The 72,089-nt window shown below is 41.4% G+C and overlaps 1 pseudogene; it reads right to left on the bottom strand.

Annotated features, from left to right (window-relative positions):
- Positions 1-43,622: 43,622 nt before the first annotated feature.
- LOC109195234 (up-regulator of cell proliferation-like) lies at positions 43,623-69,386 on the bottom strand (annotated as a pseudogene).
- Positions 69,387-72,089: the final 2,703 nt, after the last annotated feature.

Here is a 72,089-nt window from a genome sequence, read left to right as displayed (position 1 = left end):
ATGTGGATGCTCAACCCATTCTCACTCCCGATGCTGCAGGCGGTGATGCTGCAGGTGACGGTGTAGAAGTCGCAGGGGATGATTCAGCAGGTGATGGCTTAACAGACTTCCCCGGACCATCAGCAGACATGAGGATGTGCTGGCTGGGTCCTCCAGGACCCCCAGCAGACGGGGCGTGGTGCTGGACGGGCTCCTCGGGCCCTCCAGCCAATGAAGCAGGAAGCTGGCTGGGTTCCCCTGAACCCCCAGCTGACGAGACTTGAGGCTGGACGGACTCCTCGGGCCCTCCAGCTGACGAGACTTGTAACAGCAGTCTGGCGAGGCGGGAGCGGCTAGCAGGACCAGCAGGCATGTGGTGTGGAGGTTAGCTGAAGATACCCGAAGCCAGTCGGTTAAATCCAATAACAGACCTTTATTTGCCGTCAGCAACATTACACCATACAAGCCAGGTCTTCACGGCTCTACTCTGTCCGTACATACATGTGCGGGGATCGGTAGTCGCCGGCGCCAGGCCGTTACAACAGTAAAGTTTCTTAGAGAGAAAAGAACATGAGCAGCACGGAATGGCTGCCGCTAACAACACACACCCACTAGGAGACTCCCACAACTACTACAATAGTAGGGCAACCCCCCCTAGTGGTGCTATAACCCAAAAGGGGTTGTTACATCACCCCCCCGGCAATTAGAAGGCTGTCCTCAGCCGCACCCAGGTAACCCTCCTCCCGCTACCCCCTTTCACTATACATAGCTACTTAAGGTAGTAAGCAGGCTGTGGAGGAATTGTTATACAGCATCGATACAGTCAATACAATCAACAAACAAAATTAGTGCCCGCCGGCAATTAGAAGGCTGACCTCAGCCGGACCCCAGGTGACCCTCCTCCCGCTACCCCTTTTCACTCTACAAAGCTACTTTAGGTAGTAAGCAGGCTATGGAGGAAGTGTTATACACCCTGGCCTTACAGCATTGATACAGACAATACAATCAATAAACAAAATTAGTCTTTGAAGCAATTAGAAGGCTGTCCTCAGCCGGACCCCAGGTGACCCTCCTCCCGCTACCCCTTTTCACTCTACAAAGCTACTTTAGGTAGTAAGCAGGCTATGGAGGAAGTGTTATACACCCTTCCAGCCTCGGTACAGTCAATAAACAAAATGAGTGATTGAAGCAAACAATACAGAACATACAGTGTTACTGGCTAGTCATCCTCTGGAGATGGTCCTAGACAAGGGAAAAACAGACAAAAATACAACACATCCCGTCGCTTAAATCAGTATGATAGAAAACCAAACCAAAAGCCTTTCACGGGCCGCAGTGATGAGGGTTCAGCGGAACAGAACAAGTAATCATCCCTTATAAACAGAATAATTACAGCATGTACATGTATGAAACCAACCTTCAGTCAACATTGAGTCTGTCCGTATGATAACGGTTAGTCCACCTGGTACCCGTCCAACCAGCGGTCGTTAAGGGGCACCGGCGGGGTTTGTTGGGAAGATGGCCGCTCTCCCGGCTCTCCCCCAGCTCCATGATCCAAACACTCCAGTAGGCTCCTTTGTGGCTCCAGCGAACCCTGTAAGCAAACTCGTGGCTTCGCGACCTCTCCTTCCAAGTTTCCCACTTCAAGGTTGAGGTCAAGAGGCGTAGAGTGAGGGATGATGTACTTCGTCAGGCCAGGCGCCTCAGCATCCGGGTCACAGCCATCTTCCTCACTCCCCGTGTCTGCGCGGGACGCCATTTTAAGTGTGGAAACAACTCTCTCTCACAAAAGTTATAGCGAAGTGAAAGAGCGTTCACACACAGTACCTAAGCGTTAATATCAGTCAGACAGAGAGCGTCCATGCACACTCTGATGCTTCAATGTTTCACACAAGACAACACGTCCCTCTGAAAGAACACTGAGTCAAGGTCACTGTAGCGTTAGCCTTAGCTTTAGCGCCGCCGATGTCGTAACGGTCCAATAGCACTGCGTTGGTGGTCCGACGGACCGTACAGTTACTCACGGAGTACTCTCCTTCGGGCAGGCGAGCGTGTCAAGCGACGGGTCGGCGCTCTCCCGAGCCTGCAAATATCGTTGAAATCGCGGGGAGTCGGCTCCTTCACGGGGTCCTATCGGCCCGGCCAATACAGCCAGACGAAGAGAAAAAAAAACACGCCACCTCAGCCGAAGTGTCGATCGTTGAAAAACACGGGAAAAATATCCGAGCCCACCGTCTGTCGGTCCGGATGACGACGAAGATACAGAGAACAATGTTCGGGCGCCACTTTGTAACAGCAGTCTGGCGAGGCGGGAGCGGCTAGCAGGACCAGCAGGCATGTGGTGTGGAGGTTAGCTGAAGATACCCGAAGCCAGTCGGTTAAATCCAATAACAGACCTTTATTTGCCGTCAGCAACATTACACCATACAAGCCAGGTCTTCACGGCTCTACTCTGTCCGTACATACATGTGCGGGGATCGGTAGTCGCCGGCGCCAGGCCGTTACAACAGTAAAGTTTCTTAGCGAGAAAAGAACATGAGCAGCACGGAATGGCTGCCGCTAACAACACACACCCACTAGGAGACTCCCACAACTACTACAATAGTAGGGCAACCCCCCCTAGTGGTGCTATAACCCAAAAGGGGTTGTTACAGACTTGAGGCTGGACGGGCTCCTCGGGCCCTCCAGCTGACGAGACTTGAGGCTGGACGGGCTCCTCGGGCCCTCCAGCTGACGAGACTTGAGGCTGGACGGGCTCCTCGGGCCCTCCAGCTGACGAGGCAGGAGGCTGGACGGGCTCCTCGGGCCCTCCAGCTGGAGCAGATGCAGGGCCAGAGGCAATTGGGACCCCTGGCTGAGGGCGAAGATGAGTGGCTGACTGAGCAGATGACAAAGTTAATGATTCCTCTACTAACTGAGCTACTGACTGGGCTATGGGCTATGGGCTATGCAATAAGTCTGGTTGTGGTAATGACTGAGCTACGGGTAGCGGGGCTGAATGTGGTGGAGGTGTTAACTGAGCTGAAGGTGGCGGCCGGGCGGCTAACTGAGCTGAAGGTGGCTGCCGGGCCGCGGACACTGGAAGCTGAGCTGAGGGTGACTGCTGAGCAGGTAACTGAGCTGAAGGTGGCCGGGCAGCTGACTGAATAAACATAGCCCCAGAATAAACAGTTCCAGATGAAACAGTCTTAACTCCTGGGTCCGAAGGAACATCAGGAGCACAGTCCAAGGGGAACCAAGGGGAAAATAGGGCTTTGGAGCGTGATGTCACAGGGGTGGGCGTGGAAAGGATTTTGGCCTGATGCAGCATTTTCAGGGTCAAAACAAAGCGCAAGCGAAAAGGAGCGTAGGCACACACAACAGCCATGGTTCGTACTTGCTGTGTGGTCCGCTGCAATGTTCAATCGCACGACCGGCAAGAGAATAAGCTTGAAAATGGTTTATCTTTTCATTCTTTCCCCACCTGGAAGCAACATGAGGCAGCTCGTGTATCGGATGTTACCAAACAAAGGCGTCTAGCCTGGATAGCAGCTGTGAGACAAGCTGATATCCAGTTCTCTTCCATCTCCAAATATCTGTTGGTGTGCTCCAGACATTTTCATTCCGGTAAGTTCTAAATACGTTCATATCACTCTTTATAGCTTATTAGTTTTATTTGCGATGCGCTCTGAGGTCATAGCAAATTAGAACAAACATCCTACTGAGTGATTTTGCAGAACTACCTTCTATTTCTAGAGTTGCTAATTATTTGGCATTATTGCAGGCAAACCAGCCTTTGAAATGGATGAAATATCATGACTGGGTTCCAGCGCTACACAAGGGACCTGCTTCAAACTTACCACCATGCCAATTAGATTACTTCTTCCATGTGAGGGTGAAGAGGTGACCCTTCAGGATAAGATGGTGAAAGTTCGCTGCGTTTGGTGAACAGTGTGGTAGTAAAACCAAAAAAAAATGAAACTTGCTCCTGTTAAATATTCTTAAGTCTTGTGCTGTTTAAATAGCAATAATTTTTCAAAAGATACAGTAATTAAAGTAGTGTTAGTAGTGGGTGATATCATGTAAACACGGTCATGATTTTGTGTAAACATTTTGTCATTTGTAAACTATAAATGACATGGATTCTACATTATAGAACATCACATCAGTTACAAAGTGGTTTTAATCAAAAAAAAAAAAAAAAAAAAAAAAAGGCAAAAATTGGTTTGTCTCTTTATTCAACTTTTGAACAGTGGTACTCAGTCAGTATACATATTCAGTAAATGCAAATTATTTACATGGCAGTGCACTACAGGTATAAATCTAGACCCCTAGATAAAACATTATGTGTCGTTCCCATGACCCACAGCTTTACTGTGTTCCAGCAAAGTATCCAATAGCAGTGACAACTCCTCCACAATAGCAGGTGGGATTTTTTTTTTTTGAGGACGGCTCCTTTTACCTTTCAATACAGATGGTCTGTTTAGGTTTTGATCAAGAGCCTTTTTTTGGGCAGCTGAAGAGGAGAGGTCTAGTTTATGGCCAACCTCTGGCTGTATCTTGGTCATATTACCCAGCAAAACCCAGTATGCAGGTTCATCTGTAACAGGCCTTGTGCCACGGATCCGCACTTTTGCTTCTACATTAAACAGAAGAGCAGCGACATGGATGCAGGTCTCCGCGACTCCGGCCATACAGGTGCAGTGGGCAGCTTCAACCTTCCCTGTGATGCTCACAGTGACCCATGGCTGCAGTGCTGGTTCATTCACTCTTTGAGAGTGCAAGACCTGAAACACACACAGACAAAGTTAATTTAAAGACAAGAACTAATGCGCCAAGGCTGACACAAATGTGTTTTATCTACTTTATCATAAATGTAACAAAGTGTTTAGAAAGTTAGCACATACATGTAATTTTTCATTTTTTTATGCATCCATCTATAGAACGCTGCATGTTATATCCTAAATCTGCCTGTTCTCTTTCTCAGAAACCTGCCTGCAGAAAATGAACCTAAAGTATGTAATGCAAGGATGTAATCACTTTCAAGATGGAGAAAGCATAAAGTGAATCACTTAATATGATAAGGAGATTCTGCAGGTCATTAATCAATGTATAAAATTAAAATAAAATGTATTTTTAGGGACACAGGATACAAATATGGAAGCAAGATGTATAATTAGAATTATTTATAAGAAATATGAATAAATCATTGAAATTTCTTTAACCATAAAGAATAACTAAATCCTTCAGGACAATGTCTCATCAATGCACTGAACTCACTATGTTATCCCTCTAACAGCCTCCACATGTTCTCACTGTAATTTCTCCCTCATGAATGAATTTATGCTGCACTAATTTGAATGTTCGGGGGAAAATCAAACGCATTTCACTTGCAGTACTCAAGCTGACTTACCTTTGTTTGAATGACGACTTGTACGCGCTGACTCCACAGACAAGGTACGAAAATATGTCAGGCTACGTCAATAGCGGTAGGTCTTCAGGGTTTCTACTCCACGGCCGTATTTCATACGGGTCCACATTTCCAATGCACGCAATTTTCTGCAAGTACCACCGCTTCGCCTCTGGACACAATCGGTCTCTATACAGTCCATTCTCTTTTGAGCTGCCTTTAAGCATCTTTCTTGTAGTCGTCGTTCCAACACAGTGTGTTTGTTTTGATTCGTAGACCCCGAGAATGGCGCCACGCTCCCACAATGCATTGCGGCGTGACGTCAACTCCAAAGCCCTATAATCGTTCTCAAAACGAATACTTTTACTTTCCCGAATAGGAAAAACACGAGCTCTAGTGTTCATGAAGCTGGCGTTCGCGGCCTTGGGGGAAAACAGTCCGTTTATCCCTTGACAAAAAAGGCGAACGAAGGGAGACTTTGTCACTCACCCTAGGCGGTTGTTTGAAAAGAATCCCAGGCTCCTGCTGGAGCTGTGAGTGCTGGCGGCGCGTTCGCTGCTTCCCTGTTGAAGAGGGAGCAGCGCTGGCTGAATGCAACGAGGGAAGACTCAGCTGCGGCTGCTCCTGCTGTGATGTGGAAACGCTGGGTGAGTTGGGTGGCATGATAATAATCCCTAACATCTTGTAAAATGCTTGTGCAGGTGTAAGCTGGTTGCTCGCGGTCTCATAGTAATCCTGCGGGACCGGCTGGAGTGTTTTCTGTGAGACCGGGGCGTCCGGGGGGAAGAAGCAGGTGCGTGGGCCGAAGGGTAGGCTGCTAGCGAGGAACGGCAGCACGGAGACCCTCCAAGCGCTAGCCGGGTCCCGTCAAAAGGTGAGCTGCGCTTCCTCAGTGAGTCTGCTGGATCCATACTGGTCGCGTCGTTCTGTCAGGGCTCTGTGTGCAGGCGGATGAGGAGGAGGATCCAAATGCGAGACTCAGACACTGAATTGAAACTCAAACCTTAGCTTTATTGCCGGTGAAAACAAAACATGAACTGAACTGAACTGAACTGAACTGAACTGAACTGAACTGAACTGAGAAAACTGACCACAGAGAACTGAAACACACAGGCATAATCTGATGGTACAACACAACACCGAGCACAGGAAAACACAGGGCTTATATACACAGGGTGGTAATCAGGGAATGGGCCACAGGAGGGAGACACAGCTGGGAGGGATTGGACTAACGAGACAGGGGGGAGCAAAGCTTCACACACTAACATAAGACAGACTTTCACAATAAAGCAGGAAACAAGAAACCACTAAACAAAGACGCAGACAGAATAACACATGCAACTCAAACAATACATAAAACAACAAATCCTTAAACACGGATAAACAGAAACATGAAACTAATAATAATCTATCATCATCATAATCATCACCACCACCACAAGTACTCCAATCCATAATGCAAAAACACACCAAAATAACTGAAACACAGATTCCCAACAAAGCACCAGAGAAACATAAAGAATAATCCATCATTCAAAAATGAACCAAAACATAACAACTCAAAATACTGGGTCAAACTGACCCAGTATTGTGACAGAAACACTACCTTTCTTAGCAGGACCCATAAAAGAAATGGCAACCCTGACAAAAAATACATAAAATGTTTGAACAAAATTCAGTCAGCACTGGGACTACCAAAGTATCTTTCTTTACTATCAAGCATACAATCTATGAAAACCTTTTCCCCTAACAACTCGGATACTGGGTTTAAAACGTGGGCACATAATGTACTGAAATATGTACAACAACTATTGGAACAATGGAACTTTAAGACATTTGAACATCTGAAGAATAAATTTATTCTCCTCAGGACAGATTTTTATAGACCGCTACAACTAATATCCTTCTTGATGATACTCAAAAGCTGGGGAAACATTGCCAACCCCACACCAAATGAAGAATTTCTAAAAAGTAAACAAATCAGAAACAGAGACAAGAAGACTATTAGTAAAATCTATAACGCAGGCTCATCAATGATTAAGCATAATTCCCTGAGGATGAGGGAAAGGTGGAGGCAGAAATAAATAAAAAAAATACCTGATGACACCTGGTGGGAAATATGTACTGAAGCACAGCAAACCACTAGTTCAAACACATGGAGAGTTTAAATGGAACAATACCACCAGATTCTACAGAACACCAGAAATAACTGCTAAGATGGGTCCAACACATCTGAGCTTATGCTGGAGGAACTGTGGGACACACTCTGCCAACCATACTCATATATTCTGGCTCTCAAAGACATTTTCCAAGGTAAATATTCCACTAAGTCCTACAGTAGCACTGTTGGGAAGGATTGCAGAACATATTGACAGCAAAGCCACAACTTACTTTCTAAGATATATTACTCACTGCAGCCCTAAAATGCATAACTATCAGATGATTAAAACCAGAAGCTCCCACATACAATATATGGATCCAGAAAGTGTATGATGTCTGTCTGATGGAACAAATTACATACTCAGACTACAGAAACCTGTCTTTGAGAAACGGTGGGGACCCATGTTACCTTTACTATTACAATGAAGAACACCACCTAATTTTAAGAGCTCTCTCTCCATGCACACATACACACACATATTTATGGACGGCACAGGAACAAGGAGACCAAAAGACTGCCTCACATAAGGCCTAAGACTGCTCATGTATATGTTTGTACATACGGGTACAGTTGAATAGAGGAAGTGTAGGATGTATCACTGCTGATTGAAGAAAATAAAAATTGAGTTAAAAAAAGAGTAATAATTAAGAAGATGCAACACTGCTGTAATCTTGGTGTTCATGCCTGTTTGGACAGCAGGAGGTGTAGTTTCCCTGAATTTGTTTTCCTGAATTTCTCTGTATTTTTTGTAACTAAGAAGTCAGGAGGCAGCATGAAATATGAAGTAAATTCACAGCTTGTTTTTTTTCTAATTATATTAATTATCCTTTTATATATTACATATTCAGAGTAACATTTATTATAGTTTAGTAAATTAGTTATTATTCACTGTATGACATAATTATGATTAATAAAACATCAAAAAGATTATTCCCCCCACCCCAAAACAAACAAAACAAAACGAAAAAACTGGATATCCACAGAAGACAACAGTGATGGATGAACGCAGAATCAATTCCATGGTGAACCCCTTAAAAACAGCCAAACAAGTGAACAACACTCTCCAAGAGGTCGGCATATCTATATCCTAAAACAGAGGTCCGGCTGGCGCTGTTGTCTTTCTTCCAGCTCTTTATTTTGGGCTTCCATTCATCTACACTTGTCCTCCAGTTGAAGTTTCTCCTCTTCAATTTGTTTCATTTTTTTCTGGAGATGGTAGTTTTCCTTCCTACTCTCCTCTAATGCCCTTTGAAAGGATATGACGCCATTTGGGGAAATTGGCCGGCCACGACAGGAAGGAAGGTGGCGTAATCTTTTTGAATTGGTTGTTTTTTTCTTGGAAACATGTTGGAGTTTCTATACGATGACTTTGAAAAGCTTTCCAAATGTTTCTGTGGTGAACGTTTTGTAGGCTGCAAACACAGATGCTGCTGAAACGAACTAAAACTTGCTGTTTCTCACCCCTATTTAAGGAAAAACATCAAAGGACTTAAGATTCTTAAGATCTCCCTATGACATCATCACTCCCTAAGCCAATGAGATTGTCACAAGACGTGTGCTCCAGCTTTAGCTATAGACTCTGTCAAAAATGATCAACACAGATGTAACATGAAGAGCCTTTCAAGAACAGAGAAATTGTGGTGCGGTGATCGTGATCCCTTCAGGTCCCCTGACTGATCACTGCTAGAGAGGTACAAAGAAAAACTGAAATATTAGCGCCTATATTAAGAATGAAATGTTTCTTAGGATTAGCTGTTAACAATTACAAAATGAATTACATTAAATTAAATTAATTAAACATTAAATTCTTTGATCTATTGAATTTTTTATTGTGGTAGAAATCCTACCCTAAAGTTTTTCTACTGTTGTCATGTGCTTTGCTTTAACACTCTAACAGGTGATGCTACCATAGAACTGTTGCAGTAAAGTATGATAGTGGTGCAATAATAGCAGCCACTTATTATGGGCTGAATTTCCCGGCTGATTTAGTTTTATGTCATCTTTTTTGTTTTAGTGTGAATCTGTAATTAAAATGCTTATAGCCTTCTAGTCTTCTTGAATACTTGAATCTGGGTTGCTAGTTTAATTCACGTGTGGCTTTGAAGAATTGAACATACTGGTTCACCAAAAGCATCCAGATCCCAGAGCAGCCGGTTGGTCTTAGATAGTTTAAAGGTTGCACAGAGAGTGGGCCCCCTGTCTGTATACAGTGTATTGATGCCACGTGTTACTTATAGTGGAGACTGAGTATAACTTTGAACTGAAACGTTTAACCTTTATGCTCCACCAGGGACCCCAACCTGCCCGTCCCTCAGGACACCAAGTTCATTCATACCACGCCCAACCGCTTCGAGGAGGTCATCTGGACCAAGTTCAACTCGAAGGACAAGCAGTACCTTCACATCGGTTTGAAACCTCGTGTCAGAGACAACTACAGAGCTAACAAAGTGGCCTTTTGGCTGGAATTAGTCCCTCATCTTCACAGCCTGCACGACGTGCTCTTTCCCACCACTACGCGCTCCCCTGCAGGCCGTGACCCTGGCACCATGAGGCCAAGAAACAACGTTCCTCGAACCAATCGTCACCCTTACCCTACCTTCCCGTCAGATCCTGAGCCTGAGAGCTCAGAGCGCCCGCCCCAGGACCTCTTTCCCGGAGACACCCGCGACTACTCCACCGAACTGAGCGTGACAGTTGCGGTTGGAGTGTCGCTCCTCTTCCTCAACATCCTGGCTTTCACCGCCCTTTACTACAAGCGTGACAAGCGGCACGAGATGCGCCGGCACCGGCTGTCCCCTCAGCGGGGCGGCCCCGCCAACGACCTGGCTCACAGCCAGGAGGAGGAGATCATGTCCCTGCAGATGAAGCACTCGGAGCACGACGCTCACCACGACATGGAGCCCCTGCGACCCCACGACATCCTGCGGCCCGCCTGCCCTCCCGACTACACCCTGGCGCTGTGCCGCGCCCCCAACGACGTGCCGCTGATGACGCCAAACACCATCACCATGATCCCCAGCACCATCACCAGCATGCAGCCTCTTCACGCCTTCAACACATTCCCCTCCACCGGCCACAACAACACCCTGCCCCACCCCCACTCCACCACCAGGGTATAGTAGGGACAGGCCTGACACAGCGCCACCTAGGGACCAGGAACACTGGCTCTGCTACCGCTCTGGAAGGGAGGCCTCTGGACGTGGGCCTTCGTTCTGTCCTCTTATTCTCTTCTTTCTCCAAAAGCAACTACACCTGCTGCGTCATGTGCTGTAAAACTTGGCAGCTCCCTCCACTGGTGGCATGTGGAGGTGCAACTGAAGTGTACAGCAGCAGATGAGCAGTTTGGGGTGGGGGTGGGGTGGGTGACTCAGATCTTTCAAAGATACTTGTTGGGTCTAAACTCAGACCCCGCTGTATCCAGGACTTATTCCCATGAAAGAAAAACAAGGCAACAGCGTTCGATCGATTACTTGCGCAAGGGAGGCCTCATTTTTGTCCAGCACGAAAATGACCCCAAATCCGGCTTCCTCTCGCTGCCTTTTATTGAGAGACAGTTCACACAAAACACAGCAAAGCAACGCCCACATGGTTCTAAGGCATTGTATGTATATGTGTGAACTTCTGTATGTAAGTAAGAATGTGTATGTGTGTGAGACCTCCTGCTGACCAAAGGGTCGTAAAAGCAGGAAGCTTACATCAAAAGAAACAGATCTTTCAGATAGGATGTATCTACAATAAAACCTCCCCCAACACAAAGTGGTTAGAGGTGCTCAGGATCAAAGGAATGGCTTTGATAATACTGCTTGAACTAAGACTGTACAAATTTAAGAAACACAATGGCAACATTCAACAATTAGACCTAACATTTCCCCCCTTTTTGTCATTGTATATACTTAAATTTCAACTTATGCACCCTTTGTTTGGACAGTGTCAGTGTAGATTTCATTCATACACAACTCCTCTTCATTCACCTTCTATCGATGCAAAAGTTCACAGTTAATACATGTAAGCAGTTAACCTGCTTCTCATTGATCTCATACACAGTAAACTATATCCTATACGTAAGCAAATCTGTGTCAACAGTCCAAAAACAGGAATTAATATTTTCAAAAGAAGATGCCACCAAGGACCAGACATTCACCAAGTTATCCAGCCTTGTGGTGCATCTACTCCTGTCGTGCGATTCATTATGTATTCCTGCAAGTAAACAACTGAATGTCACAGTTAAGCAAGAAGAATCAACATACTCAAAAATCATATGTCACTACAATCCAACTGTATACAGACATAGACGTTCAAACACATCAGTTGACTTTATTGTTTGTCCATGTGGCTCTCAGCTAACTTCAAAGCTGTAGCCTGGTCAACACCCTTCTTTATGACTCCTATCAACCCCCCAAATCTTCTCACTGTAGGCATCCTGTGGGGGTTAGAGTCAACTGGTAAATTATCTGCATTTACAACTTCTCCTGTCCTGTTGTCACCACAGGAAAAGCTTTGTAAAGGAAATTGGATCAAGGTGTTTTGATCTTCTTGGCTCACAACCTCAACCAGCTTAGAGAAGTGTTCATGATGTAAATGTAGACAAAAGGCTTCTCTATTTACATCCTTCTTGCAGAGGACAAAAAGAATAGGTGACGTTCCACAAATTTCATGGTAAATCTCCAACTTGGACTAATCCATTGCCCTTCATACACATAGGCAACTGGCCTGTTTCCAGTTCGTTTAGCTGTTCAATGTCCTGCAGCGAGTCAGATACTTGGAGTCAGACTAGCAGGTCTGTCGTACCAGAGCAGTTCACCGTCCCAGCTACTGGTGAACCAACCGTCCATTTAGGTTCAGAAGTTGAAAAGTTGGCAGTGTTCCACGTTTACTCCTGGATGTGTTGCTAAGGCAACCAAACAAACTGTCTCGCTCTCAGTGATGCTATATGGCCACAGTCCAGAAGAATGTGTAGCCAGTGGCATCACAAGTATAACCATTGGTCTCGTTCTTCATGTGAGCAGTTGTGTTCACAAACTGCCACCAGTAGTTAGTTGAAAACCCCATGCGGGTACTGGGTGTGATTTGCTCTGTCCCAGTGCGCTCCTGTCATCCCACTCTGGGTCCACAGGCACAAGAAGGCGCACAGCACATTCCCAGCCATTCTGATGAGTACCTGTGGCTCAGTTGGTTTCTTCACCGGATTGAGACGAAGGGCCCTGGAGGCTTTCCCCCCCCTTTGTACCCAGTCTTCTTGCCACTTACCCCGAGCTGGCCTGGATGTGTGTCACCTTCTTGCAGTGCGCTTGATGTATCCAAGTGTTTCTTCCAGCAACTTCTCCGCTGTGGTCGTCGTCAGCAGCATCCGATAGGGACCTTCCCACCCTGGACTGGACCAGCACTTCCTCTCCATGGCCTTGTCAACATCCAATCTCCAGACTTCAGACTCCGCTCCTGCAGAGAAACAGAATCATCTGGCAGATCATTTGTTATCAAGACTTCTTTATTTTTAAACATTTTAAGCATCTAATCTGCTAATATGCTCTCTCTTCTGCTCTCCTATCATCACTACAGAAGACTAGAACTCTAAATACTCTAACATATATAATCTCAACGAGTCAGACCATTCTCTGTTGGAGTAATCCTCATGTACATCTTAACTAATTCTATACAGTCTAACCATGTCCTGCGTGTCTTCCTAAGTCTTAACTTTACTGTTCCATTGGTTCTCTCTATCAACCCTGCACTTTGTGGGTGATATAAACAACTAGAAAGCGAAAATTTCAGAAGAAATTTTAAGTGTGCCTATGCCGCTGCTAATCAGTGTAGTTTGCCATTCATACGGCTGCTTAGGACAAAACTCAGAAGAGCAGCCATTCTCCACCATGAACTATGGTAAAAACAAACACCGCTCACGCTTCACAGATGACAGCTTACAGTTTGGGGTAAAGATGAAGTTACTTCGTACAGCGCTGATTTGCAGATGCTGTGCACACAGGTTCATGAGCAGAAGTCCCATTGTACCACGGCAGATCCGACAATGTTTGCATGAACACGCTTTGAAGCATTACGTTATGGACCACTTTTCACACATGGTTGGTGTACCCAAACAGCCGGCTGTAGCTTTTCAACTCACAGCCCGACACACACCAAAAAAACAGCCGAGAGAGCACAGACAACGCCCGAGAGGCGTGATTGCAGGTGCCGCTCAGGTGGGTCCACCTCCCCTGCAGCGGCACTGCAGACCACGCACTGCCACACACATCAAACACGTAAAATAAATATTTATGCACTTTCGCATTCACTTTTTGTTTTTTGTTATTTTTACACAGTGTTCTGAATGATTAACAATGGTCTACAGCCAATCTTGTGTATTATTATACAAACTTTGGTTGTAAGATTCAGATAACTATTTAATAAAAGCTAAGTATTTTATATGAGAGTAAGAAATCAAAGTATAACTTTGTGTCCACCTTTCCCTGTTAATGCCCTACCTGGCCCCCTGGCAAAAGCTTTGCTAGATCCGCCCCTGCACAGTTACCAGCTGTCAGCTACACAAAAAAAGGAGCTTGGTGTTTATTTGTCTCTCAGAAACAGTTCATAACTTCCCTTCAACTCATTCATGTCACCTAAAAGGTAAACCTGTTTCTCCATCACCAGTTCAGCTCTGATGATTCAGTAAGGACATCTCTTGGTTTGGACCAGCCGCTTCTACAGCTGTGGCTCCAGCAAACATCAGCTGATACTAGAAATTAAAATCAAATGAATTCTAACAACAGCTGATCAAGCTTAAATGTGCTGCTGTTGTTTAGCGCAATAAACAAGAGCGAAAAGCCGATCGTTGATCAGTTTCACGATTGAAGTTGCAACAGGCGAGAGAATCACACGGGAGGCTTCGTAACGACAGAATAAATCGTAATATTTTCTCTGAATGTGGGACAATTCCCTTTGTACGGCAACTCTATGAACTAACCCTTGTGAATAAAATAAAGTTCAACGTCAGTAACTGTCAAGAGATTTATTCTAAATGACACTTCTTCAGCTGAGAGTCTAAGAGTGAAGAGACACACACTGTAGATCTTTACTTGCAAGGGCGGTCACAGAACGCTCACAACAGAGTGGGGGCCCTGTGATCAGCGCTCTGTTCTTGCACTTGTCTTTATTTATATGCAAAAATAATACAACAGTGAATACGTCTATTCATAGGCAGAGGAAAGTTAGTGCGTAGGGAGTGAAGATAAGAGTGGTTTAGGTGTATGCGTGTGTGTTGTGAGATTCAGAAGGACGCAGCCCTTTTTTAGAGAGCGCAGATAAAAGTGTCCAGCTCTCCTCTTCCTGCTTGTTCAGCTATTATCGCTGTGAGAAAGAATTTATAAAACAGTCTTGTAGTGGACAACAGTCTAAGTCATCAAAAGGTCAACATACAGTATTCTATCATATGCAAACTTATATCATTAAAAGCTTATACTGACTACTAAGTACAATTTTCCATTGACAGTAACTTAGCGCGCACACAGGTCAGCACAACGAAAATAAACTACACCTAAACTCGGTTTATATCTGACCCAAATTGAGTGCAATTCATAACTTCTTACCTGAAATTCAGTTCACCTCACGCTCCTGCCTTAGGTTTCCCTGATCCACGATCTACCACCGGTCGATCGGCGGTCGCCTCGCCGCCTCGTATGTCTCGTTCCCCGCATGTTCTTTCTGACACACACCGGTGGATAGCTGCTCTTGGTTGTAGCTCCGCGTTAGCCAAGACCAAACAACTCAGTTATTTTTTCCACATCGACCAACATCATCGGCCCATATAAACGAAAAATAAGTCCACCTAAGACACAGACTGTTGGCGAGCGATCGGTGATGGTCAGCAGTCTCACTGAAGGCAAGCCCGGGTGCTCGAAGGGTCGCTAGCGGCGCTAGCTAGTTAGCCGGCTAGCAGCAACATCGTCAGAACACTGTTGCTAATATGGGATGTTTTGACAAAACGAGCAGATATGTGAAGTTTACACACCTACATTCTCGCCTGAAAATATCTTAAAAGTTTATTTTGTGACCTAGAAACACTAATAAAAGACATTTAAAACGAAGACGTGTCTGCTATTGTTTAACTCGGCAGAGGTGTGCTATGAAAAGCATTGCGGTTACCGTAACTATTCAGTGGTTCGCGCAACCTTAAAACTTCCAATGGTTCCTGAAAGCAGCGAGGCTGTGCGCGCCATTGATATTGTCGTCATTACGGTATCCAAATAAGGGTAGACAGGATGTACCACTGCCGGCATACCACTAGAGAGAGCCAACACACCACAAATGAAGTCTGTTTCTATGGCGCCAAAAGAAGAATCTTTCTAAATTTGCACTAAAATATTAATATTTAAAAAACTATAAAGGTCATGAACACCAAAAGTCGTACCATACTAGTCCAGCTCCAGCCGCACAAAATGATCTAACATATGTAACCCTATTTTCAAAACTGTTCAGCAGAGGAGCGCGGGAAAATTTTCACTAAAACATTAATATTTAAAAAACTATAATAGTCATAAACACCAAAAGTCATAGCACACCATTCCAGATCCAGCCGCACAAAATGAGGTAACATATATGAAGCTTGTCTCAAAACTGCGGGGCGAGTTTCGCTGCAAAATTTCAGGCGGAAACTGGAGAATAATAATAACTAGAAAATTTGCATTTCCTGCGAAAATGCTGTGTGGATGCCTTAATGCTGAAGCTGTCTGCTGAAAAGCTGAAAAAGATGAAAAGTTGTATGGTGGTGAAAAAAAAAAGGTTGCCCTGAGCAGGATTCGAACCTGGCCCTCCTGGACTCTAGGCAACTACTCATCTCACTGACCCAAACTCATTCTTACAAAAAAAGAGGTGGAGAGACTGACAATTCTGCTGAAATGAGCAGAAGCTGCTGAGAATTGTGCTGATGAGAGGTGAAAAGGCTGAAAATTTGCTTAAAAGAGGTGAATCACCAGAATTTCTGCTGAAAAGAGATAAAGCAGAAAATTCTACTAAAAAGAGGTCAATCAGCAGAATTTCTGCTGAAAAGAGGTTTCTGCTGAAAACACCTGAAAAATATGGGATTTGTGCTGAAAAGGGGTGAAAAAACTCACAATTCTGCTGAAAAGGGGTGAAGAATGAGCAGTATTTCTGCAGAAAAGACGGAAAGAAGCAGAACATTGTGCTGAAAAGAGGTGAATGAGCGGAATTTCTGCTGAAAAGAGGGTTTTTTCTGAAAACAGCAGAAAAAACTGAAAATTTTGCTGAAAGGGGCTGAAGATGCTCAAATTTGTGTTGAAAACAGTTTAAAAAAAGTTTCACTGTGAACAGAAAAAATTGTTACCACAAGCAGGATTTGAACCCGGGCCTCCCATTCTGAGAACTGCTGCTCATCTCACTGAGATAAAACACAGCTCAGCCCGGCAAGCAGAAATAAGTGACCACATTGATAATGTGTTCCATTCATTTCAATGGGCAAAAATATTGCATAAAAAATTCAATATCTCAAAAAGTATAGAAGTTATGAGCACCAAAAGTCATAGCACACATTAGCAGAAAGAGCAGAATTTTTTAGAGTTTGAACTGTGAAAATCGGCTGAAAACTGAGGGAGTAGTTAAACGGCAAAGAACGGAGCAACTAGAAGAATAAAGATAAAGAACTAGAAAAATTTGCATTTCCTGCGAAAATGCTGTGTGGATGCCTTAACGCTGAAGCTGTCTGCTGAAAAGCTGAAAACGATGAAAAGTTGCAAAAGGTTGTATGGTGGTGGAAAAAAAAATATGCCGCCCTGAGCAGGATTCAAATCTGGCCCTCCTGGTCTCAAGACGGCTATTCGTTTCCCTGAGCCAAAGTCATTCTTGCAAAGAAGAGGTGGCGAGACGGACAATTCTGCTGAAATGAGCAGAAGCTGCTGAGAATTGTGCTGAGAAGAGGAGAAAAGGCTGAAAATTTTGCAGAAAAGAGGTGAATCAGCAGAATTTCTGCAGAAAAGAGGCAAAGAAGCAGAAACTTGCCCTGAAAAGAGATGAATCAGCAGAATTTTTTGCTCAAAAGTGTTTTTTCTGAAAACAGCTGGGATTTGTGCTAATAAGAGGTGAAAAGGCTGAAAATTTTGCAGAAGAGGTGAATAAGCAGAATTTGGCCTTAAAAGAGGTGAAAATTCTGCTGAAAAGAGTTCAATCAGCAGAATTTCTGCTGAAAAGAGGTTTTTGCTGAAAACAGCAGAAAAAGCTGGGATTTGTGCTGAAAAGTGGTGAAAAAACTGAAAATTTTGCTGACAAGGGGTGAAAAAGCTGAAATTGAGTTAAAAAAGTTTAACTGTTAACTGAAAGAAACGTTGCCATAAGCGGGATATGAACCGGGGCCTCCCAGTCTGAGAACAGATGCTCATCTCACTGAGCTAATCTCATTCGCTCAAAAAGGAGGAGGGGAGACCGACAATTCTGCTAAAATGAGCAGAAGCTGCTGAGAATTGTGCTGAGAAGAGGTGAAAAGGCTGGAAATTTTGCAGAAATGAGGTGACTCAGAAGAATTTGTGCAGAAAAGAGGGAAAGAAGCAGAACGTTGCGCTGAAAAGAGGTGAATGAGCAGAATTTCTGCTGAAAAGAGGCAGAAGGTTCTGTATGTAGAAAAAGAAACACTGTTGAACCATGTGTGAAATAAATAAAGAAATGAAATGAAAGAACAACCTGGTTCTGCTCAAATTCACCAATCAGAGGTACTGCCTCTGTCTGCTTCATCAGGCTGTGTACTTGTTTCTGCCATGGAGCGTTAACAAGAATCTGAGGTCCATATTAGAAAAGCTGCTAAAATCATAAAAGCTGTCTTGTGACAACTGGCGAACTGAGACAAACGAGCATGCTGTGTGTGCAACAGCGCGACAAACTTTACCTGTCCTTTTATTAACTGCACAAGTAGTGCTGGTCATAGCTGCTGGCTCACTGGGTAAGGCTGTCATGGGTCTGTAGCTCTGTCACCGTTTTAGGGAACATATTTAGTTTTAAAGTAAGTTACAGGGCTTTTCCTGCCTTTCTGGAGGGCTTATATTTCACTTAAAACGATCTAATATGCATGTCCACATAATGATAGATTATTATAATGATAATATTAAAAAAAAAACACATGCTGTATTTTAAAGAACATACATTAAGAAACAGATTATATTAGATTTATATTTTAAATAAGACAAAATGCTGATTTTACAGCAGCAAAATTATTGTATCTCTACAGTTTAAAAATGTAATAAGCTTTCTGCCTGCACAGAGTGGATAGTGTAACAAATGGAATCATCATAAATACATTATTTCATATTTATTACCTTTTATCCCTCATTGCTTTATTATTGTAGCTCTAGTAATAAATAATAAGGGAAGGATTCTGGATCAGCACCATGATGGAAACTTGTGCCCACAGTATATACAGTATTATGAAGAAGGTCTAAAATGTCACTGTGTGTGCATGTGTGTGTTTTATGCATATGGATTTTTGAATTATTACTCATAATATAACATTGTCCAGACATGGCTGGTAAGGACACGAGGGGGAAACAGTAGGAGCTGTGTGAGGCTACTAAAGGCAGTGGATCCCTCAGCAGCTGGATTACAAAGAGCACAGGTAACATTAACACATGTACCAGTTGTTGGAGAGGTATTCCAGTATAAAAATAATAATAAGCACAACTGAAATGTTTTGCTTCTATAACATTTTTCTGTCATCATTTTATTATAGATTAAGTGTAAGAGTTGTTAAGTGTGGATAATTAAATAATAGTTTATTGCAATAGCAAGTTGTGCCTTGTTCTCAGATGGACAGCAAGTGGAGAGTGATAGATGAGATGAGGGGATGGAAGGAGGAAGAGAGGCAAAGAGTGATTCACAGGCAGAGCCTTGTTTGTTTCTCAGTTTTTTGTTGCCTTATGGTTCCAAGCGCTGTCACCAATCTTTGCATTTTGTTATTATCTCATAACACTTGTTTAATCAGCTGCCATCTCTCCTATGGACTTTTTAATGTCTACAGTCTCAGACCAACACAGCCCTGCCCTCCAGTACTATCAGCAGCAGGAGCAGCAGCAATACAGGCTACGTTTGCTTTGCCTCACAACAGTGATATAGTATGATGCGATCCCATATTAGATTCTTGATGAATGTGTGTTGTTGTTGTTATTCAGCCTGGTTCAATGTGCCCCTTTTTAGCTTTGAGCACTTGCCCCTTTAAACGTCTCTGCACGGCCCTGTTAACCAATCAGAGGTACTGCCTCTGTCTGCTTCATCAGGCTGTGTACTTGTTTCTGCCATGGAGCGTTAACAAGAATCTGAGGTCCATATTAGAAAAGCTGCTAAAATCATAAAAGTTTGCAGAATTGTAATAAATTAGCAATATAAATTACAGGTCTGTGATAGTGTATAAATTTGTAGTGAAAAAAAAAAACATGGACCAAGGTGGGATTGAACCCACGACCTTTGAGCTGCAGAGCCGTGTCATTACTGATTGCGCCACCTGGAAAGGGGGCGGCGGTCTGAAAGACAGATACTTGGGCAGTCAGAAAATAGATCGCGGTGAGAGGCGAAAAACGCCGTTTTTTGGAGTTACAAAACGTCGTGTAACTCAAAAACTAGGAGGGCTAGCAGCATAATTCTTGTACTGGGTGAATCAGCGGACTTTGGTGTATTTTGACTGCGATTTTCATAGCTCGTTCTACCTCCGTCGCGGAGATATGACGAGAGAAGAAACGGCTTCATTTCCAGAGTTTGAAGACTGAGAGAAGGACAGATTTCCACCCCTCAAACAAACGTAATTCATTGCTCAACGGTAAGATAATTGTAAAAACTGCTTCCACTGTGAGTGTCAGCAGTGTCTGAAGATATATTGGCACAAGCCTCATGTCCTAACTTTGCTTTGTTAAAGAGATATGGCAATTTGAAAATGCCTCCCGTTACAGAATTTCAGCTCTGAATTTCAAAACCTCCCCATAGACTTTGAATGGGGACTTGTCAGACCTTGTGTCACTCCGAGGCAAATTGCGAAAAAACGGTAAACCTCACGATAAAGATAGTGACATTTTCTGAAAGCCAGCAAAAATACCTACGTTTTGATGTATAATTTGTGGGGGTTGAGTGGAAATTGTGTGAGTAGCAAGAAGTTGTTCAGACATGAAGAGAAAATTCAGAACGGACCAGCACTCACTCTGACGTAATTGCATAGCAACCATAGCAACGCATGTATTTTCTGAAAAATCACAATTTTGCAACTGAAAACTTAAAGAGAGATAAGATTAAAACGGTAGAAGATCTGAAAAAGCTGAATCAGACAGGAATAGCCCAATAATCTGAGAACATTTTAAAGTTTGAATGGAGTTTCTAGGTGAAAGCATGAGGACGTAGTTAAGTTTCAAAGACAAGCAAGTTTTAGCAGAATTGTGGAAGTTTCCCATTCATTTCAATGGGACAAATTAAAGGAAAAAAGTGTAATATTTTAAAAAGTATAACAGTAATAAACACCAAAAGTCATAGCTGGCATTAGCAGAAAGAGCAGAACAGTATAGAGTTTGAACGGAGAAAATCGGCTGAAAACTGAGGCAGTAGTTAAACGGCAAAAAACGTACGGAAGCAACTAGAGGAATAACTAGAAAGGGAAAATTTCAGAAGAAATTTTATGTGTGCCTATGCCGCTGGTAATCAGTGTAGTTTGCCATTCATACAGCTACAGAGAGCAAAACTCAGCAGAGCAGCCATTCTCCACCATGATCTATGGTAAAAACAAACACCGCTCGCGCCTCACAGATGACAGCTTACAGTTTTGGGTAAAGATGAAGTGACTTCGTACAGCGCCGATTTGCAGACGCTGTGCACACAGGTTCATGAGCAGAAGTCCCATTGTACCACGGCAGATCCGACAATGTTTGCATGAACACGCTTTGAAGCATTACGTTATGGACCACTTTTCACACATGGTTGGTGTACCCAAACAGCCGGCTGTAGCTTTTCAACTCACAGCCCGACACACACCCAAAAAACAGCCGAGAGAGCACAGACTACGCCCGAGAGGCGTGATTGCAGGTGCCGCTCAGGTGGGTCCACCTCCCCTGCAGCGGCACTGCAGACCACGCCCCGCCACACACATCAAACACGTAAAATAAATATTTATGCACTTTTGCATTCACTTTTTGTTTTTTGTTATTTTTACAGTGTTCTGAATGATGAACAATGGTCTACAGCCAATCTTGTGTATTATTATACAAACTTTGGTTGTAAGATTCAGATAACTATTTAATAAAAGCTAAATATTTTATATGAGAGTAAGAAAGAAAAGTATATCTTTGTGTCCACCTTTCTCTGTTAATGCCCTACCTGGCCCCCCTGGCAAAAGCTTTGCTAGATCCGCCCCTGCACAGTTACCAGCTGTCAGCTACACAAAAAAAGGAGCTTGGTGTATATTTGTCTCTCAGAAACAGTTCATAACTTCCCTTCAACTCATTCATGTCACCTAAGGGTAAACCTGTTTCTCCATCACCTGTTCAGCTCTGATGATTCAGTAAGGACATCTGGTTTGGAACAGCCGTTTTTACAGCTGTGGCTGCAGCAAACATCAGCTGATACTAGAAATTAAAAGCAAATGAATTCTAACAACAGCTGATCAAGCTTAAACATGCTGCTGTTGTTTAGCGCGATAAACAAACAAGAGAGAAAAGCCGATCATTGATCAGTTTCATGACTGAAGTTTCAACAGGCGAGAGAATGACAGGGGAGGCTGTCATAAAGTTCAACATCGGTAACATCGGTAACTTAGCGCGCACACAGCTGTATAGAAACTCCCTCGTGCTAGCTAGCACGCAGTACAAGTTATTGTAAGTGATTGAAAAAGTCAGCACAACGAAAATAAACTACACCTAAACTCGGTTTATATCTGACCCAAATAGAGTGCAGGTCATAACTTCTTACCTGAAATTCAGTTCACCTCACGCTCCTGCCTTCGCTTTCCCTGATCCACGATTGACCTCCGCGTTAGCAAACACCGGTCGATCGGCGGTAGCCTCACCGCCTTTTATGTCTCGTTCGCGGCATGTCCTTTCTGTCACACACCGGTGGATAGCTGCCCTCTGTTGTAGCTCCACCACCAAACAACTCAGTTATTTTTTCCACATCGACATCAGCTGATACTAGAAATTAGAAGCAAATGAATTCTAACAACAGCTGATCAAGCTTAAACGTGCAGCTGTTGTTTAGGCGATAAACAAACAAGAGCGAAAAGCCGATCATTGATCAGTTTCATGATTGAAGTTGCAACAGGCAGAGAATGACAGGGGAGGCTTCGTAACGACAGAATAAATCGTAATATTTTCTCTGAATGTGGCACGATTCCGTTTGTACGGCAACTCTACGAACGAACCCTTATGAATAAAATAAAGTCCAACGTCAGTAACTTAGCGCGCACACAGCTGTATACAAACTCCCGTCGTGCTAGCTAGCACGCAGTACGATTGTAAAAAGTCAGCACAATGAAAACAAACTACACCTAAACTCGGTTTATATCTGACCCAAATAGAGTGCAGGTCATAACTTCTTACCTGAAATTCAGTTCACCTCACGCTCCTGCCTTTGGTTTCCAGCATCATCGGCCCATATAAATGAAAAATAAGTCCAGCTAAAACACATACTGTCGGCGAGCGACCGGGTGCTGACACGAGTTTCACCCGCCTCAATATAAGCCAAGCCTAGGTGCTTTTTCACGAAGGGTCGCTAGCAGCGCTAGCTAACTATGCTAGCGGCGCTAGCTAGCTAGCCGGCTATCAGCAACACATAAGAGAACTGCTGCTAAATAAACTACACCTAAACTCGGTTTATATCTGACCCAAATAGAGTGCAGGTCATAACTTCTTACCTGAAATTCAGTTCACCTCACGCTCCTGCCTTCGCTTTCCCTGATCCACGATTGACCTCCGCGTTAGCAAACACCGGTCGATCTGCGGTCGCGGCATGTCCTTTCTGTCATACACCGGTGGATAGCTGCCCACTGTTGTAGCTCCGCATTATAGCACCACCAAACAACTCAGTTATTTTTTCCACATCCAGCTGTAACTCCGATTCTGTGCGAGCATTTGCGAGAGACCGGGGAGGTGAAAGGAGAGAGAGAGTCCCCTCGCTGTGCATTTGCAGCCAAGTGCGGCAGCTAGCTAGGTAGCCGGCTAGCTGTCAGGCAGGACCGAGGTCGTCAGAGCACTGTCGCTAATATGATAAAACAAGCAGATATTTGAAGTTTACACACCTACATTCTCGCCTGAAAATATCTTAAAAGTTGATTTTGTGACCTAGAAACACTAATAAAAGACATATAAAACGAAGTGGTGGCCGCCATTGTTTCACTGGCAGAGGTGTGCTATGAATTGTGGGATATGGAGTTTTCCGACAAGAATAAAAGTTTTAGCCCGTACTACTCCCGGTATACCACTAGAGAGAGCCAACACACCACAAATGACGTCTGTTTCTATGGGGCCAAAAGTCATTTCTTTCTCAGGAGCCTAGAAATTGGCCCAAATTTGCACTAAAATCTAAATATTTCAAAAACTATAAAAGTTATAAACACCAAAAGTCATACCATAGTAGTCCAGCTTCAGCCGCACAAAATGATGTAACATATGTAACCCTATTGTCAAAAGTGTTTGGCAGAGGAGCGCGGGAAAATTTTCACTAAAATATTAATATTTAAAAAACTATAAAATTCATAAACACCAAAAGTCATAGCACACCATTCCAGATCCAGCCGCACAAAATGAGGTAACATATATGAAGCTTGTCTCAAAACTGCGGGGCGAGATACGCTGCAAAATTTCAGGCGGAAAAAGGAAAATAATAATAATAATAATAAGAATAATAAATCCGACGAATAGTAATATGTGTGCCTCTTGGCATAGGCACACATAACTAGAAAAATTTGCATTTCCTGCGAAAATGCTGTGTGGATGCCTTAACGCTGAAGCTGTCTGCTGAAAAGCTGAAAATGATGAAAAGTTGCAAAAAGTTGTATGGTGGTGAAAAAAAAATTGTCACCCTGAGCAGGATGCGAACCTGGCCCTCCTGGTCTCAAGGCAGAAACTCTTCTCACTGAGCCAAACTCATTCTCACAAAGAAGAGGTGGACAGACTGACCATTCTGCTGAAATTAGCAGAAGCTGCTGAGAATTGTGCTGATAAGAGGTGAAAAGGCTGAAAATTTTGCAGAAAAGAGGTGAATCAGCAGAATTTCTGCTGAAAAGAGGTAAAGAAGCAGAAAGTTGCGCTGAAAAGAGATGAATCAGCAGAATTTCTGCTCAAAAGAGTTTTTCCTGAAAACTGCTGAGATTTGTGCTAATGAGAGGTGAAAAAGCTGAAAATTTTGCAGAAGAAGTGAATACGCAGAATTTGGGCTGAAAAGAGGTGAAAATTCTGCTGAAAAGAGTTCAATCAGCAGAATTTCTGCTGAAAAGAGTTCTGCAGAACTCTTTTCAGAATTCTGCTGAAAAGATGTTTTTGCTGAAAATAGCTGAAAAAGCTGGGATTTGTGCTGAAAAGTGGTGAAAAAACTGAAAATTTTGCTGAAAAGGGGTGAAAAAGCTGAAATTGAGTTAAAAAAGTTTAACTGTTAACTGAAAGAAATGTTGCCATAAGCGGGATTTGAACCCGGGCCTCCCAGTCTGAGAACGGATGCTCATCTCACTGAGCTAAAACACAGGTCAACCCGGCAAGGAAAATCAGTGAGGCCACTGATGATATGGCAGAAATGGGCAAAAAATATTGCAAAAAAAATTCAATATCTCAAAAAGTATAGCAGTTATGAGCACCAAAAGTCATAGCTGGAAAGAGCAGAAAGAGCAGAATTTTTTAAGATTTGAACGGTGAAAATCGGCTGAAAACTGAGGCAGTAGTTAAGCGCCGAAAAACGTACGGAAGCAACTTGCAGATGAAGAATAATAAAGATAAAGAATAAAGAGAAACAGGAACTCAATAGTGTGGAAGCCCTTGAGGGCATCCACACAATAAAGAGAAACAGGAAAACAATAGTGTGGAAGCCCTTTAGGGCATCCACACAATAAAGAACTAGAAAAATTTGTATTTCCTGCGAAAATGCTGTGTGGATGCCTTAACGCTGAAGCTGTCTGCTGAAAAGCTGAAAAAGATGAAAAGTTGCAAAAAGTTGCATGGTGGTGAAAAAAAACATGTTGTCCTGAGCAGGATTCGAACCTGGCCCTGTTGGTCTCAAGGCAGCTGCTCATCTCACTGAGCTAAACTCACTCTCTCAAAAAAGAGGAGGAGAGACCGACAATTCTGCTAAAATGAGCAGAAGCTGCTGAGAATTGTGCTGAGAAGAGGTGAAAAGGCTGAAAATTTTGCAGAAAAGAGGTAAATCAGCAGAATTTCTCCAGAAAAGAGGCAGAACAAAAGAGAAAACTGAAAACAGGTTTTGCCATGATCGGGATTTGAACCTGGCCCTTCTGGTCTCAAGGCAGCTGCTCATCTCACTGAACCAAAGTCATTCTCACAAAAACAGGAGATGGAGCAACTGACAATTTTGCTAAATGAGCAGAAGCTGCTGAGAACTGTGCTGAGAAGAAGTGAAAAGGCTGAAAATTTTGCAGAAAAGAGGTGAATCAGCAGAATTTCTGCAGAAAAGAGTTTTTTTTCTGAAAACAGCTGAGATTTGTGCTGATAAGAGGTGAAAAGGCTGAACATTTTGCAGAAAAGAGGTGAATCAGCAGAATTTCTGCAGAAAAGAGGTAAAGAAGCAATAAGTTGCGCTGAAAAGAGATGAATCAGCAGAATTTCTGCTCAAAGGCGGCTATTCATTTCCCTGAGCCAAAGTCATTCTTACAAAGAAGAGGTGGAGAGACGGACAATTCTGCTGAAATGAGCAGAAGCTGCTGACAATTGTGCTGATAAGAGGTGAAAAGGCTGAAAATTTTGCAGAAAAGAGGTGAATCAGCAGAATTTCTGCAGAAAAGAGGCAAAGAAGCAGAAACTTGCGCTGAAAAGAGATGAATCAGCAGAGTTTCTGCTGAAAAGAGTTTTGTTTTTCTGAAAACAGCCAAAAAAGCTGGAATTTGTGCTGAAAAGGGGTGAAAAAAATGAAAATTTTGCTGAAAAGGGGTGAAGAAGCTAAAGTATACCAAATCAAAGTATTTGTGCCAAAACATAGTGTTTCTGCCATATTGTGGTACTACTACATTACAACATGAATACGGATTAAAGATGAAAGAAACTGGCAACAAATTCCTCCACTACAAACCAGTCTGATACCACTTCTTTGCAGTGTTCACGTTTACTAAGGCACTACCCAAAAGGCGCCACAAGAGGGCACTCCAACACAACAGATGACCTATGTACACTGATGCACTTAGTAACAGTCAGCCTCCTTGAATTGGCAGAAATACTGTGATTTAGTAGTAATACTATAACATAACAGATATACTGCCAGGCTCAAAGCAGCTACTCATCTCACTGACCCAAACACATTCTCACAGAGAAGAGGTGGACAGACTGACAATTCTGCTGAAATTAGCAGAAGCTGCTGAGAATTGTGCTGATAAGAGGTGAAAGGGCTGAAAATTTTGCAGAAAAGAGGTGAATCAGCAGAGTTTCTGCTGAAAAGAGTTTTTTTTTCTGAAAACAGCCCAAATAAATGGAATTTGTGCTGAAAAGGGGTGAAAAAAATGAAAATTTTGCTGAAAAGGGGTGAAGAAGCTAAAGTATACCAAATCAAAGTATTTGTGCCAAAACATAGTGTTTCTGCCATATGGTGTTATTTGTGCCACAAAAGTTACTACATTACAACATGAATACGGATTAAAGATGAAAGAAACTGGCAACAAATTCCTCCACTACAAACCAGTCTGATACCACTTCTTTGCAGTGTTCACGTTTACTAAGGCACTACCCAAAAGGCGCCACAAGAGGGCACTCCAACACAAGAGATGAGGTGAATGAGCAGAATTTCTGCTGAAAAGAGGCAGAAGGTTCTGTATGTAGAAAAAGAAACACTGTTGAACCATGTGGTAAATAAATAAAGAAATGAAATGAAAGAACAACCTGGTTCTGCTCAAATTCACCAATCAGAGGTACTGCCTCAGTCTGCTTCATCAGGCTGTGTACTTGTTTCTGCCATGGAGCGTTAACAAGAATCTGAGGTCCATATTAGAAAAGCTGCTAAAATCATAAAACTTTGCAGAATTGTAATAAATTAGCAGTATAAATTACAGGTCTGTGATAGTGTATAAATTTGTAGTGAAAAAAAAAAACGTGGACCAAGGTGGGATTGAACCCACGACCTTTGAGCTGCAGAGCCGTGTCATTACTGATTGCGCCACCTGGAAAGGGGGCGGCGGTCTGAAAGACAGATACTTGGGCAGTCAGAAAATAGATCGCGGTGAGAGGCGAAAAACGCCGTTTTTTGGAGTTACAAAACGTCGTGTAACTCAAAAACTAGGAGGGCTAGCAGCATAATTCTTGTACTGGGTGAATCAGCGGACTTTGGTGTATTTTGACTGCGATTTTCATAGCTCGTTCTACCTCCGTCGCGGAGATATGACGAGAGAAGAAACGGCTTCATTTCCAGAGTTTGAAGACTGAGAGAAGGACAGATTTCCACCCCTCAAACAAACGTAATTCATTGCTGAACGGTAAGATAATTGTAAAAACTGCTTCCACTGTGAGTGTCAGCAGTGTCTGAAGATATATTGGCACAAGCCTCATGTCCTAACTTTGCTTTGTTAAAGAGATTTGGCGATTTGAAAATGCCTCCCGTTTCAGAATTTCAGCTCTGAATTTCAAAACCTCCCCATAGACTTTGAATGGGGAGTATTGAGACCTTGTGTCACTCCGAGGCAAATTGCGAAAAAACGGTAAATCTCACAATAAAGATAGTGACATTGTCTGAAAGCCAGCAAAAATACCTACGTTTTGATGTATAATTTGTGGGGGTTGAGTGGAAATTGAGCGAGTAGCAAGAAGTTGTTTAGACATGAAGAGAAAATTCAGAACGGACCAGCACTCACTCTGACTTAATTGCATAGCAACCATAGCAACGCATGTATTTTCTGAAAAATCACAATTTTGCAACTGAAAACTTAAAGAGAGATAAGATTAAAACGGTAGAAGATCTGAAAAAGCTGAATCAGACAGGAATAGCCCAATAATCTGAGAACATTTTAAAGTTTGAATGGAGTTTCTAGGTGAAAGCATGAGGACGTAGTTAAGTTTCAAAGACAAGCAAGTTTTAGCAGAATTGTGGAAGTTTCCCATTCATTTCAATGGGACAAATTAAAGGAAAAAAGTGTAATATTTTAAAAAGTATAATAGTAATAAACACCAAAAGTCATAGCCGGCATTAGCAGAAAGAGCAGAACAGTTTAGAGTTTGAACGGAGAAAATCGGCTGAAAACTGAGGGAGTAGATAAGTGCCAAAAAGTGTACGGAAGCAACTGGAATATAGTGGAATAAAGAATAAAGAGAAACAGGAACTCAATAGTGTGGAAGCCCTATTAGGGCATCCACACAATAAAGAGAAACAGGAACTCAATAGTGTGGAAGCTCTTTAGGGCATCCACACAATAATAAAGAATAAAGAGAAACAGGAACTCAATAGTGTGGAAGCCCTTTCAGGGCATCCACACAATAAAGAATAAAGAGAAACAGGAACTCAATAGTGTGGAAGCCCTTTAGGGCATCCACACAATAATAAAGAATAAAGAGAAACAGGAACTCAATAGTGTGGAAGCCCTTTTAGGGCATCCACACAATAATAAATCCGAGGAATAGTAATAAGTGTGCCTCTTGGCATAGGCACACTTAATGATGTTTTACTGTTATCCCTAAATGTTGTGCCATTAATCTAATCACTTCATTTACAAAGTGTGGACCATTATCGCTAAATAATACTCATAGTTATTACAGTTGGACAGCTCTATAAAGTCCATGTGAATAACTTGAAATAGGTGACTGGGTCTGGGGAATTTCCATCTCTTAGGTCTCCAAGAATTATGCTTGCAACATATCATACATGACCTGCAAAAGTTTTTTTTTTAAGGGTATTTAATCTTAAAGTATAAACTACTCATTATCTCCCTCCTGTTGCGACATGGCAAAGCCCATGGCGCAAAATAGCAGCAGTCTTATACAAATTCTAAGGCAGTATTGGTTTATCACACTGTGGTGGGGCGTGGTCTGCGGTGCCGTGCAGGGAGGGCGGACGCACCTGCACGGCATCCGTAATCACGCCCGCCGGGTTAAAACACGGGGACTCAGGTGTGTGTGGTGGGTTGTGGTGTGTTGTGGTGGGTTGTGAGGTAAATAAAATGGCTCAAAACACTGATCTGTGGTCCCGCCGTGCCTTATTCTCACCACACTGGTGCCGAATCCCAGGAGGCGGCACGGCGAGCCTACAACCGAGCCGGAGGAGAGAGGATATGGCCCAGATGTTTGCCGAGATGTCGGCCGCACAGCGGGAGCAGGCGGCGGAGGTGAGCCGTCAGCGGGAAGAGCTGTGGGCCGAGACCAAGCGCCACTTGGAGAGAATGGCGGAGCTGGCGACGCTGCTCCAGGCCTGGGCGACACCGCCGCCGCCACCCCGGCCAGGGTCACCTGATAGTGGGGAAGCGGTGGAGGAGCCGCGTGGGCATCTCGGGAGCCGGAAGTGGTGGACAAGGCGCGCGGGGGTCCGCGCCTGCCGGAGGAGGGGGAGCAGCCGGGTGAAGGGCTGTTCCTGCCGGGAGCGGTAGAGGATCCGCTCAAACCGGAGGTGGCGGACGAGGGGCACGAGGGTCTGCGGCGGCCGGAGGAAGAGGAGCCGCGCGAGGGGCTGCTCGAGCCGGGAGTTGTGGGGTTGGCAGCGGTGACAGAGGAGCAGCGCGAGGGGCTGCTGGAGTCGGGAGCAGCGGCGGCCGCGGTGATGGAGGAGCCGCTCCCGCCAGCGGTGGAGGAGCCAGGGGAGCCTGCTCGACCTGGGCCCACCGCCACTGGAGGCGGGGGCGGCCTCCGCAAATGTCTTTGCCCTGTTTCCAGGTTGGAAACTGGTGGGGGGAGTAGGTTCGGCCGGATGAGTCCCCGCCCTCAATCGGGCGATGGGGGTGTGTGGTGGGGCATGGTCTGCGGTGCCGTGCAGGGAGGGCGGACGCATCTGCACGGCATCCGTAATCACGCCCGCCGGGTTAAAACACGGGGACTCAGGTGTGTGTGGTGGGTTGTGGTGTGTTGTGGTGGGTTGTGGTGTGTTGTGAGGTAAATAAAATGGCTCAAAACACTGATCTGTGGTCCCGCCGTGCCTTATTCTCACCACACACACAGATGACAAACACCATCCTGCAAGCTCGCTCCTACTGTAAATCACAACTGTTTTCCTGCAGTAGGTGAGTGGCCCTGCATGTCTACCAGTGCATCCCGCATAATAGCCAACGTCTGCTGGCGTTGCACTGCTAAAACGTTAACACCATGTTCTCCTAAAGTTACTTCTTTTGCGATCTTATCTGCAAAAGCATTCTCTAATGCAACTGGATCTTTCCCTCACCAAGTGGCACATCTATTAAGTTATCCCTCGGCTTGCACTCCTTCTCTACGTGCTGTCTACACTCATGAGAAGTGCCTTCTTCTTTCGTTGGCAAAAAATTTGACGGATTCAGAATTGTGCATCACTTTATGGTAATATGTGGTTGTGAGAGTAACATTAACATTAAAGACAAGTGTCTTGAGGTTGTCTGCAGTTGTAGACATCTACCTCGTGTGGAACTAACAGTGTCAAAAAGGTGAAAAACTATATCCTGAAACATTGTACAGCTTAAGCTGCTGCACATACTGATCTCATGCATGGAGGTAAAGCACAAGCAACTAGAGCTAATCTTTTAGGATAGGAAGTTACTGGCTTCACTTGTGGAAAAAGTGCTGTTAGTTATTTCACAGTCACCTGGCATTTGTGCTGTTCACAGAACCACAAGTCCATCGCTGGACCTCCTCTGCGCTGTCACTTTTTGGAGCCTGGCACGCTCCCTCAGGTTCTCATGATCCAACGCTGCTGAAGATTTTAAAGGCAGAGCACGTCGTACACCTTAGTTGTCTTCCTCAACGTCAACGTCGAAACTCTTTTATCTCATTTAAGATTTTGCTGTGCAGAGTCTCCTCATGACGATCTCCTGGAAGCCCAGTAGCACAGCTCTCTGTGCTGAAGGCGATCTCCGATACTCCTGAAGACTCTCTCCTGGCCTCAGCTTCCATCTTGTGGATGATCCCCTCAGTCACTCCTTCTCGTCATGGCATCTCGCGACATCTGCAAATTAAAATGACACTCCTCTCGCCACATGGCTTCCGCCATGTGTCAACTCCCCAATGAGACATGTACAAGAATGTTGCACAGTCTCCCTAAAACATTCTCCAGGGTTTGTCCCTTGGAGCAGCTTCACTCCAACCTGTAACCCTGTGTAAAAACATCAGTCAGCAATTAAATGTTTAGCTTGTCTAACTCCCAGCTCCACCCATAGCCTGTATCCTGTAAGACAAAGTCTTTAAATCAAACTTCACATTTTCAACCAACTATAGATCATAAGAGTAATAAAGTATTCAGCATAAAAGACAAATATCATGTGCAGGTTTTCTCCAATCATTAAATCACTATTATTATCATAATTTGTCCCAAATCATGAACCATCCCAATTTATTCCACAATTTAATCGGCGACTTTCCTTAAGCAATGTCACTCCACTCATTTTATCACTATGAGCTCAAAAGTGGCCAGCTAATGAGCCCATATTCAACTATTCCATTAACACTGCATCTCTTATTTGTTTTCTAATGTCACTTGTCTGTTTTCTGCTGAATCCTCTACATGCACTCTTAGAAAAAACAAACATTAACAACACACATGGACAATCCTGGTGGTCAGGCGCAGGTCGACAGGTTCCAGAGGTGCTGTAAAAGGCCATAAAGTTAACACTCTGCTGTAAAAAGAAGTAACACTGGTTTCAAACACAGTGTCACACTGTATTCACTTCTCCCTTGTAACATTCATATTTTCTCCACAACACAGTGTAATTTAATCACCAACACACAGCCTGTAACCACAGTTTTCTTCACACAAAATCTCAGTAATCCTGTGATAGAAAAACATCATTAAGATGTGTCCTGCTATAAATCACATGATCAAATCACATGATTAACCATCTTCTGTAAAAATAAATGTAAATATTAGCGCTGCGCAGGTGTATACACTCTTTCTCACAGTAATCTCTGTGAGCAACACAAAGTAGTTAATAACACACCCATGGTAAATTCACAGACACAGAAAAATTTAAACTAAAAGGTTAAATTTGCAGAGTTCACATAGTCATGTGACCCAAGTTTCCTCCTGTGGTCTCCTTCTGCTCCTGCAATAGAGACACACACAGAGATACAGCCACACCTTTGTCAGGTGGGGGTTAACTTCACACAATGGTGTTAAGTCAGTCAGTCTTGTCAGCTTTTGTCAGTCAGTTTTCTCGACGACGAGTCGTATAGCGCTTCTGTTCTAATCGTGCATATCTGCTCAAACAGAGATCATCAACCGAAACTTTCAGTGCACTATGAAAGTAACAAAATAAAAACAAAGGAAAGCAAATAAAGGAAAGCAAAGGAAAGAAAGGCCTTGTTTAAGTCATGACACGTGTTCTTCATGCCAGGGGGATTAATCATACCAACCCAATTGGCAGGCTCAACTTAGTAACAAAAGACAAATCAACAGCTAGTTTAATCTCAAACATTCATCCAATCAACCACACACAACATACAGCATAACCCTGTTGTCTCATCACATAATAAGTTTCTTCTCATGTATCCAAATGTGTGCCATGGTAAAACTTCTTCACACACCAGAAACTCACAATCAGCTCACTCAGCTCACTCATTTAAGACCCCTCATCAGCATTCTCTTTTCTCCTCTATGATGCAGTCATCTGTCCTCCTATAATATTCAGTCCACTAGTCTATGTATCACTTTCATCTTACTAGTGACTTGGACAAGATGACAAACAGAATCTCATGCTTAAGATGCTGTCTGGTCTTCATGAGTATCATTTATTGTGTATGCATGTAGGGTTAGTATGGTTAATGCATTTTTCTGTATGTTTTTGTGTTCCTCTCATCACATTTTCATTAATCTCATCACTGCTTAAAACAACACACATCTCTCTGTCTTTTTTTTAACTATCCTTCTCTCCAAAACAGAAAGTAGCATTACAGCTGTTTCAGGCTGAGAAACACCAAACACTCTTCGTGCTATCATTCACCACACAACTATTTTATTTCTTTGTCCGCTGGGCAGGTGACCTGCAGAATCACGTCTGCCCCAGCTGGACACCTTTTCACACACACCGTGACGTCAGACACACTCACACTCACTTTTGCTTAGAGCACAATTTCACTTCATTCTTCAACGATCCACACACCACGTGCTGCCCAATAAAAACTTTGCAGTGTATTTCATCCTCTTTCAAGGCAGACTTAAACACCATATGTTTTTTTTCTGTTGTGTCAGGGATGGATATGTGGTTGCAACGTTTATGTTCACTTTCTTTCCTTTCTGCCTCCTCTCCTGCCTAGTCAGTTTTGGACTTGTCAAGAGATTTATTCTAAATGACACTTCTTCAGCTGAGAGTCTAAGAGTGAAGAGACACACACTGTAGATCTTTACTTGCAAGGGCGGTCACAGAACGCTCACAACAGAGTGGGGGCCCTGTGATCAGCGCCCTGTTCTTGCACTTGTCTTTATTTATATGCAAAAATAATACAACAGTGAATACGTCTATTCATAGGCGGAGGAAAGTTAGTGCGTAGGGAGTGAAGATAAGAGTGGTTTAGGTGTATGCGTGTGTGTTGTGAGATTCAGAAGGACGCGGCCTCTCTTCTTGTTAGGGAGCGTCAGATAAGAGTGTCCAGCTCTCCTCTTCCTGGCAGGAGTGAAATAATAACAGCTATTATCGCTGTGAGAAAGAATTCATAAAACAGTCTTGTAGTGGACAACAGTCTAAGTCATCAAAAGGTCAACATACAGTATTCTATCATATGCAAACTTATATCATTAAAAGCTTATACTGACTACTAAGTACAATTTTCCATTGACATTCCCTCCTGTTGTCAGTATAACTTTGAAGTGAGATATCAGTATGTAACATCTTGTTGTACATTTTCTGTCACATCATCATTAATCACACAAAGTCTTCATGTTCCAACAGGTCGGGGTCATCATCATCATTTGTCATGGCTATGTATGCAGCAACAGTGGAAACAATTATACGGTTAATCATGAGTTTTAGACATGGCAGGATACATGTTACAAAAACACAAAATAAAAGTAAAAATACAAAAAGGGATAAATAGAATAAATAAGAATAAGAATACAAAGGAATTGCAAGTATTTCAAGTATTGAAGTCTATTGCACCGTTGGTTTTTAACAAAAAGTATTGCACAGTGAAAAGGCAGTAGTAGTCTTTTTAACAGTCACTTGTATTATTTACATAGGCCTGATTTTGGGCCTGCTGGATCTGTCTCAAGGCGTTCAGGGCATCAGTCATGTTTGATGAGTGTACATTATCTGATGTGTGTGTGTGTCATTTCTCACTCAATCAACAAGTGCACGTCTGTTCAGGTGTGTGTTTCTCTTCATTCTGAGTCAGTGTGTGTAGATGTGTATGTTTGTGTATGTTGGCGTGTTTATCACTTTCCTGTTCTGGTGTTTTGGGTAAACCACGGCCTGAAGCGTGCCCTGGGGTCCTGCCCTCCTCCTTTTCAGTCCGGTTGCGACCATTGCTGCTGCTGCTGCTGCTGCTCAAAGTTCAGTCTGTCCTGGTTTTGGCCCCAATTGGGGCAGTCCTTTCTTCTTCTGTGTTTTGTCCATTCTGAGGTGCCTTTTGACCTCAGTTGCTCCTCCTGTCTCTGGCACGCCCTTTCTTCTGCTGCCCGATCATCCGTGTTGGTCCATCACTGTCCTGCACAGTGTTAAATGCAAAGTTATCAAGGTCAGCATTCTTTTGCTCGGCCTTACTTTTCATTCGGGCTTAATGGGCGTCTCGTCACAGCTCTGTCAGCTGAAGCTGTCTGGAAATCTCCCCCGTGTAGTGAAACGGGCCTTGGATTTAACGTTCTCCGTCTCTGCTGCATGAGATCGCTTTCCTGTAGCACTGTTGACATTTTTAGATTGTTGTTATGGGTCCAGCTGCTGCAGCATTTGGTCAGGGTCAGAGATGGTAGAGGGGAGAGCAGGAGTCCAGGTCAGCGTCGGCTTTCAGGGCCGGCAAAGCAGCCTGTAATCAAGCATAAAGAGAAAAAACAAAAAACAGACAACAAAAAACAGACAACAGGAAAATGATGTTGTTTTGGCTGTGTGATTCAGAGAGGGGAGAAACACCGGGCCAGGCCCTGTGTCAGCCTTCTCTCCCCCCCCCCCTTTTTTTTTTTCCACAATATAATCAACTCATAACCCACCAAGCTGACAGGACAACACAGGTACATGTTAAAATTCATAAGATCACGTTTAAAGGCACAAAAAAGGAATTTTCCTTCCTTCAGTAATCACTTGTATGATTCAATCAGCAGAAAACATCTCACAATTTGACTCTTAACCACTAAATTTGTTGTTTCATCACTGGTTGGTCATACCAGTGTCGTTCTTTTTGAAGTTGTTGTCCTGCAACCCAGAGAGTTTATTTGTTAGTAGTGCATAAACTTCAGCATTTGGTAACAAAACTATTAAGTTTTCCCTGTTTTAACACTAATGAGGGATATAGGCGCATGTATAGTGTGTGCTGTAGTGTAAGCTGTTCTTCATTGCATGTATGTGTATTAGTAGCTTGCATGCAAGGCCTCTGGGCCTGTCTCACCCAAAAGAGCATTTTCTCAACAGTTGCCTTTCTCTCGCGTGTGTTAAGAAAGGCAAATGTGCTTGTAGCAGTTGTGAGATTATTATGCTGTTATATATTACATTATACCTATAATCAAAATGAGTGAATCATGATACTGCTGTAGGCCACATCATACTTCTGAGTTGAAAGAATGTGAAAATCATTAGATTTATTAGATAGTGTTAAGGTTCAAAAATATTGAGAGAGGGATCTAAAAATAACACAGATCCAGCCTGGTGTACTTAGACGGCATTTTAATAAACACATGTGTGAGTCCAACAACCCAATCAGTATTGAACTGCTTTACCATATTCAGACAACGGTTTTATAGGGTTAAGATAGTACAGCCCCCTTTTCAGTTGCTAGGCAGATTTAAACAAAGCATACGTCACTCCAAAACCACAATGACTTTTAACATAGAACATCATCTTCGCCTCGACGGCAGATGCTTCCTGTCTCCATCCTGCCCAGGCTTATCTTCCTGGAACATCAGATCCACGCTCTGTAACAGACTACCACGTACGCCTCGACTTTGCAGTTATAAACTCTTACCTAAATGAGTCTATCTGTGTGTGTGTGCACGTGCGGGGGCGCGTGCTGTGTACTGTGTACGTGTCATGACCTCTCCTGCACCCCAGCTTCACCTCACACCTCTGTCATAGCCAGACAAAAAGGCCTGAGCTCATACAGCTAAACTATGAGTAACTTTTGACCTAAATGTCACACTCAAATGATACTCAAACCATGAAGGAAACTTACTTAAACTGACGATAAATGAACCTTAAAACTTACTTAAAAGAATATACGTGATAAATGACACAATATGTCATGTAAGCAGGTGTATTGCAATTCCTCTCAGAGCTCCTGTTCCCCCTCAGCTTGTATTGGCTGATCATTAACGCCCGCCAAGAGTTTCTGACCTTCACTTGACCAGGAGCCACAGCTCTTTAATATGCTCAAATGCAATCATGTATAAAAGATTAAAATCATTTTCATAACACAGGTTTTTCCTTCTCAGATCTGCTAATATGTTTGCTCGTCTCTATTACAATTTGATCATTGAAAATTACACTGATCAGCATACTATATGGAAATTACAGATTACATAATGGTTACAGATTACATAATGGCAAAAGCATTTTGTCAGACCCCTCATTCCCCCTTTTGACCTCTGGCTAACCAGAGGTCACCATACTTTCAGGTGCATCACTCCTCGTCCCATTCAGCTGCTTCCCTGTCCACCCCTGACGTCGTGGACTTTAGGATCACTGACCCTCTCTAGGCATCCTGTGACTTAGCAAACCAGACAACCCCATGTCATCTAGGTGGTCTTAATAATAAAATGCCAGCTCCCACTTGAGAACACTCATGCTTGAGGTTAATCACACCAAAGTATCAGTGAGCCTAAAGTTGATCAGGGGCAGGAGAGAATAAGAGTGCGAGCAGAGCTCAATCAGCACTCCTCCCTCACCCCAGAACCCACTCATACCCGGTGAGAGACCCCTTACACTTGTGAATCTCTAGTGGTCTGTCCCTTTTCTGGGTCCCTCTCTTGTTCTCTCTATTCGAACCTGATTCAACCTAATATTACTCAAAACATGAACCTAATTTCGTATTTGGTTTTTGACTTTTATTTTTATATCTCATTCAACCATACTCAGCATTTGTAAAACTCTTAAAAGCACTGCCTTTAAGAGGATCAAAGGAAGCACGTCTCTGCTTCTGCTTCCTGTTGGTTCCTTATCTGATTATCAGCATCCTATGCACAAAACTGTCGCTGCTGCAAGTGCCTCTCACCTAAAGTCACCTCTCACAAGAAAATGTATCAAGAAAATCATTATACCTGCTTATTCTACTAAAGGATAAAAAACAACCATTTTACTCACTAAGTGTAAGCACATTATCAATAGCTCCTAAATAAATTACATCATAGCTAAAAGCTGAACTCTAACTGTATTTTAGAACTCACATTTCCTGTGTTTACCCTGTTTTAATATATCATTTTATTTCATTTTGCTGCTCTTATTGTAATGATACATTCTAATTTATACTTTATCAGACTCAACCAAAATATATAAGCTCTCTCCCTTTGCTTCTGTTTTAAACAAAAACTTAGTCACTTCAACAAGCATTTGTTATTCTGTAACTACATTTTATATAAGAGGACTAATTTAGAGCTGCATGTGTTATCTCAATATTTTACATGTCACACAGTTTAGTTACAACCAAAACTCCTATTCAGTTCCTCATTCTGTCATTTGTTATTGGGTCAACTCAAATTCAGTTAAAAGCTAAAGGGATTTCAGGCCTTTGGCCTCAAAACACTTCTAACATCCTCATAAAGGCTCTCCTTTATCCTAGAAATAAATCTATTTACTATCTGTTTCTAAAGCCTACATTATAACAGCTTATCCTAAAAATCAAAAAGAAAAACTCTTCACAAAAGAAAATCTTCCCTGTTTTCCCCAAAGCATATCCTATATTCCCACAGTTTCCCTTTAAGTTTTATATACAGCAGCGTATGAACACCAGCATTTTATCTTCTAAACCGAATTCAGTTCATTTTAATCCTCTCTTTAGAATTAACAATCTCTGCCCCAGTTTTACCATATTTAAATTATCAAACAACCCCAATAGTTATAAAATCATACTAAAACCCATTTCAAATTAAACAAATTAAATCTTAAAATAGGTTTGTATTATCCTATACTGCTGATTTATTGTGAGTGAGTTACACTGTTTCATGACATTTCATACTGCCGAGTTATGAAAAGAATATTGTATTCAGACAGTAGGGGCCTTTCTCTCTTTTTTTCCTCTTTGTGATAGTAAAAAGAACAGAGCACATGCCACGGGAGCGTCACCCCCACCTTTGGTGGAAGCAGAAAAACAGGGAGCCAAGGTCATAACTCAGGCTCACTAAGAGTTAGAAAGAATATGAATGCTTAGTTTGTGGCTGTGGCGCATTTTCTATAGCTTCTTTTCTTTGTTTAGTAGCTTTCTGCCTTCACCTGAGGGTGTGCCCTAAGCATGTGACTTCAGGTCTCCATAATTGGAGTTTATTTATATGTTGCAGTATTAGCCTGCTTCAACACTTAAGCAAAACATCACTCTTTGTTTTATTATTATTATTATTATTATTGTTATAAATTCTCCTTTCTCAAAAACAGAAAATGAAATTGTAGTTGTTCTTTGCTGAGAAACACAAAACCTCCCTTTCCCCCCCCTTTTTTTTTTCAAAACAAGAAACTAAGTTTTAACTTTTCTGGCTTGTCACCTAAAACAAAACAGACAACCCAGCTCTCAGCTGGCTCTGAACAGAAGTTACAGTACTCATCACTCAAGCAACATTTCAAAAAACAAAAGAAACAAAAAACAAAACTCAGCACACTACACAGAGAACAACAGCAAGACACAACTGAAGATGTTGTTCTTGTTTGTTCTCCCTGAATTTTAGAATAAAGTTATTACATTTGCATTAGTAAATCATATGCCTAATCATTATGTGCCACTGTGATCCACAAGTATGATCACAAATTTATTCATTTTTCAACCCAACAAAACAAAAAACAAAACAAAACAAAAAACAAGTTACCGATGGCTTGAACGCTTTACACACGAGTCAGGATGCAAAAAGGCTGCTGCCAAAGACAAATCAGAAGCGTGAGGGAAAAAAAAAACTGAGCCCACAGACAGCTTCATGTTTGAGCTTTAATAGCTGTTTCCCTCCCCCTGATGTGTTCCTATGCAGCTCCTGCTCTAAAAAATGTGTAACCTGCTCATCAGCTTAGCAGTGACCACATATTTAATTCAGCTTCTCAATTGTGTAGCTTTAGCTGTTGTATACAGGGTTTTTAGTTGTTAATATAGGTGTGCTCTATATTTCAGCAATGTCTCATCTAGGATGACAGGTTTTCGAGCAGGTCAAGTGCCTCTATGCACTTAAGTAGTTTACATATTTTCTTTATTTTCTTCATTTCGTATGTCATTATACTGAATTTGAGCAAACCTTAAGCTTGATGCAGACTACTTTTAACAATTATCCACCTCACATCATAGCTGACTGAGGTGCCTCTTCATATTAATATTATGTTATTATTAATGTTATTATCTTTTTATATAACAGCAACAGTATATTACAATATTTTATTTATATTTTATTTGTGTCCACCAAGGGCTGAGGGTGAGCTGCAGTCTCACCCTTTCCCAAGCTGGAGACATTTTCCTTTTCACACACTTTCCTTGGCTGAACAATGACACAACCTTAATATACCTTATGCATCTCTCTATTTCATTTAATATGTGTTTGTGTGAGCTATGTATTTTCTTTCGTTCTATTCATTCTGGGCATGGTCTTCATCCCAACTATGTTTCATTGTTCATACCAGTTTGTTATCCTTGCTTTTATCAACTTGAATACATTACAGTTGTTTTATTTAACTTTATTCCTCTTGCATTTATATGCATTCAGTTGGGTCTGTTTCCAGCCCTTTTTAAACTTATACTTAGATCTCTAATTTTTTCTTGGTGAGGGATTATTATGTTCTTCCTAGTCTGAACTGTTCTCTTCACCTGAGCTACTATCCTGTTCTGAGTCACTGTCTTCTTTGTTTCTTACAGTCACGTACAAAATGTCCCTCTTTTCCACACTTCCAGCATGTAGTACTAAAGTCACTGTTTGGTGTGTGTCTAAACCTGTCTCTACCCCCTGCTCCTGCCCTACGCATTCCTCTCCCTCTCTTTTGGCCTCTGAAACCTCCCCTGTAGCCTCCACTGAAAGCTGTGAGAACAGTGTCAGCGTCGAGGGCAAAAACTGAGACCTTCTCTTTCTTTTTCACCACTGTCTGTGCATGGTTAGCATATTGAAACGCCTCATCTGCTGTGCCCGTATCTTGCGTTACCCAATGCTTTTCTACATGAGACCTAATGGGTGGTAGTAATCCTTTAATGGAAGCGCATTTAAATTGTTTTTTCTTGTCCTCTTTCTTTTTCTTGTTTTCAGTTCTCCTTTCAGCTTCGGTTTCCCATGCTTGGAAAAGTTTATATTCTTCTTTACGTTTTAATTTTTCCTTTGGGTCTTTTGTTAATGTAATTTCTTGTTTCAGGGCAGCTCTCAGCTGGGTAACAGCTGAGGGATTGCATTTCCCTTCCCAGCTGTGGTTTTTAGCTTTTTGTGGATTTCTCCACCTATTTGCACTTATTCTACCTGCTCCGGTTTGTTGTTTTTCTAAATATTCCTCATCAGGTGTTAATTTTGCTTGTTTATTCCCCATTGTCAAAGATTTTGCTGGGCTGTCACTGGCACGCTTGACTTCAGAGTGGTTGCTGATACGCCCTTCTACTTCACTTCTAAAAAATGAAGCGGTATCAGTTTTACGAGATAAAACTCAACCGTTCTCATTTGTCACCAGTACGTGAGCCTCAAGCAAAGAAAACAAATAAAATAGAAGTAGTTCAGCAGCGTATTGTGCTGTAAAATCAACTTACTTCTAGACACATACACACATACACACAGATAGACATTTGCGCGCTAATTTGTCACGAAGTATTTAACAGCTACCTCTGAAACTGGTCTAAACTTAGTTCTTTTTGGCCTTTTGGCGAACTTAACCTATTTTACGCGTTTCTTAAATAATTTGTCACGAGATAATTTCGGCTACCTCTAAAACTGGTCTAAACTTAGTTCTTTTTGGCGAACTTAACCTATTTTACGCGTTTCTTTAATAATTTGTCACGAGATAATTTCGGCTACCTCTGAAACTGGTCTAAACTTAGTTCTTTTGGCCTTTTGGCGAGCTTAACCTATTTTATCATTTTATTTTACGCGTTTCTTAAAACCTTCGTGGCCGTTTTACAAAATAGTGTTTCTCTCACCCTCAGACGTCTCACTGGTGATTCGGATCGTCAGACTGAATCCCACCGCCGTGGACCAGACTAAAAACACCGGCCTGGACCCGAATTTAAACGTCCCAGGGCTTTCGGCCTCGTCTAAGAGGGCTGTGCACAGACTTCGGTGCTGGCTTCCCACGGCGTCAGGAATCAGTTCTGGATCCTTGGAACAGAGTCACAGATAACAGTTCTGATATTTCTGATCCGGCTCGAAGGACCAAAATAAATGTCAAGAGATTTATTCTAAATGACACTTCTTCAGCTGAGAGTCTAAGAGTGAAGAGACACACACTGTAGATCTTTACTTGCAAGGGCGGTCACAGAACGCTCACAACAGAGTGGGGGCCCTGTGATCAGCGCCCTGTTCTTGCACTTGTCTTTATTTATATGCAAAAATAATACAACAGTGAATACGTCTATTCATAGGCGGAGGAAAGTTAGTGCGTAGGGAGTGAAGATAAGAGTGGTTTAGGTGTATGCGTGTGTGTTGTGAGATTCAGAAGGACGCGGCCTCTCTTCTTGTTAGGGAGCGTCAGATAAGAGTGTCCAGCTCTCCTCTTCCTGGCAGGAGTGAAATAATAACAGCTATTATCGCTGTGAGAAAGAATTCATAAAACAGTCTTGTAGTGGACAACAGTCTAAGTCATCAAAAGGTCAACATACAGTATTCTATCATATGCAAACTTATATCATTAAAAGCTTATACTGACTACTAAGTACAATTTTCCATTGACAGGACTCAATGCTGCTCCTAATGCCTCTCCATTCTCAGCCTTTAGTCTCTCCTCCACCTCTGCCTTTGCTCTCTCACGCTCTTCTCTGGCTCTTCTTTCTGCTAACATTCTTGCTCTTTCTAATGCTTTTCTACGGTGTTGTTCTAAAGTAGTTGCAGTGGATTGAGCTGTGGTTTCATCCTCAGGTTTCACAACTACTGCTTATAATATTGCTCTTTTAACATTTTGTGCTTCTCGTCTCTTTTGAGCCTGCTCCAGCCACAACTTAGCGACTGCTAACTGCAATTCCTTCCTCTGCTTAGCTGTCCCTGTTTTACCTGCTGCACTTACAGTTATTCTTTCTATAAGCATTTTACACTGAACTTCCACTAATATCCCTTCAAATCCATATTTCTTACGCCAACAACCTACATACTGCATGCTACCCGGTGAATATTTCTCCATAAATTTTACATCCCCTTCTAAGGCAGCCTTACACATTTTACTATCACACAAGACAACAATCAGCCACACTCACGCAGACCGCGTCTGGCCCGCACACACACAACATAGGCCTATCGCTTGCGTCTACACGCACAGCTAGCGCTCTCTGTTGAAAACTCTCAAACGCCCCATATGGCGGAGAATTCAACCGTCGGACACTCTCCAAACGCCCCAAATGGCGGAGATTCCAACCGTCGGACATTCTCCAAACGCCCCAAATGGCGGAGATTCCGAACACTCCTCACGGCGGAGTCACCGAACCTAGGTTGTCTCCACGCCCCACACGGCGGAGAAGCCTGCATCTCTCTCACGCGGCTAGCGGGCTCCCGTACCTGCGGTCAACGCAGGGTCACGTAGCCACTCTCTAAGGCCTTCTGTACTTACTGTTCGTGTTGTTTCCGTTCATGGGAAGAGTCTCTGTAGCCCGTCAATCGCCATCCATCCCGAGGGGAGTTCAGATGCAAACTTTCTGGCCTGGTGACAAGCAGGCACCAGGGCTTTCCGTCAATCATCCCAGACGTTGCGGTGGCGTCCTCTCCCTCTCCTCGCGGTGGATGCGATGTGTTAGGTTCCGGCTCCGAAGGACCAAATAAATGTTGGGTCTAAACTCAGACCCCGCTGTATCCAGGACTTATTCCCATGAAAGAAAAACAAGGCAACAGCGTTCGATCGATTACTTGCGCAAGGGAGGCCTCATTTGTGTCCAGCACGAAAATGACCCCAAATCCGGCCTCCTCTCGCTGCCTTTTATTGAGAGACAGTTCACACAAAACACAGCAAAGTAACGCCCACATGGTTCTAAGGCATTGTATGTATATGTGTGAACTTCTGTATGTAAATAAGAATGTGTGTGTGTGTGTGTGCGTGTGTGTGTGTGTATGTGTGTGAGACCTCCTGCTGACCAAAGGGTCGTAAAAGCAGGAAGCTTACATCAAAAGAAACAGATCTTTCAGATAGGATGTATCTACAATAAAACCTCCCCCAACACAAAGTGGTTAGAGGTGCTCAGGATCAAAGGAATGGCTTTGATAATACTGCTTGAACTAAGACTGTACAAATTTAAGAAACACAATGGCAACATTCAACAATTAGACCTAACAATACTGTTTTCAAAGACGGTCTGCTGTTTCCAGGCTCAAGACCTCCAACATTTGTCAAAGGGACGAATGCTCTCTCGCTCCTCGCTGTTTTCTCTTTTTTAGCGTCATCTCTTTTTCCATCTCCTGTGCACATTATGCTTCTCTTTTCTACATCCGTGTTTTATTACTGCTCTCTTCCTCTCATGTGACACGCCTCCCTCCTGCTCTTCTCTAAAAATTCCCGATCTGCTGAGCAGTTTGGAGGGGGAGGCGTACACTAAACATATAACTATGAAAACACTGATATCTTTCATTCTACCAGCATTTTTAGGTGCCAAGTAAGTACTGCTGTGTTTGCTTTCTCATCGAGGGAGAAGAAAAACGAAAGAAAAATAGAGTATCGCTATTTACCGTCAACTAACAGAGTTTTGTCATGTTCTCATGACAAAGTGCCAAACTGGCCCTCAGTCATGATTTTCTTTCTTTCATCTTCTCTTTCTTTGTTGTTTTGTTTGAAGCATTTGTTTAATTGTTGTTTTTTATTGTGTGGAAAGAATTTTTCTGAAAATATAGATATAGAGAAATGATATTATATATAGTTCTATATAAAATGTGTACAAAGGAGAAAGTATATAAAAGGGTTTTCTCAGTGGGGGATCTATGCATGAATTATTTTTAAAGACGCGGGGAAAAGGACACTGTACCTGTCGATGCACGTTTCCCAAAATCTAAACGAGTCATATCGCTCCATGTTTGCTACTTTTGGTCTTTGGTTTTCTCCCGCAGAGTAAGAGCATCACAGGAGCTCCTGAAGTCAAACGACGCCTCCCAGCACTCATTTATTAAAACGGAGTCGATGCCAAAAGTCTTAAACGTTAGAATCAAAGCAACAGCTGTGAACTCAGTCATGGTGTCATGTGCAGCCCTTCATCTTACTGTCACTACTTTTTCTTTTTAGGGTACGTGAGGTAAAGCGTCCGTTGATGTAGCTTGATTGTACAAAATTATTTTTCTACGTTATTAACAAAACAGAGCAGAGACTGATGCTGCTCCTGTCTGACCCCTTATTTCTGGCACATGTGTATTCTGACTTGTGTGTGTGTGTGTGTGTGTGCGTGTGTGTGTGTGTGTGTGAGTGTGATATCACATCTGCATCACTCAAGCGTAGGCGGGTCCGCGTCAGACAACAATAAACAAAAAGCAGAAAAAGGCCAACAGTAAAAACTCAGACTCCAGCATGAGCTCCTTCCTGCTGCTTAACCAAACACCTGCCTCCATATCATCACCGCTCCCTCCCTCCTCCTCTCTCCATCCTCCACCACCTTTGTTATTTAACACCGACCCCCTCCACCCCCAAACTGATAATCAGACAAATTCCCAAACACTTGACTTCACTGTGTCGACAGCGTTCCTGACTATTTCTGACCTCAGTTCAGCTCTGCTACTATCCTCACATTAAGGGTTCATTCACCTGCCTGCAGACGATCTGTGAGCTCGTCGGTTGTAAATTAAACTCTAAGCACACTGACGGTAACCGGGAGGCATTCAGGGCCTGCAGTGCAGAGCTGCAACATGAAAAAAAGGGATGGGGGCTCAGATCTCCTGAACAGGGTAGAAACAACACGGTGGGTTTGTGCTGTTTGTGATTCCTGCTCCGTCACTCTGGTGGAGACGACTGCAGCTCAGCAGCGCTCCCTGCTGATCCTCTGATGAAGATGTCAACAGTATGTAAACTGAGCTGATGTGCTGCTGTTTGAGCCCACATGGTAGCGTACGTCCGGTATGGGAGAACTTAGTCACCGGTGCTGTCTTTGCTTGTGCTCTAGCTTTAGCCTGTTTGATTGGCTTTAGCCTGTTTGATTGTTTGTTTTCTATTTTATTACTGCCTAAAAGGGGAGGTGGGGGAAACACATGCCTGACTTCTCCTGTCAGAGGTTTTGTAAGCTCACTGGAAGGGAAACGTGCACAATGTAAATCATAAAACAACTGACTGGGGGTGTGCTGCAGGTGGATCAGTGCTGTGGACAGTAGCTGTGGAAAAGAGACTGGACAAAGACTCCCAGCCTTAAATACAGGACAGAGGATGATCCCATCATCTTTCAGCTAACAGTGTCGAGCAGAAGGACGGCCGGCTGATGCGTCCATACGAACCCTTTTGTACTCACTCCTGTGTATCAGGAGGCGGCGAGGGGTTGTGTCGTTAAGCTCAGCACCACACAGCTACAGCAGAGGAGAGAACACAAACGAGTCCTTTCATTCGGCTCTGTTCTTTCTCCTTGTCTGTTTTATAAGCTAACACTAGAGGGCGCCATTGTGGCACATTCAGCGCTCACTCTGAGGTCACTGGACAGAGAAGAAAATACCAAACTGGGAGACGGATGGAGACGAAACATCTGGAAGAAGATCAGAACTGTACATTTTTAAGTGTAAGAAAAAAAACAGACAAAATATTTGTAAATATTAAGTTTCTTGTTTATTTTATGTTTTGGTTTTTTTGGAGTGAATGAATGATATGCTTATTTTGTGATGACAAAAGCCAACAGGTGCAGTTTGTAATGAGAAGAAAAAAATGGCCGTTAGCTTGAGGTTTCAAATGAGTTCATCCTTACTACCGATCAGTTTTGTCTTTGTTTTTTCAACATTTATTTGATTATTTTTTATTTTTGTCATAATGTTGATCGTTATCATGTGACCATCCTGTAGCAGGAAGGTCGCTGTAGCAGAAGTCATCTCCACTGAAGCCCCCTCACAGCAGGGGGCCAGTCATGCTGTTTATTAGGATTTGCTAGTTTTCAGTGAGAAAAAAACATTTTTATCAAGTTTTAAATCCTTTCGTTGCTCTTTTCTCTGCGATTGTCATAAAATCGTCGTCCTCTTTTCAAGCCTTAGCTCGCTTTTATTTTGAAATATGAGTCTTGTGATCAGAGATGAATCTGTGCTGCATTATGTGCGTAACATCAGAGCGATAAAAGCCAGCTTTGCCTTTCAGTGATTCGCAGTAAGGACATAAATGACCTAAACTGAAACTGAAAGAAAGTGCAGTCAGTTAAATGTTAGCTCACCTAACATGTAGCAGTGTTTACATGTAGCCATGTTTGACAGACTCCAGGGCTTTGATACCATAAGATGCCTCATATCCTCACAGACTCATGAGATCACACAGGTGGTCTGACCTGCTCGTGTCACACTGTGCTGTCTGTCTGTCCGTTGTTTTTCTCGTGCAGTGATGTTATGTAGCAGAAAAACAGTTGGATGCTCGAAAAGTGCAGAGCGATGGGTGACGTGTGGAGTACATCAAAGTCTGTGTGTGTTCAACAGCTGTTAGAGCCACACTTTGTCCTGTCTGTGGTTTAACTGCTGGATTTATTTTATTTCAACACTCAAAAACTGTCAGCAAAGCAAAACTTCATGATTGGATGATCCCGTGTCACGTCCACACTGTCAAACGTGCACAGAGACAGTGACACCCACAGAGAAACCCTCAGCTTGGTGTCCATTGCAAATCTGCACCTGTTGTCTTGTTTCTACTTTCTTTGTTGAACTCAGAAACTCGAGACTTGAGATGAAGAAAAATGTTAAATAATGGAATAAAAAAAGATGATTATTAAAAAAAAGTAAAGTAAAATTATCTAAATAAATGAGGTGATGATATTTCTGTTTACTTTAGAAGTTATTATACACTGTATGCTGTGATTCTGATCTGGGAAACATTAAAGACATTCATAGCCAGACTGCTGACTTTGTCTCTTTATTCAGTCGCCTAACAGAAGTGCTGTGAGAAAGGATTTACCCCATCCTGATTTCTTAGCTATTTGCATATTTGCCACACTTATGTTTCAGATCATCAAACACATTTTTATGATAGATAAAGATGACCAGAGTCAGTATAAAATAAAGCTTTTACATGTATTACTGGGAGGTCGACAGCTCCCTCCACTGCTTGGCCCTCTGTGAAAAACAACTGGGATCCAGCTTCCCTTTGACGCTGAATTATATAAGCGGAAGAAAATAAATAGATGGATGGATGATTGTATTTTGTGCACAAACCTTGAAGTATGAAAAGGGTTGGCCAAAGTCTCCGTGGGGCCCTCTATTAGTGCCAATAATACTGATTAATGATCACCTATTATAAATGTATTTCATTTTCTAATCTTGATGATGTTGTAATCCACAGTGAAAAATGTCATAAAAGCAGATAGCAGATTTGCAAATTTCAAGAAAAATGTTTTCATTAATATTAAAAAAAAATAATATTAAGCAAAATACCTCCCCCTGCTGGCCACATGGAGAAACAAAACCTCAGAGCTGCACAGCTGCAGCAGTGTGGTTTACGTCATTCTGTTGTCAGCCTGTTTTACACATCGGTGGTTTCTTATTGAAGTGTAAAAAGATCTGAAATCGTAGTAAATTCAGCTACTATTGTGGGCTGGGGATGATTTACACTTAACATTTTAAGTGGTATAATAATAACAACTGGGTACTGAATGTCACAGGCCCACTAAAAGTAACAAAATAAGCTAACATCAAATAGATTTACTGTAAACACATCAGAAGGTTATTTATGTGGCAAAAAATTAGATCTATACAAAATGTTGCAGGGAAACAGAGAAGGAGCTCATATAGGTTTGAGTTTTATTCACATCTAATGTGCAGGTACAAATAACAGAGTGGAAAACTTTATATTTTTTGTTTGCAAACATTAATTTATGAAGATTAATTAACATGAGTGTAGCACAATGTAAAGGTGAAAGCAGTATTCTGATATGACAGTGCAATCAAAACACATTTTGCCACTACAATCTGTGAATAATTGTGACAAACAACTGTCATTTTAATATTGGACAAAATAGTTGTGCAGCCCTAACCTGAAATATGCTGTTTGTTCTGAATGAAAAAAGTTAGTCACGGGTAAACATTTTAATCACATTTATAGATGCAATATGTTATGTCAGTTAAGACTAAATGTTACCACAAGTTCCCATCATCAGAGCACATTTAAAGTGTGGAGAAGTGTCCTCACAAGTGCACTCGAGGTAAAAGAGCACTGACCCTGTGAAATAAACAAGCTCTCCTCCTTTTGGGAGGTGACTCAATGTTATGGAGCAGCTGGGTCTGTACATTTTTGGACACTGATACTTTTTCTTAAATTTTTCCTTTGTGCAGAGCACATGAAATTTACTGCAAATCCATTAAACCAATCATTATTAGAAATATGAAAGAAGGAAGAAATGAGATGCCTTTTACTTATATCTAATTTGCTGCTTCTAAACCATACAGTAAAACTATACTGGGGGGAAAAAAACATAATCTTTTGCGGTTAGTGTGATAGCTTTAATTCCTATTGTCCTGCTTGATTTTGCAAAATAGAAACACTTTTATAGATTATTTTCTAGGAAGCTATTGAATGTGAATATGTTAAACTAGATACTGTTCTCACATTGCCCCATCTGCAAAATGCCTCCATGTGTAATGTAGTATAACAACCATGAGGTTGGTTTTCTGATTATTAAATCCAGAGATCTACAACACACCTCTGTGTTTGATGGTGTACTTTTGCATTGTATCCATAGCTCGCAACACTTTTTTCAGATGTTTATTATTTTGCTTAATCTGTTAAAATCCATTGTCACTGTTGAGCCATCGTGTCAGTCCTCTCAGTCCAAAATGAAATCTTAAGTTTGGGAGAAATTGACTGTGTAGCCTGAGGCTAAAACAAAACTCAAGCACTCAAGCAAAGGGAGTGATCCCTGTAAGCTGTTCTACCAAAGCAGATGTGTGACATGTGTGTGCAGGGCTGGACTGGGACAAAACATCAGCCCAGGCATTTTGACTAATGACCGGCCCACCATGGTATTATAGGAAAAGCCATAAAGCCTTTATAATAAACTTAAACCTACACCATCCTCCCTATTCTGGTATTCTACACAGTACTTATCAAAAATATAAAACAGCCTAATTTATAATTACATATACCTAACTTATAGGGTTGCCAACTCCCAGCAAAAAAAGAAAAAAAAAAACCCACCCTCTACCTCAAGATGCTTAATTGACAAAACCGATTTTAATTTAATGCACTTATAAAAAAAAAATGCACAGAAAACTATCATTTTTCTCCAGTAATTAAGTAGATTTAACATCTTTCTTCAACAGAATTGCAAACTGCACAGATGGCACATTCCCAAAGGAAAGAATACTATAACTTACTAGGGTATATATTACTAAATATTTACTGAATACAATAATGGACATCAGATGAAAACTTTGGTTGTAAGATTCAGATAATTATTTATTAAAAGCGAGACATTTTAAATGAGAATAAGAAAGAAAAGTATTTCTTTGTGCCCCCCTTTCCCTGTTAATGCCCTACCTGGCCCCCTGGCAAAAACTTTGCTAGACCCGCCCCTGCACAGTTACCAGCTGTCAGCTACGTAAAAAAAAGGATCCTGGTGTTATTTGCCTCTCAGAAACAGTTCATAACTTCCCTTCAACTCATTCATGTCACCTAAAAGGTAAACCTGTTTCTCCATCACCTGTTCAGCTCTGATGATTCAGTAAGGACATCTCCTGGTTTCATCTTCGTGTTTCCCTCTCACCACATATCCAAACTGATATCATGACCAGCAGCTTTTACAGCTGTGGCTCCAGCAAGCATCAGCTGATACTAGAAATTAATATTAAATAAATTCTAACAACAGCTGATCAAGCTTAAACGTGCTGCTGTTGTTTAATGCGACCTCTGCTGGTTTCCTCTTTCTGGCGCAGAGAAAAGCCAATCAGCTGATCACTGATCAGTTTCATGATTGAATTAGCAACTTTCTAGCTGAAGTAGTACGGGACAAATCGCGTTCCTTTTCACCTCAACTTTATTTCGACTTCCTCGGCTGTAATTGGTCCAGCCCAGAGTTGATCATGACCAACTGGCCAATCCACCACCATTCATTTATACCTAAAAAAAAGAGAAAAGAAATAAAACCCCATCGGCCCATAAAAACGAAAAATCAAGAGCGGCCCACTGGGCAAATGTCACCGATATGCCCGATGGCCAGTCCAGCCCTGTGTGTGTGTTTCTTCAATTTTCAGATAAGATTTAGCACCTCTGTCAAAGATAGCTGCAGACAGCTGTGGGCACACTGAGGTTGTTATTAGTAATTTCCTCCAGTTAGTCAGGTAGTACAGTTATAGTCAAAAGTTTTGACAGTGGCACCACTTGCAACACTAAACTTTTATTTATTTGAAAACAAATGTTTTGAAACTTGTGAAATTCTCTGAAAAACAAAGTAACGTAGTGCATGAAGAACAAATTTTGTGACACATAAGTGCTGATGTCTAAACACAATTCATTACATCTCCACTCATTTTTATAAAAGAAGTGAATGTCTTTCATATTCTCTGACACTGACCTAATTATTTTATATTTGATGCTCAGCTACAAATGTTACTTCACTGGCTCACACACATCACACATCCTACCATTTGTCTGTGATTTTTGTTGCTCAAATAGCTGTTTAGTCTAATGATAGGTTTGTAGCTTGAACCTATTCGCTGGAACGTTGAAGGCACTGTGATTACACAGCAAGCAAGACACGAGTAGGCAACATTCTTAATGTTTCACGTGCACGGGAGAGAACTGGACAGGTGCCGTTCCTTCGCTTGACCCCAGTTGCTCTCGTCCGCTCTCCCGTAACACTGCTCTTTTATTGTGGTTACATGAATATGCATAGGTTCATTAACATATGACCTCTTTACATAGGTATACATGTGAACAAAGAATACCTTGTGTGTGTGTGTGTGTGTGTGTATATGTGTGTGTGTGGGGTCAAACTGTGACCCCAGGAAGACTCCCCAGAGCCGTCCATCTAAACAAAAGGCTCTTAGACTCAAACAGATATACGTGTGTTTGCTATACCATATATCAGCAAGAGAAGATACGACCTCTCCTAGGAGGTGTGTGATCTATGCCAGAACACTCTGAAGAGGAGTGAACACACTCCCCTCTTCATGCTACACAGAGTTGTTACAGACCTCCTAGGATGAGACATTCTTTCAATCTACAAATGATTATATACTTCTAAGCATATATAAGTAGATATTTCTAAGCATAAATGACAATCAACAATACAAAAACCTAACATTTCCCCCCTTTTGACAATTATGCTAGAAAAGTACCCAGTTATGATCACGTCATGTCTGACAGTGTCAATGCAAACATTTTTATACTCAGCATATGTCAATGTACACAGTTTGACAATTGTATTGGCAGTTATCCAAGTTCTTATTAATCTCATTCAATGGTAAACTGCATCCCACGAGCAAACAAATGAATTGTTAAAGGTCAAAAGAGAAATTAACATTTTCCACATGTCTTGCGGTGGTGCTCCTCCGCAAGACATGTAAATCACACGTCTCTCTACAGGGTGGTTTCAAGTTCTGTAGGACGTCATAAATGTGTCTTCCAGTTGTTTCCATCACTGTCCATAGAACCAGAGTCCAAATGTATGTAGAATAGACATTCAAACATACCAGTTGAGTTTGTTGTTTGTCAACATGGGTCTCAGCTATCGTGAAAGCTGCAGGCCTCGTCAGCACTCTAGTTTTATGGCCTCTGCCAACCCCCATCACCTCACTTCAGGCCTCCGTACTGTGGGGGATATTTATCACTCCTCCATTGTCCATCCTCTGCAGGAAAACCCTCTGTGGAAAGGGTACTGGATCCCGTTATCTTACTGCTGTTATGATTCCAGCAGTCTTCAGAGTGCCATCGTATGCACAGTGCAGTGGCACAGCATTGGGTGATGTTCATAGGAAACTGCTGTCATCACCACCATAGCTTCTAGTTCCTGTGCTTTTCACAGAATCATGATGCCATCCTTGGACTCCCCCTGCGCTGTCGGTGGAGCTTGGCACGCTCCCCTCATCCTTCAGGTGCCCGTCTGTCGTCCACAATCTCCTCTGTTGGCCTCTGAAAAGCCCCCTTGGCACAGCTCTCATTCCAACGCAGCTTCGTGGTCCTTGCTGTGGCTGTGGAATCTGATCTCCCAATGGGCCCCAAACAGCTCGACCTTTGACCTCAACCACTGCCTGGACTGTCAGCTATGCCTGGAATGGTCTCACTGGGCCTCAGAAGATTTCTCAGGAGATTCCTTTCAGCAATACTTTAACTGCTGCACCTGTATTTCCTTGCTAGGAGGAAAAACTTCTATTTGGAGAGCATGTAAAGCATCATCAAACCACATTCTTTAGTTCAGTGAGCTTCATTTATGGACCATCAAAGCCTCATCTGAACACAGATGCACCACTTTGCATAGGTTTAATACCTGTTGACTAACTGTTAATCACACAAATCACTGCAACAATCTTAAAAAACATAGTTTAGAAAACATAGAAAACATAGTTTCATGTAATTCATGTAATTCTGGACCCCTCCTCTTGACGCATGGACACTCCCATGAGTCAACTCATCAAAACCAGATTCCTGTCTGAAAGAAAAAGGTTAGCTAGATCATGTCCCAGGCAACATCAGGGCGTCTCCCCCTCTGGAGCAGCACCATAACCCTGCAATAAAAGATGTTAGTGTGTTTTGCACAGTAAGTGTGCTTCACATCTGGCTCCGCCTGGAGCCATCATACACACCATCATGGCCTGGAAAACAAGATCTGGAAGTGAAATCAAACTTCACACTTATAAACAATTGTATCATAAGTAGCAATAAAGCATTCAGCATCAGCAGGACAAGTATCATGTGCAGGTTTTCTCAAATCAGTAAACTACAATTATTGCCATAATTTGCCTCAGACGTGGATCATCCCATGTACTCAGTCAACATTAGTGTAATCGGTGACTTCCCTTAAGCAAAGTCACTCCATATATTTAACACTAGGAGCTCAGTAGTGGCCAGCTAATGAGCCCCATATCAAACTATTCCACAAACACTGCATCTCTTAGTTGCTTTCTCATGTTACTTGTCCATCTCTGCTGAATTCTCTACATGCACTCTTAGAAAAAACAAACATCAGCAACACACATGGACAATCCTGGTGGTCAGGCGCAGATCGACAGGTTCCAGAGGTGCTATAAATAGACCATAAAGTTAGCCATCCATAGCTGTGGAAAGAAGTGACACTAGTTTCAACACAGGGAATGTCTCACATGTTATTCACATCATCAAAGTAACCTTCACATTTTCCCAACAACACAGTGTAACAGCATCACCAACTCATAACCTGTAAACACAGTTTTCTTCACACATGGACCCAGAAATCCTGTAGTAGAAAACATCAACCAGCTGTCCTGGTATAAATCACATGATCAAATCACATGAAGAACTGTAATGCTGTAGAAATGTTAGCGCTGCGCAGGTGTATACACACTTTCTCACAGTTACCTCTGTGAGCAACACAAGGTAGTGAATAACACCCCTGGTAGATGCACAGACACAGAAAGTGGCATTTAAAAGGTTAAATAATCACGCAACCCCGAATGTTGTTGTCATCTTTCTGCTCCTGTAAAAAGAAACACACATAGATTCATCTGCACCTTCGTCAGGTGGGGGTTAACTTCGCACAGTGATGTCAGTCAGTCTGTCAGCTTCTGTCCGCTTTTACCAGTCAGTCAGTTTTATTTTCTCTCACTCATTCATTCATGCATTCATTCATTCTTTCTTTGCTGATAGTGGAAATTAACGTCGCACTTTCATTTCCACTTCTCAGCAAAATGACGTCATTTCAAAAAGAAAAGAATTTAGACTGGATTTCCTCGTTGAATCCTTTTGGACAGGAACTTATTTTCTAATTGTCCCATATAAGTGACTTTCTCCTGAGCCCATTTTAATGTGGAGAAACTCACTTGCAACAATTTTCTCGACGACGTGTCGTATAGCGCTTCAGTTCTAATCGTGCAGATCTGCTCAAACAGAGATCATCAAACAAAACTTTCAGTGCACTGTGAAAGTATCAAAATAAAAAGGCCTCGTTAAGTCATGACACATGCTCCTCATCTCAGGAGGGTAAATCATACCATTAGCATGATTTATCATACCATCATACTAATTGGCAGGCTCAACTTCACAACAAAAGAAAAATCATCAGCTAGATAAACTCCAACCCAACCATCAGCCGCACAACACACAACATAAGCCTCATGTCTCATTAGCTATGAATTTTAATCCCCAGGACTGTACTTTTTACTCATTTAGGCCACAAATTTTATTTAGTTTTCCTTTTTCCCCGTCATCATAAAACATGTGACATGTTGTCATGCATTTCACAAAAGAAGTTTGTTCTCATGTATTCAGAGTTGTGTATCTGGGTGCAGGATTCACTCGCACATCACAACAGGAAACTCAGTGTTTTAGAGTCTCCACTCCAACACATCCCATTCACTCGTACTAGAATTCAATCACCTTTCCTTAATCTAAGAACCATCAACTAATTTGCATATCAGCTATTAACCCACTAAGATGACAGGACAACAGAAATGCATGTTCAAAATATTATCACAAAAATAGAATTTCCCTCATACAGTAAATTACTTGTGCTGCATCAATCAGGCAGAAAGCATCTCCCAATTTACTATATTAACAACTAAATTTATTGTCTGATCACTGGTTGGTCAAACCAGAATTTTTTTTTTCCCCACAAAAGTTAAACTGTTGTCCTGCAACCTAGAGAGTTAACTGTCAGCATTGGATAAATTCAGCATTTGATAACAAGTGTCTGTTAAACTGACACTATTTTAACACTGATGAGAGATAACAAGCTGATTTTCATTGCATGTATGTTTGTGTTATTAGGCAGGTTTAATCAATGTCTGTGGAGCTGCATCTCCAGCAGGGCATGTTCTTAAAGCTGCCTTTCCTACACACTTCTCTGCTATTAATTGATCATTTTTAACTAATGTGCTATGAGTCCACTGGTCTTTGCATCACTTCTCATCACACTAAGTGACTTGGACAAGATGATGAACAGACTCACATGCTTAAGATGTTGTCTACTCTTCATGGGCTCTCTTGTGTTTGTGTTAGTAGGGTTAATGCATGTTCTGCTTGTGTGTGTGATTTTGTATATGTTTCTTTTTGCAGTGTTTCAGACTCTTTCACAATTCTCCACTTAAGCAGTCAGTTTTCTTTTCCCCAGGTTTGCTAACCCAAATTTTGATTTCCCACATTAAACAACAGCTTTCCTCTGTGTCCTTACTTACTCTCACTCTGTTGTCCTCTCCCACTTCAACAGTCCAACAGCCGGCAGTTCTTCTTCAGCTTTGTCCTGTGTTCCACTGTCTCTTCTTGCCATTTTCTCCAAAGGTGGCAAATGTCAAACTCCAACAGTCTCCTCAGTTCTCCTCAAACATCCTTTTCACAAGCACAGTGAACTTTGCAGCTTGTTGGAAACACAGTGTCATTCATCCAGTCAGGATGATGGTTTGCTCTTCTTCTCCACTGCTGTTTGTCCACACTGCTGCTGCTTGCTGGGACTCTTTGCTCAGGACTTTGCTGCTGTCTCTTTATCTGCCATGTTATTGCTCTTTGGAACTGCATTCCTTGTCTTCAGGGAGGAGTGAGAGCTCACTTGTGAGGATGAGGGACACATGGAGCTGTAAATAAGTTAGCCAGAAATTGCAGAAATTGGCCTGAATGTTTCCAATGATGTCAAACTATAACTTTATTCCGACTGCTGCATGTGGAAAACTGATCCAGGTGCTTAACCAACACACAGAACTCTCCTTTCTTAAAAGCAGAAAATGAGATTGTAGTTGTTCTTGGCTAATAAACAAAACCTTTTTCCTATGATTTTTCATCTACAATGTAGATTTTGTCTCTTTTTACTCTTTTTTTCTTTACACTAGCTGGTGACCTGCAGAATCACCGCTCTCACAATTTGTGACAATTACGTTTACACAACGCACACACACTGCGACGTCAGGCACATTCACACTCACTTTTTTCATCTGCATAAATAAAACATATGGCTGATGACATGTGCCATGGTGATCCATAAGTATGATCACAAGTTTATTTAATTATTTTTCAACCCAACAAAGCAAATAAACAAAAACATGCTGATGCTATGAACACTCTACACACATGAGTCAAGATCCAGGAAAACTGCTGCGCATCTGAAAGAAGAAGCTGAACTCACGGATACGCTACATACTCGAGTTATCATAGTTCTCTTCCCCTTTCTTTGATGAGTTCTCAGCCAGCTCCTGATCTGATAATGTGTAGCTTGCTCATCAGCCCAGAAGAGACAGCAACGCAACCTCACACAGTGGTTGCGTGCTTTGCCCACAGTGGCAAAGACTTACATTTTCATATTAAACTCAGCTTCTCCATCATGTAGTTTTCAGCTGTTTCACACAGGGTTCAGCATAATAGTTGTTTTCATAGGTGTGCTCTATATCTCAACAATGGCTCATATTAGGATGACAGTTTTCAAACAGGTCAAGTGCCTCTATGCACTTCATTAGTTAAGATATTTGCCTATTTTACTTCATCTCATATGTCATCGTACTGTATTTGAGCAACCTTAAGCTTAATGCAGATTACTGTTAACAACTGGTTAAAGTAATGGTCTGGAGCACAGGCTGTTGTTGATCAGGGAAATCATCTAAACATTTTGTGTCAGCAAGGGGTGGGGGAAAGCCATTCACCAGAGCATAGCTTAAATGCTGCTGATGTGGACTGGCCTTCTCTCCTCGTGAATGCCGACTCCAGGGATCCGGCGTCGAAGGACCAATTAATGATAGGTTTGTAGCTTGAACCTATTCGCTGGAACGTTGAAGGCACTGTGATTACACAGCAAGCAAGACACGAGTAGGCAACATTCTTAATGTTTCACGTGCACGGGAGAGAACTGGACAGGCGCCGTTCCTTCGCTTGACCCCAGTTGCTCTCGTCCGCTCTCCCGTAACACTGCTCTTTTATTGTGGTTACATGAATATGCATAGGTTCATTAACATATGACCTCTTTACATAGGTATACATGTGAGCAAAGAATACCTTGTGTGTGTGTGTGTGTGTGTGTGTATATGTGTGTGTGTGGGGTCAAACTGTGACCCCAGGAAGACTCCCCAGAGCCGTCCATCTAAACAAAAGGCTCTTAGACTCAAACAGATATACGTGTGTTTGCTATACCATATATCAGCAAGAGAAGATACGACCTCTCCTAGGAGGTGTGTGATCTATGCCAGAACACTCTGACGAGGAGTGAACACACTCCCCTCTTCATGCTACACAGAGTTGTTACAGACCTCCTAGGATGAGACATTCTTTCAATCTACAAATTTCTAAGCATATATAAGTAGATATTTCTAAACATAAATGACAATCAACAATACAAAAACCTAACATCTAATAATATATATTTTTTAAAGTAATTGAGCAGTTGTCCTGTCTGTTCCTTGGTTGTTTGAGAAATGCTCAATGCATTTTTTCACTCTAAACCAGACAGACCATTTTAGGAATTGCCAGTCATGCTGCTATCCAGAGTAACAATCAAATGAAATATCCCTCTACACTGAGGATATAATATTATATATAACAAAACCCAATTCTACAATATCATACCTAAAATAGAATGTGTGAATTCAAATGGTCTAAAGAGGGTATTAAATACTTTGGAATTTTCATTCCCATACCCTCGGACCACTTGTTTCGCAAAAATTATAATAACATTATTCAGCGTATCAGCAATGATTTAGAGCAGTGGTCTATTGTCCCCCTGTCTCTGTTAGGTCGAGTTGAATATATCCGTACGAATGTTCTGCCCAGGCTACTCTATTTATTTCAGATGATACCAGTTGAAATCCCAAAGACAATGTTTGATAAGCTGAATGAAAGAGTTTCGAGCTTCAGGTAGGCTGAACAGCAGCCTAGAATTAGACTCAAAGCCCTGCAGTTGCCCAAAATAAAGGGGGGCATTAATGTACCTAATTTTAAATATTACTACTGGGCTGCACAAATAAAACTTTTGCTGACATAGTTGCAAAATGATAGACATACTCGCTGGCTCAAAATAGAAAAAAGTAAATGTCCCAAAATACTGGAAACACTACATTTCTTAGAAAAACCCGGAAAAGAAATGGCAACCTGGACAAAAACACATTAAAAAGTTTGAACAAAATTCAGTCAGCACTGGGACTACCAAAGTATCTTTCTTTACTATCAAGCACAGGATCTATGAAAACCTTTTCCTCTAATAACTCGGATACTGGGTTTAAAACGTGGGCACATAATGTACTGAAATATATACAACAACTATTGGAACAATGAAACTTTAAGACATTTGAACATCTGATGAGTGAATTTAATCTCCTCAGGACAGATTTTTTATAGATCTCTACAACTAAGGTCCTTCTTGACGGCACTCAAAAGCTGGGGAAACATTGCCAACCCCACACCTAATAAAAAATTTCTAAAAAGTAAACAAATCAGAAACAGAGACAAGAAGACTATTAGTAAAATCTATAACGCAGGCTCATCAATGATTAAGCATAATTCCCTGAGGATGAGAGAAAGATGGGAGGCAGAAATAAATAAAAAAAATACCTGATGACACCTGGTGGGAAATATGTACTGAAGCACACCAAACCACTAGTTCAAACACATGGAGAGTTTAAATGGAAAATTATCACCTGATTCTACAGAACACCAGAAATAACTGCTAAGATGGGTCCAACACATCTGAGTTCATGCTGGAGGAACTGTGGGACACACTCTGCCAACCATACTCATATATTCTGGCTCTGCCCTAAACTCTGTGTATTCTGGAGGCAGATATTTGATGCTCTTAAAGACATTTTCCAAGGTAAATATTCCACTAAGTCCTACAGTAGCAGTGTTGGGAAGGATTGCAGAACATACTGACTGCAAAGCCAAAAATTACCTGCTAAATATATTACTCACTGCAGCCCTAAAATGCATAACTATCAGATGATTAAAACCACATATAATCTATGGATCCAGAAAGTTTATGATGTCTGTCTGATGGAACAAATTACATACTCAGACTACAGAAACCTGTCTTTGAGAAACGGTGGGGACCCATGTTACCTTTACTATTACAATGAAGAACACCACCTAATTTTAGGAGCTCTCTCTCTACACACACATACACACACATATTTATGGACGGCACAGGAATAAGGAGACCAAAAGACTGCCTCACATAAGGTCAAAGAGTGCTCATGTATACTTTTCCTTTATATGTATGTATGCTTGCTTTCTGTAACATGCTGCTGCTGGACATTCATGGCTTGTGTAGTTTTAATGTGAGTATATGTTTGTACATACAGTTACAGTTTATTAGAGGAAGTGAAGGATGCATCACTGCTGATTTTAAAAAAAAAATTAGTTAAAAAAACAGTATTAATTAAGAAGATACAACACTGTTGTAATCTTGGTGTTCATATCTGTTTGGACAGCAGGAAGTGTAGTTTCCCTGAATTTGTTTTCCTGAATTTCTCTGTATTTTTTTCTCACTAAGAATTCAGGAGGCAGCATGAAATATGAAGTCAATTCACAGCTTGCTTTTTTTAAAATTGTATTAATTATCCATTTATATATTACATATTCAGAGTAACATTTATTATAATTTAGCAAATTAGTTATTATACACTGTATGACATGATTATGATCAATAAAACATCAAAAAGATTATTCTCCCCCTCTGGATGAACGCAGAATCAATTCCATGGTGAACTGCTTAAAAACAGCCAACCAAGTGAACAACACTCTCCAAGAGTCGGCATATCTATATCCTAAAACAGAGGGAACACTGCAAGGTGCAAGCCACTCATAAGCCTCAAGAATAGAAAGGCTAGATTGGATTTTGCTAAAAAAAAAAAATAATAATAATAATGATAATGATAATTGAAAAGAAAACATAAAAAAATCAGCACGGTTCTGGAAAAGAGCCTTTGAACAGATGAAGCCAACATCAACCTCTACCAGAATGATGGCAAGAAAAAAGTATGGAGAGGGTGTGGAACAGCTCATGATGCAAAGCGTACCACATCATCTGTACAACACGGTGGACACAGTGTGATGGCTCGGGTGTGCATGGCTGCCAGTGGCACTGGGACTGGAGTTTATTGATGATGTGACACAGGACAGAAGCAGCCACATGAATTCTGATGGAATATTTATGGACCTAACTGTATATTTCTTAAGCTCTATCAAGTTTGCAATTTTAAAATTAAGCGTTAAAGAAGATGCTTATTTATTGCTACTAATGGTTTGTGGTGAAGGGTATTTAAGTGGACTGTGAATATCTCCAAAAGTTGAATCTGTTCATCTGGACGTAGCGTTTTGTGGGAGAAACGTTTCGTCACTCATCCAAGTGACTTCTTCAGTCTCAGCTGACTGCAGGTTTCCCCAATTCTTATAAACAGTACATTTGCATAATGACTGAAACCAGCCCACTGAAGGAACAATGGGCTGGGAGGTCAGTTCCTTAATCATAAATGTGCAAATTCTCATAACCATTGATCAACAATCACTGACCAAAACCCACTGATCAATGGCCATGAGTACCATTCACAGAGAGTTGGGGAATGGCTGTGAATAGTATAATCAGTTTTAGTCTCTGTCTGAGGGCAGAACTAAGATCCTATTTTTGCCTACTTTTGGGTGTAAAGTAAATCTTTACACTTAAAAATTCCTTTTTGACTCATTGACTGATCTCATTTTGTTTCTAGTCTGTGGATCAGAAAAGGCATATGTGAACACACTTATTAAACTTCATGCTTATAATTTATTTCTTCAAACACTTTAAATCTTCAATCAGAAAAATAATTTGTTGACATCACTGAGATCATTTTGAGATTCTGTGTCATGACACTTAACATTCAACAGGCATCGCGATAAAAAAAATATACTGGTCGTTTCCGGTCACCAAGTTTATAATTTAATAACTTAACAAAGAAAAAAAATGTAATTAAGTGGAATTATGTGAGAGCAGATATGTCAAGAAAAGCAAATTTTAAACACTGAGAAAGAAACTCACATAGATGAATTAAAAAGGCATTTATGCTGAGATAAATCTTTTAAAAAAATGGAAATATAAATATTTAACATCAGATTCCTCACAGAAACACAGAATTTATATCACTAACCCTAAAACATAAAAGGCAACCTGTCCACCCAAGTTGTGAATGCAATAAAATGAGGACGAAGGGACGTAGGAGTTTCAAACTGATACCACAGGTGTATCTATGATTGGTTTAAAATCAGTAACCTTGACCTTGAGGTCAAATTTTTATGAAAATCTTGTAAATCAATAACTTGAGAACATGGCGACAAAGAATATAGAAATTCATTACATAGGTACATCTGCTGGGAGGCTGAGGGGTGCTACTGGCTGTTGCTAGTAGTTTTTCTTTGAAATTTTCTGTTTAATTAAAACAATGCAGACTGAGTCATCTACAACAAAGATATTAATGATTACCTGACAAAAAGGAATCTCATATACGTGTCTATTCAATAAAAGAAATTAATTGTGTTAAAAGCAAACAGATCAAAGGGATCAGTAATGGCAATTATTTGTCATTGTCTTGTCCTAGCCCAGTTAGGTAAACATTAACAATATCTTCAACTTTGTCCCATAAAATACTAGTTTTTCAACTATATCATATAAACACACAAAACAAATCACAATATCTAAAGACGATATTGTAAAGATGAATATGACATTATTTGGAAAAAGATTCTTTGAGGCTGTTTTCTGCCTGCTCTTTTGTGATCTCGTTCCAAGTTGCAGGAATATCAGCAGGTTTTGCATTATACATTTTGGCAAAGACCCCGTTATACCTTGCCATCACATATTTCCAGTAGTCTGATGCCTCAAGGCTCACATCTGGAGGGATTTTCCAGTCCGGATAAATTTCCTTGTAACTTTTATAAGGGTGTAATTCATTGTTTGTATCATTGCATCGAAAACTGCTGTTACTGATCACGAGAGAAGAGCATATGTTAGTGATCAGTTTACCTGTGCTTGTCCACCTGTATCTACCCAGACCCTGTGGTCTATGCAGTTTAGCAAAGTGCTCAGGATGGGCTCCTCCTCCTGCATCACAGGGAGCTTTGCAGAATGGACACTGTTTGCCACAACCAATCAGTTTTTTGAAAAGCTCATTTTCAGGTTGTACATGCAGATGCTGTCGTTTCATTTCAAAGTTCACTGTTTGGAACTCTTTTCTGAGATCTTGTGCCATCTCATTCACAGACACTGTGAGCCAGTCAGCAAACTGTTTCTTGTCAGCATTGTTCAAAAACATGAAAGCATCAAGAGCATCTTTGGAAATGACCAGCTTGTGACCAAGGTTTTTACAAATATCTTCAACAAATGTCTTCACATCATCACTCTTTCCTGTTTTGGCCTTGTTGATGGCATTTTTTATATTTCTCATACAGGATTGGAGATGTCGGTCCTCGAACTCAGATATTGTGGACACAGTTGAGAAGTGCTCCACTATTTGTTTGTGAATCCATGTCTTGACATAATCCTCATATGAGCAAATATATTTCTGGTAGTTTTGAAAATCATCCTTTGAAAGGAAATCCAGTAAAAGTGAATACTGGAAGGAGTTCTGTGTGCTGAACTGCTCACACGTCCGCATTTCATCAATGATGTCATGTCCCAGGGATCGACTGATAAAGTCTTTAACAGCAGGCTTCAAACACTGGTTGGTGAATTCTTCTGCTTTCTTCTGACACTGGTCTCGTTTATAAAACACATCTTTGAAACCATCACGAAACCTTTCTTTGTTTTCAATCAAACATCTGTATGGATCATTTTCTTCATGCACTTTCTTAAACTCTCTGGCTGCAAATCCACAGATGTGCAGTTTTAGAGAAACTTCAAACTCAATGTCTGTTGCAACATCCGGATTGTTATCAAGGTTCTTATCAGTGATGTGTAGGATCTCCTTCATGTATGTGTCACAGTACATTTTTTTCCTCCTCACTTTTTCTCTCACCAAGTGAGTGCAAGCAGCTATGATGCTGTCAGCCAGTTTTTGTGCAGCCATTATGTAATCTTGAATGTTCAAAAACATACCTACTTCCTCACCTCTGTTAGAGTATCTTTCAGCTGTATATCAGAAAGGCCCCAAACCACAATCTTCCAGCCTTTTTTCTAAGAGTTCTTGTGAAACATCCCCTTTATGTTTTAGGCTTTCTTTCAGATAAGATGATGCATTTGTGAAGATTTGTGCAGCTTGCTTTTCAGAACAAGGAAGTCCCTTCAGCATGTCCTTCCACATCTTGTGAAACTTATTTTCAAGTTCTATCTCTTCCATCTGAACATTATTTTTCCAGCATTCATGAACCAGTCCCCAAACTGCATTTTCAATCTTTTTTATGTTATTTTCTTTGATTTGATCAATTTCTGCCATTCCCTCTCTGATTTCTGCTGCTGCTGTGAGCTGATTAAAAGCAGATCTCTCCATTTCTTTTTGAAGGTTTTTTACACTGATTAAGAATTCCTCTCTGTATCCTTCAACCAGATAAACATGACGGTCTGTTTGCTTGAAATACTGTGTCAGATTTTCTAGAAACTTTTTCTACCATGTCGACAGCACTGTGGAGGCTTCACTTTTCAAACATTTGAGAAATTCATTGATGTCAGAAAATTCAGATTTTACAGCAATTGTACCAAAATTGGAAATTCTTGTTTCTGCGTTTGTTGCCCAGGTGTACATTTCTTTTTTGAATTCCCACTCCCATTTGTCCAATTCTGCACAGAGGCTTGTGTATGCATCAGCTACGAGGCTGTTTCTGAAGCTGAAGATGAAGTTTTCATGTTTTACTGCAGTCCACAGGCTTCTCACCCACTCTTTAAACTCGATGACATCATTAGCAGATGAGCCAGAGTTTCCCAACAGTTGGATGATGTGTTTCTTGAGCTCATATACAGCCTCACTGTAGCCTGCATTGACTGGTGCCATTGGTGGGTTTCCATTCCAGAGTCCAGGAATATACCAGTTCCCAGTGTCTGGACTGTACTCCATCACATCAGTGAAGCTCTTGTTCTCCTCTTTCTTTTCCATTTTGGCTGCTGCCTGGGTCATCTCATTTAACTGTTCCAGGAGCAGTTTCCTGTTTCGTAAGTTCTTCTCATGGGCTGAAACATCGGACACATTCTGGTGAACAAACACACATTTAGGCTTTTTGCCCACCTCCTTCATCCTGAGAAAAGCATGCACAACTATTTGTAGGATGTCCTTCATTTCACTTGCAATATTAACAATGGTGACGTCACTCAGCCCCACAACAAGTGTAGCAAGCTCATTGTCGTGCTCGTAGCTGTTGTCCAATTGTGCAAATTCTGGTGACTTTAAGCCCTCAGTGTCAATGATCAGCATGAAGTCACAGTTTAGGACTTTTTTCATGTCTTCATTGATTTTGATGAGCAACATAAAGGCACCTCGAGTACATCGACCACTGCTGACTGCAAACTGCACTCCAAACATGGTGTTAAGGAGAGTGGACTTTCCTGTGCTCTGAACTCCAAGAACTGTGACTACCAGGATCTTTCTGTTTGGAGACACCAAGTCACTGAGCTGAGAGAGAACATCACTCACCCATCTGAGAGGGATGTTGGATGCATCTCCATCTACAAGCTCAAGAGGAAATCCATCAAGCAACAACTCTGCACACAGTTTGGGCAGATGCTGCAGCTGTTGACGTGATGGATCTGTTTGTGGAAGGGACAGTGAGGCTTCATAGATCTGACCCATTTCACGGAAGAAGTGCTCAGTCCCCAGTGAGCTGTTGGAAATTTGTCTAACAATTTCTTTGATCTCCTCTTTGTTCTCAGAGTTCTTGCATTTTTCTTTATATTTCTCCCAAAGTTCAGACAGTTTTACACGAGACATGTTATCCAGATTCATTTGCATCCATTTCAGGAAATAAAACCTCTCTGTTCCCGGGCTTGATATTGCATTGATGAACCATGTCATAGCTGTGGACATGTCATAAGAGTTTTGTTTTTTTCGTAGTTCTTTTTTCTTTTTCTGAAGTTCGCTTTTGTAATCTTCTATATTTTTAGAGCCAATCTTCTGAAGTCCACATTCTTCCCTCTGTAAGCAGGTCAGTTCTTTCCATATTTCACCTTGTCGTGGAAGCTGATCTTCTTTGTATTTAAGGATGTCTTGAATTTCTGCAGTGATGGCTTCAGCATTTTTCTTTGCAGTCTGACACTCTGGAGAGTCTTCATCAACCAGGATTCCCAGTTTATGTGCAATGTCTGCCATCTGCTCTACTGGAATCTTCATTGCTGAGTTCTCAACTACATCTCGGACTTTTTTTCTGAACGTCTGTATAAAATCTGCATCATTTTTTTGTTTCTTCTTAGTTATGATGTTGTTGTTATTCAAGCCCAATTTGTTTGCTACTGTTCTTAAAACCTTGTAATTACTTTCACCATTACCAACCAAAAAGTTCTGTGTCTTGTGGTTTATGTTAGTGAGTAGACTGCGCTCGGACTCAGAGTCCAAATCGTCGAAGAACACAAAAACTGCTGCAGATGTCTGACACAGAAAGGAGTATTGTGTTTCAAATGAAGCAATGTCCCCACGGAGGTTAGCTACAGCCACTGGCTGACTCAAAATATCAATGTTTGTGTTTCCACCAGGAAGATACCAAGTGATTTCAGTCAGTCCGTTGGATATTGCTCTTGGACTGTCACCACACTCCATGTTGCGATGAACAAAGGTGTCATGGTACTGCTGAGAATTGCTCAGAAGCTTATTGAGAATCTCTGACTTGGACAAAGAGCACTTACCCAGTCTGACAAAAGAGATCATTGGAAGTTCAGAGAGAACGATTCTGTCTTCAATGAAGCCCTTGGACTCTGACAGAGACTGAGGTCTGTACTTTTTAACAATGTCTCTCATGGCCCACAGCATGAGTGTGCACTGATTAGTGTCACAATTTGGAAGCAGCAGAGGAACAGAGAACTGACACATGGACATTTTTAGTGCCATTTCCTGCTGTACAAAACCATCAGAACACAGAAAGAGAGCAGTGATAATGTCAAGTGGATTTGGCATGTCTGTGATCAATGATTGATCATTAAGGTTCATCCGATTTCTAGCTGTGACATTAGCCATCATCAGTTTCTTTAGAAAATACCACGGGAGGTCTGATTTATACTTGGCAGGTTCATCATTAATCATCTGCTCATCAATCTCAAGTAATTTGCTACGTGATTGTTTCTCCCTGTAGTACCGCTCCAACCCCAAGTCCTCCAATACGCTCACCAGGTGCCTCCCTGTTGATATAAAAATACTTGTTATTTCTGTAACCATTTTAATGACTCAGTTTCTTACATATCGTTCGCATAAAACAACCACTTCCTGTGGTAGTCTTATAGCTTTCATATATATACATAGGTATACTGCAAGGTATACCGTATCATTGTTTAAGTGTGTACTACACATTGGAGGGGTTTTTTAATCGTGTATATAAATATAAATACATGTTTTCCTAGAATTTAAAATCATCGAATTAGTCTTTCATACTTAGTTTAAACAATGTTTAGTTACTTTGTTGTTTATACAAAGTATTCATCACTGTGATTTGTTTTGTATTATAAAAGCTTTAAAAAAAACCAAATCAAAGCTATAAAAGTGTTTCTTTAAACTTAGTTTCTTAGTTTTAGTGATGTTTTGATACATTCATTTAAGGGGTATCATATTGTTTAAATATTGCTAATCTACAGTGTCTTTCTTTTCTAGTCATACTATGTGGCTGATCTACAATACTAAAGTTAGATTCCACTACGTTGTTCAGATAGTAAACTCGCCTGGAAAGAGACCCTGGTTCAAAATTGGCTAACTCTATTTTTAAGATTCTTCAAAAACGCTATCCACTGTACTGATTAAACTAAACAACTAGCTGAGGAGAATGGATAGATGGATGGATAGGTAATAGTAATTTTATCATCTGTACCATGAATGTAAATTTCTAAAGTTTAGATTTGACAAACTGTACGAAACATCACTAAATTTAGCTAAATTCACACTGATAACTGTTATATTTGGGATAACCTTACAGCAACCTTACAGGGAAATTTAAAAATATTATTTCCAACCTACAAGTTTGTTTTTCACCTATTTTGACTGTGCAGTATTATCACACAACTTTTCAAATAAACAAAAATTATAATGAAATTACTTTATAAAGACATTTCCATGTTTACACTGAGACTTAGCAAGTCCATGCACCCGTTCCCTGTGTAACATATTTGTGTTTGTTTTTTGTATTTTAAGTAGCTATGACTTAAATTTACTTACTTGTGTGTGTATGTCTGCTGCAGCTGGTCACTATGTAGTTCTTAGCTTCACCAGCAGGAGTGTCCAAATGCTGAGACACTAACTCACTGTCGATATTAAACAGTGTTTTTTTCACATGACAACAAGGAGCTGTGGGAAAAATAATAGTAATAGCGATTGATAATGTTTTTACTTAAACAACTTATAGAGATTTCATCATGCAGCTTTCTGCTGAAACATGAAATTGCATAAAAATGTATTTTACCTCCTGCATCAGTCTGTTGGCGGGGATCTTTGCAGATACTGCATGGAGTTGGAGGGGTCTCTACTTCCTCGCAGTAAAGCTCAACAAACAAGTCTTCAGCACTGATTTTCTTTTGATAAATGATTAATTCTATATTAAAAAACAAATACATAATAATCCCCTATTTTTTTATTCAAGTACAAAGTAGCTGCTTACCTTCATTGTGGGTGCAGTCCCAAACATCCCACTGTTGCTTTAGGTTATTCCAGCAGTGTCTCTCTGATTACTGTAATGAAAGTAAAGTGATTATTCTTCAAAGATTATTTCCTGAATGGAAGCTTAGCTGTCAAAATGAAACTGTCAAACTAGAAAACCAACTCCCCGACTCTCTGTGGAGTTGGTTTTCTAGTTTGCAGGGGTGAAAAAATGGGTAGTGGTCTAATTTGGATATGTAAAACATATATAAATATATATATTTCAAAAACAAGCAAAGAAGAGAAAATTTGAAAACTGGATCTGAAAACACTGATCATGATTTTCCGGAATAGATGGAGGGACATAATTAGGAAGGGAGAGATTCAAGGATTCAGGAAAAACAAAAGGCTGCTTTCATAATGAGCCATTACTAACCCTATAATGCCCTTTGTATCATATTTGATACATGAGTTTCTGAGACCTCTAGCCCATTAACATGATCAATACTTGCCATAATTTCAAATTGTTATGGACATAACTCTTTTTTTTGTCTAAAATTAACATTGTTGTTAACAAAAACTTGCCAAAGACATCCAATGTATCAAATGCGATCATATCATACACAACATGACAGCGCAAAAAAAAAAAAAAAAAAAAAAAATGTGGATTTTGTTATAAGGGTTAATAAACATCTCAGTTCCAAAAAATCTGAATTTTCTGGCTATTTTTTGATGGCTTGGGTCTTACAGGGTTAATACCTTAAGTGTGGCTGTTAATTGATACATTGGTACATGCTGCAGTGGAGCGTACGACTGTACTAACCTTATTAAAAGCTGTTTCAATATATATTAATAAACAAAATTAAATATATACATAGTATGTGTATGCATATGATGGGGCTTGTGGACCAAAAATGCCGGAGCCAATTTTTTGTCCCAGTCCAGCCCTGGTGAAAACCCAGCCCATTTCAATCATATGTATTATATTACTGGATCATAATAAACAAGATTGTAGATTGAGTTGAACTTTAATTAATTAACAGTATGTAAATTAAAGTAATTTAATTAATAATTAATAAGTATTTGCTTTACAATAATTTACACAAATTACAGCACTGCAGCACTAATTTACATACTGTAAAAATAATTATTATGACTTTGGAAAAGAGAATACTAAAGCTCATAAGACTTAATTTTAACTAATGGGTAATTATAGGAACATGGCACCTGTAGCACATTGAGAGACATGTATAAAGTTGGAATGGGCTGAAAGCATTAACAAACAATCAACTTCTTAGCATTTTTTGCATTTATAGTATTTATACTTGTGCAACAGTATTTGCTGGCACATCACCAAGAGGTGCATTTCAGATTATGTGTAGGTAATGCAGAAGCATAAATTCCCAAGGTTCTCTCCCAGTGTGAAGCTACCTCTGTGCCAAAGGTGGCTTCACAATGGACTGGAAAATCAGTTTTGATGGTTCACTAGCTAGTTTTTTTTGTTTGTTTGTTTTTTTGTCTTCCTAATCGCATACATAATGAAAGCATCACTGATGAAAAAAAGACTATAAAACAACCTACCTTTATAGAAGATTTCTGATCAAGGCAAAATGCTGTTCTCTGATCCAGTGTTTGTTCTTTTTCTTTCTTCTTTCCTGTTTTCTAAAATATTCACAGTAAAATTGCTGTTCTGTTTCTATCCCTGTAACAGTCTCCTGCTACTGTCCCTATAGCAGTGCACTGATGATGATTCTGAGCTCTCCTTTTATATTGTTAGGCGAATACTTTCACTTTCACTCAGGTGAGGCAGGAATATTTTTTCACTTTCACAGTCACAATCAACCAGTCAAGCTTCAGTTAATGATAATGAGGAATTTTAAGAAAAAGTAATAGTATGAAAAAAAAGCTTATATTTGAATGAGATCAGCAAATCTTTTCCTCATATTTGACTGATGTTTTTGTATATGCAATTGCATTTTCATTGAAACTGTGTAGTTTTAAAAGTGGTTCAAAATGATTGCCCAAATAGACCACATTTGACAAAAGAACTCAGTCACCCATCCAAATCATTGAGTTCAGCTGTTTCGATCACTTTCATGGCCACAGATTTATAACAACCAGCACCCAAGCATGCAGGCTGCCTCTACAAACATTTGTAAAACAATGGGTCACTCTCAGGAGCTCACTGAATTCTAGCGTGGTACCATGGTAAATGCTGTGATCAAAAGTTAAAACAAGATATGTACATAACTGATCGCAGGAATAACCTCAGGAGAACAAAGCATCACTAAATGTTTAAGTCAGCTGGTTTTCACCGACTTCACAGTCAGAGGTTCTGATATGTTAGTCTCTCACATGAAATAATTCAGTTCAGTTCAGACACTGACAAAAAAAAAAAAAAAAACCATAACATGCTTAGCAGGGTAGGACTCACAGATGTGAAAGAGTCTGCATTCCAGCAACAATTAGCTGGGGCTTGTGAGTTTGTGGCACAGACTAACTTTGTCATCCAGGAAATCAGATAATAAGGAAACAGTTAAAACAACACTGAAAAAAATAGTTTTCCCTTTTCTTATTTTTCAGTTTATACATCCTTGATTCCTTTGACTTCATTTCCTTGAGGGAGACAAACTCACTTTACCAGTTTGTCTACCTCTAGTTCACAATAACAACTGGTGTTGATTGTCTTTTTATTAAAGGACACCATTTTTGGAAGTGCAGTGATTAGCACTACCACCTCAATTCGAAACCATGAACTGGCTGGGAGGTATGGATGGATGGACGGATGGAGGAGAGGTA

Source organism: Oreochromis niloticus, unplaced genomic scaffold, assembly GCF_001858045.2.
Source record: "Oreochromis niloticus isolate F11D_XX unplaced genomic scaffold, O_niloticus_UMD_NMBU tig00001124_pilon, whole genome shotgun sequence".
Taxonomy (NCBI): Eukaryota; Metazoa; Chordata; class Actinopteri; order Cichliformes; family Cichlidae; genus Oreochromis; species Oreochromis niloticus.
Note: the sequence above shows the minus strand (reverse complement) of the source record. Positions and strands in the feature narration are given on the sequence as shown.